This window comes from Plecotus auritus, assembly GCF_963455305.1.
Source record: "Plecotus auritus genome assembly, chromosome: 8".
Lineage (NCBI taxonomy): Eukaryota > Metazoa > Chordata > Mammalia > Chiroptera > Vespertilionidae > Plecotus > Plecotus auritus.
The window spans coordinates 92,678,661-92,750,130 of NC_137782.1; the positions used below are offsets into that span (position 1 = coordinate 92,678,661).

At 46.5% G+C, this 71,470-nt stretch overlaps 2 protein-coding genes across 2 annotated transcripts in view; both read left to right on the forward strand.

Annotated features, from left to right (window-relative positions):
* Positions 1-4,592: 4,592 nt before the first annotated feature.
* On the forward strand, positions 4,593-45,218 carry CASS4 (Cas scaffold protein family member 4; the record flags this gene model as incomplete). Its single annotated transcript, XM_080683922.1, has 7 exons — positions 4,593-4,628; positions 30,531-30,953; positions 36,914-37,003; positions 37,945-38,025; positions 38,894-40,201; positions 41,533-41,610; positions 44,808-45,218. The coding sequence occupies 7 exons, from the start codon at positions 4,593-4,595 to the stop codon at positions 45,216-45,218; spliced, it is 2,427 nt and encodes an 808-aa protein (XP_080540048.1).
* A 6,479-nt stretch (positions 45,219-51,697) lies between these two features.
* RTF2 (replication termination factor 2) overlaps positions 51,698-71,470 on the forward strand; it is a 25,744-nt gene continuing 5,971 nt past the window's right edge. Inside the window, exons 1-5 of the mRNA XM_080686945.1 lie at positions 51,698-51,846; positions 53,613-53,707; positions 54,389-54,482; positions 56,767-56,906; positions 62,297-62,375. Coding sequence (XP_080543071.1) covers positions 51,778-51,846; positions 53,613-53,707; positions 54,389-54,482; positions 56,767-56,906; positions 62,297-62,375 — 477 coding nt within the window. The 5' untranslated portion in view covers positions 51,698-51,777. The remainder of the gene's footprint in view (positions 51,847-53,612; positions 53,708-54,388; positions 54,483-56,766; positions 56,907-62,296; positions 62,376-71,470) is intronic.

Sequence of the window (71,470 nt, forward strand, 5' to 3'; positions counted from 1 at the left end):
AGAGAGTTAGAAACATTGATGAGAGAGAAACATTGATCAGCTGCCTCCGCAACCGAGGTACATGCCCTTGACCAGAATCGAACCTGGAACCCTTCAGTCCGCAGGCCAACGCTCTATCCACTGAGCCAAACCAGTTAGGGCTAAAGCTGTTATTTTAATTGAATGTCAATAGTATAGAACAGTGGTCGGCAAACTGCAGTTTGCTGCTCTGTTGACTAATGAGTTTGCCGACCACTGGTATAGAACAATGAATCCCCATGTAACCATCACTCAGACTCCCCAATTTTCAGCTCATTGCCATTCTTGTTTTACCTATACCTCTATTCACTTCTTTTTTCTTGAATTATTTTGAAGCCAATTTCAGAAGTATTTTATCCGTAAGTATTTCTGTATATATCTCAGCGATAAGGCCTTTTTAAACAGAATTTCTAGCATCATTACACCTTGAAATAGTAACATTAATTACCTAATATCACATATCTACCCTGTTTCACCGAAAATAAGGCAGTGTCTTATATTAATTTTCCTCCCAAAGATGCGCTAGGTCTTATTTTCAGGGGATGTCTTATTTTTCCATGAAGAAGAATACAGTGCACATTTATTGTTAAATGAAAATAAAGGAAATTTATTACCTGTATATGGTACGGTAGTACGTACGGTAGTTGTCAACACAAACCAGACAAACTGAATCCTACAGTATCAAGAATTTACTCATTTATTCAATGACAATCATGTCATCATCTTCTGGAACATCATCATAACAATCCAATTCCTGAATTTCCTGGTGAATTTCTTGTGACTCCATTTCTTTCAGAATCAGTGGACCAAATCTCTCATGTTTAGCAACAGCACTGTCTTTAAATGAGTACTTCTTGTCAAGGTAGCCTGCTCGCAGTGCATTTGCAATGCAACTGTCAGTGATTTTCTCCCATGAATTCTTCACCCAAGTCACAACTTCTTGCAGTTTAGGTTTCACAAAGTTTCCACGCTGATTTCTCTCCATTCTATGTTCAGTGTAGTCATTAATTTCCATGCGCAAATTGTCTTTGAATGGCTTGTTTATTGCAATATCAAGAGTCTGGAGATAGGCCGTCATTCCTGCGGGAATCGTTACCTGATCTATTTTTCTTTCGTGAAGAAATGTCTTCATGTCTTTAGCGCGGTGAGTGCTGGCTGCATCCCAGACTAGCAGACCTCTTTGGCTCCCTCGCATAACAAGCGGCAGCATTAAATCGACCCACTTAACTGCTTGTGTGGCCCAGGCTTTTTCAGTTTCAAGAATAAAAATGCCCAAAACACGTTCAATCTTTTCCTTCTTGCCCTTAGAAATGATTAAAGGTGGGATTTTAGTGCCATCCAGACGAATTGCCAAAATACAGGAAACACGTGCACTTTCGTAAGCAGTGGAGGGAATGTACGCTAAGGAGGCACCCCGCTGTTCAATTGTTGTTTGAGATGATTGGCCCATAAACACTGCAGTTTCATCCATAGCAATCATGTTGGAAAGACTGTATTTAGAGAAGTCAGCATCATCAATAAAGGACTTGAATGCAAGTGCTCGCTTAATAACTTGAGTATCTTCCAACCTAAACAATGTTGTAGATCTTCTTAAAGACAGTTCACTTCGCTGAAGGAAATTATCCAGCCAGTGTTGTGATGCTTTGAAGGGCTATGTCAAACTGTGGTGCCATTGCAAGGGGCAAATTCTTGAATCTGATCCCTATTCACAACCAAAGCCTTTGCTCTCCTGTCAACAACCCATTCACAGATCAGGTCTTCCAGCTCGGAAAATAACGGTTGCCGACCTGATCCACACTTGCGCTTTTTAGCATTTCCCTTGTCCACTTGTTCAATGAGGTTATCATACTCTGCTCGCCATTTTTGGACCAATCGTATACTCAACATCTTCTCTTTGCAGAAAGCAGTAAGATTTTGGCCCCAAGAGTCTTCCACGATTCCTTTTTTGTACTCCACGGAGTAGCTTTTTCTTTTTGCGCTCATTTCTAGGGGTAAAAAAAAAAGGAATTGGGGTATCAAGGTGGGGGGAGGGGGATCACTCAAAATGACACAGGGGGGATCAGAGGGGGGAATCAAAATGGCACAGGAGAATCAGAGGGGAGATTACCATTTTAGTAACCCCTTTTGATCCTCCTGTGTCATTTTGATTGTCCCCTCTGATCCTCCTGTGTCATTTTGATTGTCCCCTCTGATCCTCCTGTGTCATTTTAAGTGATCCCCCTCCCCCCACCCCTGTGCCACTGAACACCTTCACCAGACATCCCCCCTACCCCTTTATCAGACATTTACCCCCTGGGGCCTGCCTGGGGAATGTCACTGGGCTTGCTGGGGCCTGGATCTGGGCTGGAGCAGGGTCTGCCACTGACAGAACCTTCAGTCATCATGAAGGCGGCCGCGAGCATCAAGTAGTGTCACCAGAGACAGACTTGCACTCACCACCTTCGCCGCGTCCCGTCCGCTCGAATCCTCCTGTTCTACACGCATTTGCGAAAGTCTCCTCTCTCCGGCCTCGCGCTCACCGCTCACTCCGACCTCTGCTCCGCCTCCACACAGCAGTGATGTCACTGGTTTCTAGACGCCAGTCGGGGCGGCCCTAGCGACCAGTTTACGGTAAATTAATTTTCATTCTGAGACGGAGCCTGGGGCCTTATTTTCGGGGGATGCCTTATATTTCGCTCAGAAGGAAACCTGTGAGTAGGACTTATTTTCGGGAAAACACGGTAGTACCAGTGTTCAAATTTCCTTATAAATTATTTGTTTTGAATTAGAATCCAAATAAGGCCCAGACATTGCGAGTTGATGTGTCTTTTAAGTCTCTTAATCTTCAGATTCCACCTCTGTCTTTTTTCCTCCTTTGCAGTTTATTTATTGAAGAAACCAGTTTGGGTTTTTTTGGCCAAATCTCTATCTCCCCAAGTATGAGGGATGTGTGACTTTTGTTTTAGAAAATAGTGAGCTGTAGATAAAGGACATTTGGACTGAGCCCCTCCACTCTGGAATTTTTCCCCATGTGTATATGTCGGGAAGCATTAAATTTAGGATTCATGGATTCCCACCAGAAACCTGAACCTCCACGTTGGCTCGACGGCTCAGCTGCCTCTTCCTCCTCAATGGTGCCTGTGCACCCAGCACAGCACCTGACAGAGCCAGAAGGAAGCAGGGACAAAGACGCACCAACATTTAATCCAAAACATCGGATGCCCTTTGCCCTACAAGTGTCACCAGCCACGCGCATTGCAATATGATATTATGCTATTCTAACTCTGTGTTATCTGTAAGACTAATAGGATCAAAGAACTTCCGCTAGTCCCCACTGTCATAACCTCAGCCTTTATGACTCACTGCTTTTTCAGATGAGTCTGCTTGTTTTCCTTAAATGGAACTTGCTAATTCCATCATTTTTTTCTGGTTTGTATGTTAATGGTGTCCCAGCCAGGCACAAGCTCTACCTCTAAACCGACCTGCCCACCTGGCTTCTCACCTTGCCTTCCTCCTGAAGCCTTTCCGAAATGACTCCCCCTTCTCCCATCTCTACCCTCTCCACCCACCTCCACGTCATCCTGCCTGTGGAACCCACCTCCCTCCATTCTGTAGGGTTCTTTCCTTGTTGTCAGCTCCCGTCAGCAACACATCAGTTACTTGGTCCAGGAAGTTAACTTCCAACAATGATAACAATTTAAAATATGGATTGTCTCAGCCAGAAGTCAACCCGCTATTTTCGTGGCAGCTCCTTCCGGGTGCTCAGACTTGTGGGGACTACACACTGGACAAGCAGCCCACAAGCCAGTGAGTGCTGTCATCACAGGAAGCGAGCAGAGAGACGGCTCACTGGAGGTGGAAGGATGGGTTGGTGAGACTTAAGAGACAATATAATTCTGTTGCTATGGGCTCAGCATAGCCAGGTGCAGTCAGCACCCAAGAAATGTGACCGAGTGTTGGGTGCAGAGACCAGGAGGTGGGCATGGGGTCAGGGCAGGGAGAAGCGAGGCGCTGAGTGGGGAGGGCAGCAGGGACAAGGTCCTTTAGGGCAGTCCCCTGGCCTGTTTTCTCCTGGCTGTCACAGGACAGTGTTGGGGGCAGGGAGGAGGAACACTGACCACTCTCAGAAAGTTGGGCTCGTGGCCTCTAATCCCAGAAAGAGCTTGGTCTGCTTGGTGTGGGCTGATCCACGGTGTCTGCGGGATGAGAATGCTGTGCGCTCATACTGTGAGCTTTTCAAAGTAGGAACTTCCACCTTCAAAGCAGAAGAGTGTTGGTGGGTTTTTTTCTTTTGTGGTTTCACACAGCAAATGTATGACAATCTCTACTTATAAGCAAAGTGAGACGTTCAGGCACTGAGGACCGAGTGTGGCCAGGATTTCTGGTCCCCTCTCCGTCACCCCTTTCATCTTACTCTTAGCCTGCTTTCCAGAAAGCGAGCCTGCTGGGAGAGTCTTCTTGACAATTTCCCGTGCTGTCAGCTCCACAGAATTCCGTTTCTGAGAACCTGCCCGGAGCATGCAGTGACATTGCTTAACCCACCTCCAGATTGGGCGGTATTAGCCGTGGCGCTCAGAGCGGCTGTTTCACCCGACATGAGAGGAGCGAGCGGCATGGATGGGGCGCCCAAGGTGAGTGATGAGGGCCTTCTGAACAGGCAGGGGGCAAACAACCGGCAGCGACCGGTGTTTGTTCTGAGTTTTGTTTTTTTGTTTTTGTTTTAATATATTTTACTGATTTTTTACAGAGAGGAAGGGAGAGGGATAGAGAGTTAGAAACATTGATGAGAGAGAAATATCGATCAGCTGCCTCCTGCACACTCCCTACTGGGTATGTGCCCGCAACCAAGGTACATGCCCTTGACCGGAATCGAACCTGGGACCCTTGAGTCCTCAGGCCGATGCTCTATCCACTGAGCCAAACCGGTCAGGGCTGTTCTGAATTTTTAATGAAACCAAAGAGTGTACTAGTGGCAGTAAGTTTGCGATGGGAAGGTTTCATGTCAGTTTAAGTGTGGAAAGTGCTTCAAGCTCCTTACCAATTTGACTCAGATGAAAATTACTTTCTAGCAGAAACCAGCTTCTGGGGTTGATAACACAGTCTATCCCTTTGTGTCCATTCATCTAACAAACTTCTTGAGCAAGTGAGACCTCAGCTCACCCCGACCTCTCCTTTCTCTGGACCCCGAGCACACTCAGTGTCACTCCCAAGTGTCCTGAGGATCCTGCGCTCCTGCCCCATACCTGGGCAGTCACCGTGGTTGCTCCCCCTGCTACCTTCATGTTAACTGTGGTATTGATCTGTGTGAGCCAAGCTCCAGGCTGGGACTTGAATCAAAAAAGAGTCACTATTTCGGGAGCAGAACTGGCTACAAAAAAATAAACTTGCTCAGACACAAGGAAAGTGAAGCTCAAGGGTTACTTTGCTACACCTTTAAAAAATATAAGTAGAACAGGAAAATAAGGAAATGGAACACTAAGTGGGGAGTCTTCTTATATGAATTAAATATATGTTACTTATTCTAATAACTAGGTGTCATTAGTGGAATGTATAGCTGAATAACACATGACATCCTCTCTTATGTAGGTCCTGTGTAAATATCTTAGCTGGAATATTGTACACAATTATTTTCTTTGAAAATTTTTTAACCATTGGGAAAATAATAATTTAGTAAACCCCTGCGTATCCTTTACTGAGATTCACTGATTCCAGCATTTAGTTTATACTAAAGGCCCAGTGCATGAAATCCGTGCATGGGTAGGGTCCTGGCGGCTACTGGCTGCCAGCCGGGACCTCCCTTCCCCAACTGCCAGCTGCCAGCTGTGCCACCCTCTGGTGGTCAGTGCATGTCATAGCAAGCGAGCTATCTAACTCTGGGTCGGTCGGTCGAACTCCCGAGGGGACACTTGCATGTTAGGCTTTTATATATATGTTTAGATACTGGCACACACTGTCATTGTCAACCGTTTGAAAACAACTTGTACATGTAATGACACTTCCCCACATCTGCTGAAAACAAGGACATTCTCCTACACAACTCCAATATCAGTGTCACATCCAGGGCAAATTACCATCAAATTAATAATGCCATCCTAACTTTCAGCCCACATTCACATTTTCCAAAAAATACCCTTTCTGGCTTTTTTGGCTGTTATTTGTTTGTGTGCTTGTTTTCCAAGACCACATGCTGTGTTGCTTGTCAGCTCTCTGTCATCCTTAATCAAGAACAACCCACTGCTTTTTACTTTTCTCATAACATCAATTTTTTTTTACTATCCCAGATGTTTTATGATTTAGATTTCTTATGTGCCACCTATTCTGCCTAGCTAATCTCTATAGCACTTTGTAATTTGTAATTAACATGCATGTGTGCATATAACTTATATTTGATGCTCCCAGCATCCCTATAAAGTCCTATTATGAATATTATAGAGATAATAGTAGCTGTCACTTTCTGGCTGTCCATCCACCAGGCCTGCTGCACATTCCATTACATCCTCTCATCTTCAGGAAGTGGAGGTGTTATTCTTCACCCCATTTTACAGATGAGGAAAGTAGGGTTCATTCACTTGCCAAGGCCACATGCTAGTGAGCGGAATGCCAGGAGTCAGACCCAGGCAGACTGAACCCAGAACTCAGCTCTTAACCAGCTTACTATCTCCCGACCCTCAGACCAGCAGCTGGCAAACTTTTCCTAATGGCCCAGATGGTATTTTATGCTTTGTGGGCCACCTACAATCTCTGTTGCATTTTCTTCTTTGTTTTCACAACAAACACTTTAAAAATATAACTCATTCTTCACCCTCAGATTAGACTTCCAGGTTTGATCGACAGGTCGTAGTGGCCAACCCATGTCTTTCTTAGATGCATGACGTCTCAGCTCACACCAGCGACTCTGCCCAATTGTGGAGTCTTGATCCTAGTCCAGGGGCACCCTCAGGGAACAGTTTCCTGGGTGCGCCTGCACAACTGTCAAAGCATGGAGAAGATAATATGTTTCTAAAGGCTTTACACAGACATGAGCAGTTACTGAAAAGGGTTGAGCTTCTTGCCTTTTGCAATGAAAAGTGCATGTTAGAGTTCCATTCATTTTAACCATTGACCCACTTCATTAGTTTTTCTTTTTAATATATTTTTTATTAATTTAAAGAGAGGAAGGGAGAGGGAGAGATAGAAACATCAATGATGAGAGAGAATCATTGATTAGCTGCCTCCTGCACATTGACTTGCCAATCCCCCTACTGGGGATTGAGCCCGCAACCCGGGCATGCGCCCTGACCAGGAATCGAACTGTGACCTCCTGGTTTATAGGTCGATGCTCAATCACTGAGCCACACCACCCAGGCCATCTGGTTAGTTTTAATGCCTGCCTTGGTCAGTTGCTGTTTATATGATAATGCAGTGCTTAAAAGGGCTGTCCTGTGGAAGTGATGCCTTGGGCTTTACAGCAACCCTCACATGCATCCCGGGGCAGCCAGATGGCCCTGCTGACCCTGACTGCACTGCGTGCATCGGATGGTGGCAACGCAGTCATTTCAGCTGTTCCTGGTGTTGCTGTTGCCAACCAACAGTTCCACGTCGGCAGAGCTTTCCCCTTAGTGTGGAGCAGATTTGTAGAATTGACTTTCATTGTATTTTCCCCTAGTTGTCTTATAAAAAACAAGGAAAAAATGGAAAAGTAAACATGATGGTATTAATGATAGGAAACGCCGGCCTCAAACAGTTCGGTTGCAACTAAGATAGGCATCATTATACCTGGCAAAGGAGTAAATCTCACCTGTCACGCACAGGCTTGTTGGACTATAGCCAGTGGCTTCCATTTCAATGTCATTGTAGAAATGCTACAAAATTAGGTCTAAAATACAAGGTGAATGAGTGGCTTTATTGTATGGAAGTCCTTGTTTCGGATTTTTGGTCATTTCAAAAGTGACCTATTTTTGTCTGAGTGTGTGTGTGTGTGTGTGTGTGTGTGTGTGTGTGTGTGTCCATGCACACACCCCATTAGAGATGATCTTGAAAGTAGCATCTTGAAACTAGACATCTTCTCTCACTGGGGCAAATGTCCAGGACTTGAAGGAGGATGACTGAGGTGTCTCATCTGTGAGGAGGAGCCCTGTCAGGCTCCCCTTGACCTATAGCAGCTCTGAGATGGTAAGCAAAACATTTTAAAGTCAGTCTTTGTCCAAGAAGGGTCCGTGGGACCGTGCGCGGAGAACTAACTCACCGTGGCCCACAGTGCCCTGCATGGAGTGCTCCTCTCTCGCCCGCCGTCTTGCCTTCACTCATCAGGATCTGAATTTGTCTCCCCTTTGGAAAGTCAACTCCATGAGGGACACTGGGCTTTCCTGGTCAGTGCTGAATCTCTGTGCCTGGAGCAGTGCCTACAAATAGTAGGTACTCAATAAGCACCTTGCGTTGGGTTGTGTGTGAATGAATGGGAGGTTATAGGAAGTGCAGATGGAACTCCTTCCGACACAGCCCGTCCAGAGGCAGGAACTTCCTAGTTATTAGTCGTCATCCATGACTCTCAGCCCTCTGACCCTACCTGGCCCCAACCTGAACTTCCACTGAGCCCAGATTTCTGAGAAAAGGCCCCTTCCTTCCCCCGTGGCCAGGTATGGCCTTGGATTTGAGCCTTTGCAATTGAAGTCAAGGTCGCAAGGACCTATGGCTTCATCCCTTCATCCACTTCCCAAGGCAGAATATCCCAGGCATAATACCCAGCTTGAAAACACAACTCACTGTCCATTATAGCCATTCCCTCACACATAGTTATTGGGCTTGGAGGTTTGAGTGATCAACACAGAGCAGACATTCAGTGGGGACATACAAAGTCAATAAAAGACTAAATGGGTACAATGATTTCAGTTGGTGAAAAATGCCTTAAAGAAAATAAAACAAGGTGATCTGATAGAGGTGATGGACAGAAAAGGGCTTCTCTGGAGACCTGAGTGGTGGGAAAAGGAACAAGTAGAGGGAACAGCATATGTGAAGGCCCTGAGGCAAGAGTGAATTCAGCAGAGTAGAGTATCTACAACAAGGTCAGTGTCGTTGGAGCAGAGTACACAAGGGGAGAGAGTGGCCAGAAAAGAGGTCTCAGGCAAGCAGGGTCGGCCTTGTAAGAACTCAGAAGTGCATTCTAATTGCAAAGGAAGCCGCTCGTCTATTTAAAGCAGGAGATGACATGATCTGATTTGTGTTTGTAAGTGCTTACTCAGGCTGCTATGCAACAAGAAGGCTGTGGGCAGGAAAGAGCAGAAGCAGGACGGGGATCAGGAGGCGTGCAGGTGCCTTCCTTGTCTGTAGTGAATGGTCCCAGGCTGTTCTCAGTGGACGCGGCGAGGAACCGTTTGCTCTCTCTTTTGAAAAAAATAAAATGTTTGGTGTTTGAGCTGGTCAGGGGATGGGAGCAGAAACAATAGTAAAGGAAGGTGTAAATAGCATGTATTTAACACCATGTGCTAGCTACCTTTTTATTTTATTTTTTAGAAATTGTTCCCCCCCACCACCCCCCCAACAACCTTATTTCTGTTTTCTGTTAAGACAATATTCCTTCTGCAGATAGTGAGGGCCTACCCAGTGCCAGGCACTGTTCCATATATATATATATATATATATATATATATATATTTTTTTATTATTGATTTCAGAGAGTAAGGGAGAGAGAGAGAGAAACATCAATGATGAGAGAGAATCATCAATCAGTTGCCTCCTACACTCCCCACACTGGGATCAAGCCTGCAACCCAGGCATGTGCCACTGAGGGACCCTTCAGTCCGCATGCCGACATTCTATCCACTGAGCCAAGCCAGCTAGGGCCCAGGCACTGTTCTTAATGCCACAGAGGACAAAGGAGTTTCACCCTCTCAGCACTTAATATTAGTAAAGTGTCCCTTACAGCACATTATTCTTCCCCCTATAATAACCTTTATTCTCTCAACACCAAGGGTCCTCAAACGTTTTAAACAGGGGGCCAGTTCACTGTCCCTCAGAAGGTTGGAGGGCCGGACTATAGTTTTAAAAAAACTATAAACAAATTCCTATGCGCACTGTGGGCCCGGGACGAGTCGGCTGCTAAGCAGGACAGGCAGCAGCACCCGGCAGGCCGGATAAATGTCCTCGGCGGGCCGCATGTGGCCCGCGGGCCGTAGTTTGAGGACCCCTGCTCAACACTGTATGTACTCGAGAGCTCACTCTTAAAAAAAAGCTAAACAGAGCACCATCCCACCCCAAGAGTTAAGTCTGCTGCAAACTCTTGGAAGGAACATGGTCTCCAGGATCATGGAAACAGGGAAGTGACCACAGAAACGTAGCTGGTCATTTTGGAACTGTGATGACTAAGGGAGGAAATGACCGCGGCTGGGAGAGGAAATAACTGCAGAGGAAAGTGGGAGGCTGCGAATAGAGGCCGCGGCCAGTGATTCTAGGCTCCAGCCCACCCGAGGTGCAGAAAGGGGAAGCGAACATTTTAGGAACCATTTCCAAATGCATTGCTCATGAGCTGCTTGTTTGCTGGATGGAAGAGGCGGTAGGTACACACGGGTCAGAGTCCGGTGTGTCCTCCGGGCCTGGGGCCTCTGCCTGGAGGCTTGCAGGTTCTTAGCACTCCTCCGCGCAACCCACAGGGATCATGAGGAGTTCCTCACTGCGCCTGAGGCTCATCCGCAGCTCCCTCCTCCAGCTGTATGTTAGCCAATGTCACCAAGCCCCTCTCTTCACTGTTGCTTCTCCTTAGAGTAGAGAGCAGCTTTTGTTTAACTACTGGCCAGGGACCCGTCTTTCAGGTCATATTAGCCATCTGGTGAACAGAAAGTAAGATGTGCCTTGTGCAATGTTCTCTCGGGCTCAGAATTTAAACTCACCCAGGAAGGGCGCAGGAGTCCATTACTAGCAGAGTATTTCTAGCTGTTTCTCTCCTGCACCATGTTCCCAAAGTGAGGGCTCAGCGACTGGAGGCGGCAGGGCCAGTGGCTCACAGATGCTTTCTAACCTCCTGCCGAGTCCCAGGTGAGGCAGGCGAGGCACTGATCTGCCACCCACCACTGACAGGATGAATAAGCCCTGGGAGCTGGAATAAATTCACGCCCACAGAATGGAACTTAATACCAGGGTGGCCCCTCGCTTGCCTGACACCCCTAAAAATGACCCTGGGGGAGGGGGTGAGTAAGTACCCTGTGGGCCTTCATTCCTTTCTCTGCAATTCCTAAAGTAGCTTCAGGTTCCTCCTACCCAATCAGATGGAAAAATCGCACCCGACGGAGACACCCGGGATGACTTTAGGTCCGGTACACAGACAGGTAGAACAGTTTTTAAGGTTAGTTATGTATTTTTTAAAAAAATCCTCACCTGAGGATATGCTTCTCTATTGATTCTAGAGAGAGAGGAAGGGAAAGGGAGAGAGAGATCGAAATATCAAGGTGAGAGATATCTATGTTGCCTCTCACACGTGCCCCAATGGGGGATCGAACCTGAAACCTGGGTATGTGTCCTGACTGGGAATCAAACCCACGACCCTTCGGTGCATGGGACAACACTCCAACCCACTGAGCCACCCAGCTGGATGGTCAGTTATGTATTCTCATTCGCATTAGAAAAAGCCAGAACAACTCAGTAGACATGCAATTTCATACAGAACGCTGCTTCGGGAGCATGTGTTGTTTTTATTAGCTTAATTTAATATTTTAAGTTTAAAAGATGTACAGATGGCACATGGATGTAGTTAAAGATGCATGAAATTGAAGAAACACAGTCTTAGCCCTGGCCAGTTAGGCTCAGTGGATAGAGCGTTGGCCCGCAGACTGAAGGGTCCCGATTCCATTGCGGTCAAGGACATATACCTCAGCTGCAGGCTTGATCCCTGGCCCTGGCCAGGGCACATGTGGGAGGCAACCAATCGATGTGTCTCTCTCACATGTATGTTTCTCTTTCTCTGTCTCTCCCCCTTCCTTCTACTCTCTCTAAAAATCAATGGAGACGTATCCTCAGCTCAGTGAGGATTAACACCAAAAAAAGAAACTGTTAGACAAGCTTTCTCCTAGGTGGAGTTGGTATAATTGTTTACGACCAATCCAGGAACACACAGCACCTTCTATTGTCCCAATGCCTTTCCTCTCCTTTCCCTTCAAAAAAAGAAAGAAGGAGGAAAAGGAAATGAGGAAGGAGAAGGGCCTACCTGAGATTATCTTTAATCCCTCTGATGGCTTTCGAGAACGGAAAGAGGAGCGTAAGAAGGGAAACAGAATGTCGGCAGCTGCGACTGGATGGGACCCTGGACACTGCCTCACTTTCAGAGGAGGAAACGGTTACTCGCCCTCCTCCCTCCATGAGTTTCTCACAAGCAAAGGCCGAATCCTCAACCACTGGCCGCGCTCACTCTCGTGCAACACTGCCTGCAGCTCCTCTTTCCAACCAAGTATCTTAAACAGTGACTCAGGCACCGGGCTGTGAGGCATGGACCTGGGGGAGGCGGCGGTGGGGAGACGCTCTGGGATCCAGGGCCCTGCGGGCTGCAGAAGACCCTTTGGTAGAACATGGGCCACCAGAAACCTCAATTAATCAAGGCCCAGGCGATCTCTCCTGTGGTGTCATCTCAGCCCTGAGCTTAGATCAAGTGCCTGGCTCCCCCCGTTGCCCCCAGCACACATTGTCAGGCATGCAATGGGGTTGGTAAGCAACCGTCAAATCTCTGAGGCCCTGACAGTGCATTTCCGCAAGATCCCTATGAACAGAAGTGTGTTCATTCCAACAAGTTGATCTGGTCAAGACCCAAACCTGCTGGAAAACCGCAGTAGTGAGGCATGAGGGAAGAACATGGCTCATTGCCAGTGGGTGGCCTGGGAATTTTTCTGGCCACAGCCTCTTCCTCAAAGTTTCAAGAGTGGGCAGCGCTTTCTGTGGCTGCGGAAGTCACTCAATGAGGGGCCTCTTTACTGGAACCACCAGCACGAATCCCAATGGTGGAGAAATCAGTTAAGGGTTGTGCTTGTTTGTGGAATCCAGGGTCACTTGTAGAGGTGTTTACATTTTTCTTTTTCTCTCGGATCGCATCTCATTTCCAAGTTCTCCAGGTTGTTCACTTCTTTGTCCTCAGTGCCTGTAGATAAATTCGCCTCAGTAGCCATTTGCATCCGGATGGAGGGGAGGGGGCCGTCGGGAACATCCAGGGAGTGTGTGATGAACCGACCCCATCCCTCCCCCTGGCTGCTGGCTTCCTCCCAGATGGCCTGTAAGGACAGCTGCGGAAGATCACACTTGGGCACAAGTGTTTTAGCCCCTGGGCTTCTCGGCATTTGAGCACAGCTACCACAGAAAGTGCCCCTTCCAGAGTGATTTCCGCCGGAGTTGCCCAGGTTATGGAACAATCACCTTTACGAATAATTTCTTTAAAGGATGAAGGTGAATGTGAGTATCTGAGTTTCTCTCCTCTGGCATCCACTTCCTGCTTAGGACTCTGAGTTAGCCGTGGGAAGGAGTCCATTACTTGGTATTTCTTGATTTTTCCCCCTTAAGTTTAGGGAAGTAGTAGGTTAAGATGTTTCCCAAATTATTTCACACCAGTGGCAATAATTGAAAGTTGTTTGTGTTCCAGGTTTTGAAACGAAAAAGAAAGAATTTATATTATGTTTAAAAGGTTATATTCTACTCAGTTAAGTTTTTCTTTTTTAGCTTAAATGTTACTTTACATATAAAAGTAATTGGGGAAAGGGCATTTCAGTTCAATGACTTCGGATCATTGCCTGCACACACTGGAACCTCTCATTCTAAAATGTTTCAACTTTTCCCAAAAGAGAGCTCGGCCTTCCCAGCCTCTGGCAAGTCAGGGTCCACCGCAAAAGCCACAGCCGTTTTCTCTCAGCGTCTCTCATGTAAATCTCTGCTCAATTGTTTCAAAACGGCTCCAAGAGAAGCAGCTCTTCTTATGTTGGAAGATGATACAAGAAGTTACTTAGCTGTCACCTCATTATAAAAGCTGTGAGAATGAAGTGCAGATGCGGGGGGGCGGGGCGCTCAATGAGGAGGGGAGGGCTGTGTCAGGCCACAGCCCTGCATATGGATTCCCCCTGCCCATCCGCCTGACACACTTGAGGGAAGTCACTTAATAGATTTGCAAACCTCAGGGCCAGTTCTGACAATGAGACACACCACACGGCTCCTGTCACGTGTGGAATTCTACTTTTAAACGTTGCCATGGAAAGCTGCAGTTCACAAGGGAAAATAATTTCAGGTCAACGCTTCTTTCTTGGACAACTGTGTCAGAGGGAGATGGTTACTGAGGAGGGAAGGAAGGGGGAGGGGCAAAGGGAAGACGGTGAGATGGAGGGAAAGAGAGTAGATGAGTGATAGGTGAGAAGGGAGAGGAGGTGGTGGTCGTGTGGTGTTGCCATCTCACCTGCAGACCTCACAACACACCCACGTGCAAGGAAAGGAGCAACAGGTCACGCCCACTGCCTCCCCGCATGTCACGCGCGTGCAACACACAGCTCTGGTGTCCCGCGCCTGATTTCCCATGTTGGCAGCATGTCCCCTTAGGGGAGGCCCTCCTGTCTGGTCCGCTGTTTGTGCAGGACCCAAATCACTGCGCAGCTGGCCACAGGGAGGCGGCGTGGTGATGGGAAGGGCAGCCCAGCGCGCCTCCTGTTGGCCTGGACCTCCAGCGACGTCCGGCTCCTGTGGCTCCCAGCGCGCCTCCAGGGAGCCCAGCTGAATTGCCCTCCCGCGGGCCTGGCCGCCTGTTCTGTGTGCCTCAGGCAGGCCTGCTCTGCAGGAGCTGGAGAGAGGAGCACACAAGGTCAGCAGCTTCTAAAAAGCCCGCGAGCATTTCTCAGCATCTCCCGTGGCGGGATTGGCGGAGGGCCTCTGACGGTGTGGCCAGGGGGCTGTGTCCACGGTGTGAGTTGCCCTGAAGTTCAAGAGGGGTTTCCCAGATGCGAGATGCCTCTGTGTGCCAAGTGTTCTCAGCCAAGGTTAAGACTGGCTGGGAATTTGGGTTCCCTTCTATCGAGTCTGGGAGTGGATTGGGCATAAGTGGCAGTGATCCCTCAGAGCTTCAGGTCACCAACGCAGAAGCCATGTTCTTCCAACAGGAAAGCATCCTTATTTAAAACTAGATTTTTATATTGAAAAAAACAAAACACGTGCACATGGTTTACACAATTTAAACTGTACCAGTGAACACAGGCTGAAAGCATGTTTTTTCTTTAACCCCAAATCTCTGGTGTCCTGGGCTCTGGTTCCCCAGCCAGAGGGGGAGAACCAGTGGCTTATGTAAATCTTCCAGAAAGATGCTACATTCATAAAAGCATAAATGAAGGCATACTATACACACAGTTTCTCATCTTGCTTTTTTTTTAAGTTAATACTATATTTTTACATTGTTGTAGGTCAGCTCATGAAAACCCTACCTTGTTCTTTTTCATAGCTGTATAGTATTCTTTTATGCAAATATATCATTATTTACCAGTAATTGCATCTAAGTTATTTTCGGTGCAGAATTAAATTCTGGTAAATAAACACACAACTGAACCAAGTGAGCTAAAATGTTTTTAGCCACTTGCCATCCCTCTCTCCAGCGGCACACTTCGGCACTCTTTGGCATGCACTCATCCATTGCCATCTGCAGTGGAGTCTAAACACTGTGATTGGTAGGCTAAAGGAGCCGACTCTGGAGTCAGAACGCCCATGTTCCAATCCTGGTTATGTCCCTTGCTCTTTGAGCAACCTTGGGGTACTTACTCACCCCCTCCCACTGCCCCCTGTGCTAGCTTCCTCATCTCTTAAATAGGATATTAGTATTAGTACTTGCTTCAAGGGTTAGTGAATCTCAAGTGAGATGATCAATGCTAATTATCGCAATCCCTGACTGAGTTTAAACTTCAAGGCCTCGTTATTAACAAGGCATCGGCTAAATAGTCAGCAACAAACTACCACAGTGCCTGACTCAATATCCATCCAAAAGGCTAGAGAGGATGTAGTTTCTCTTGGACTAATTTATAGGAAAATAATCTAGCTGACACAGACGGTAGGTAGTTAAGAAGTCTTCGATGTGTGGGGTTTGCAAAGCCCAGATCCTTCCCAGGTCTTCGCTGCGACTCCTTAGTAAGTTTCTACTGCTCCCCACTTTCCCCAGGTTACTTCACAGAACACTGCTACCCTTCAAAATCCTATAGATACTCTGTCTTCCTCTGGGCTGTCCTTCCTCTGTCTTCCTTCCCCTTTTGGGAAAATGTGGGTGGGAAAATGGAGGTGGTGAGGGAATTTTTCTTATGTTCTTGGAACTTCTTTTTTTTTTTTTTTTCTTTTTAAAACATAATGAGCTTTTAAAAAACTAAACATTCACAAGCCAACACATTGCAGCATTCTGTGTGATTGGATCTTTCCAAGTCTATCCTTGTATTTTCATAACATGAAATGCTTCCAAGCACATTCCGGGGGAGCGGGCTGTCCTCACAGATCATCGAAGAGCTTTCTCGCTTCTGCACTGACTCCTGGTGGTCCGAGGCTGGCCCAGCCGCCCTGGAAAGAAAGATAGATGGCGATTATAGTTCACTGATCTCAAAGCAAAAGCTGTCTTGGGGACTTGCGGGGTTCAGGGTTCCCAGGCAGCAGAGGATTTGAACTAGTCACAGTGTGTGCTTTTAAGAACATTATGATTTATCTATAGCTACTCTCCCGTGGCCCTCCTGGGGGAATGTGAACACTTCTGCCGCCTTCCCCTAAGACAGACAAATTCTTGGAAGTCAGTCATGGAATCTGTGAGAAGGAAGCTAAAATGCCTAACACAGACTTTTTTCAAAGGATTTTAATAGAAGGAAAATGTCTGTCTTCTTAACATTGGGGTTCCATGATGTAGAGAGCAGGGGCCCAACAGTCACTTTTGCGCAGGGCCCTCCACTCTCCACGGTCTCTTGTCTGGGGGGCTTGTCATTTACTGCTTCCTGCTGGGAGCTGTGACCGCTTGAGATGATTGACCTTCCCAAGGAAATGATGGCATTTGGCGACTGATGGGAACCATCTGAGGATGTCCATGCTCCTACGCCCTGGCAGCAGCCTTTGATCTGAGGAGTGCAGGGTTGGAAGGGGAGCACTGTGAAAAGAGGGGGCAGCGGGCCTGGGCCCGGGGCTGATCTGACCCCGGGAGGGACAGAGGGAAGCAGCACAAGAGGACAGACGGAGCCGCGGCCTGGGAGCAGCCTGCGGTCCTGGACATGACCCAGCAGCGGCTGCAGGTGTGCGAGCCACCGCGGAAGACAGAGTAGAGACCCTGTCCCTCTGCTTCCCACTTGTCGGATCCCCCGTGAGTTTCTCCTCCTGTCCCTGGCAGTTATCACCCTGCCTGTCCTGCAAGATCACCTCCAAGGTCACATGCAACTTTCACCACCTCCTCCCAACAGCTGCCCTGAATCAGTCTTCAGCTGAGCCTGGGGCATGGCCCCTCAACCGGGCCCTGGCTTGTGACCTCCCCCTAACCCCTTCCCAGCAGCCAGATATAAACAGCAGCCAACCCAGAAATCGAGCCCCAGGTCCCTGTGAATGTCTCTGAAGCCACCTGCTCATCTTTCAGTTCCTTTAACTCCTCACCACCCACTTCACACACACACACACACACTCACACACACACTTTCACACACAAACTCACACACACACTCACATACACACTCACACATACACACACACACACACACACACACACACACACACACACACTCCCTCCCTCTGACCTTCCACATTTCCTCTCTCTCCCACCCTTGATCAAATTCCTATTCACCCCCAGTTCCCACTTCCATGGTCCCATTCCCAGAGAACTCTCCCTAAGCTCTCGTCCATCATCACTTCCCAACAGCAACCACAGTTTCTCATAGCTTCTGGTGTTTCCCTTCATTGCTCTTAAGAGAAGCAGAAGCCCTATACAGTTGGACATCCACTTACATGCAGATTGTTTTCAGTAAATAATGTACCTGTGTTTTCTCAAAAACAGTTCCCTTTCCGCAGCTTACTTTGTTATAAGAACACTATATAACATACACAATATAAAAAACATGTGTTCATTGACTGTGCTAGCAGGAACGCTTCTTCTGCTCAACAGTAGGCTATTAGTTAAGTTTTGCGGGAGTTAAAAGTTATGTGTGGAATTTTAACTGTGGAGGTCGGCATCCTGACCCCTGCATTGTTCAAGGATGAACTGTATCTACAACATTTCTGCTTTGCCAGCGTATTTATTTTTTATTGGAGTGAGTGTCCTCCACTGGAATGGACATTGGTGTAAGATCAGGAACTGTTTTGTTCACCACGATGTCTCCAGCACAATAGTGGGTACAGAATAGATGCTCAGTACAATCCTGATGAATGAATGAATGCATGAATGAATGGATGAATGGATCCCAGGATTCTCCAAGTATAGCTCATTACTCCCAGAGCTTATTGCTGACTCAGCAGAGATGAGCACATTGCATCTGGCAGATGTGTGAAGGCCTCCCCGGGGAGGTGAGCATCCCCTTGAGAACAGGGAGCCTCTTCTTTGCCTTTCTTTCCCTAAGCTCCCTCCCCTTCTTCCTTACAAGTGTTTATTCATTTTCCTTTCTCCTCTCCCAGCTGTTGTATGAAGTGGGCATGTGGAGGAAATGCCCTTTTTGGGGAAATTGGTTAAGAAGGTTTCTTCCATGGTACCCAAAATCTAACTAGCTGTGTGTCCACAGGGAATCCTATATAATAAAAGCCTAATATGCTAAGTGTCCAGTAGGTCGTCCGTTCAACCAATCAAAGCATAATATGCTAATGATATGCTAAGGCCGCTCAACTAATCGCTATGACATGCACTGACCACCAGGGGGCAGATGCTTGACCAATAGGTTAGCTTGCTGCTGGAGCCTGGTGGATTGGGACTGAGCGAGATGGGCGGACACGCCCTGGAGCCCTCTCACAGTCCCTCCCCAGCTGGCCAACCTCCCATATCCCTCCCCTGCCCCAATCATGCACTGGTGGGGTCCCTCGGCCTGGCCTTCACCCTCTTGCAATCTGAGACCCCTTGGGAGATGTCAGAAAGCCAGTTTCAGCCCAATCCCACAGGCCAGGCCAAGGTACCCCACTGGTGCATGATCAGGGCCAGGGATGTAAACAATTCATGCACCAGGCCTCTAGTAAGAATATAAATATATATCATTTTTCATCTCAAATATTTATACAAATGTTTCCAAATTAACACCTTATTAAAAAATACCTTGTGAGTGGCCTCAGTGACAATTGCAATTGTTAGGAGGTTCCTTTGCCAAGGCTTGTCGATTGTGTCCATGTGTTACCCATACGGAGGTTAGCGCAGTGCTGGGGGCACAGGCGCACAATGAATGTTTGCTGCTCTTTTCTTGTTCGTCCCACACTGCTGGTCTAGAGAATTACCAGCTCCCAGTCCGGTGAGGATGGGGAGTGTGGTGCGGTGTTTCTTCCTTTTCCATGTCCTGCACAGAAAGGGAGAAAGACAGGTTCCTGAGGGGAGGAGCTGGGGATTAAGAAATTAGAGAAAGAAAGAGACAAGAGACAGAAATAGATTCAAGCTGGGTGCTGGGTGACTTCCTGTCCTCTGATAGAGAGACAGTCACACACACCTCAGACAACACAGCATATTTATTGGTTTCCAAACGGGATTTTATGATCAAAAGGAGTTTCGGGTGTGCCCAAATCCTATTCATCAGGATCTGAGTAAGCTCCTTATTTTGGGTGGGTCAAGGTCCTTTTTGTTCCTCATTCCAAGTACATGGATAAGAAATCAGTACTGATAACAGGATTCTGCCAGTGCCCTTGGGCTCAGCTGATAAGAATTAAAAAAGTATCCATGTGCCTTCCCAGACGGCTCTCTACATCTCCCCCATTTTAATTTTTTAAAAGAAATCTTGCATTTACAGACCAGAAATAAACATATAAGAACAAAAAATGTTTAGGTCCCAATTTCAATGTTCAAAAGTTCCGAGTCCAAATTTTAATGTCCAACAGTTCTGAGTCCAAGTTTCAATGTCCAAAAGTTCCAAGTGTACACGTCAGCAATGACATCTGGATGGTGGACAAATGGTGGCAATGCAGGTTTGACCTCTGGTTTGGTCCTGGGCAACCTGCAGTGACAGCTGCTGACTGCTAGCATGGAAAGGTGTCGTCAGCGTCTTCCATATCTGGACTGTTTCTCCTCTTGTCTTCATGGCTGAATTACTTCCTGCTAATTCCTCTCTGTTGCAGGAATCCACATGGTCTTGGAGTTTTTGAAAATATAAACATATTCTCGTCCAAAGGTTAATAAAGAAATCTTTTTTGTGAATTTTACTTGGGATCCTTTTAATTTTTTGTCCAAAATTATGACTGCTTTAGGGTTCATTGCATGTTAAGCGATTTTAACATGAAATGAACTACCAATAGAAATTTTGGTTAATACTTTAGGAACAGCCTTTTGTACAATTAGATTTTCTTGAATATTCCCTTATTTCATTTAGCCAATTTAAATTAATCTGAAAACTTGACTATTTTACTGTCAAATTTAATACTTTAACAACAATTTTAGTTAATGGAAAGGATTATATGCATCCTTGAGAAAGCCCTGAGCACTCCTGGATTTAGGCTAGATTTAGGTATAGGGCAGCTGCCATCAACCACTTCTCTGTTTCCTGGGTCTCAGTCTTAGCTGGGCCAAGTCTCTTGTTTGTAACTGGATCTCAGTCTTAGCTGGGCCAAATCTGTTTGTTGCCTGGGTCCCAATCTGAGCTGGGCATGGGAAGCACGAAGCAGCCATGGGGCAGGAGACCTCCCTCAGAAGGGGCGAGTGTTCAAGCCCCTGTAATGTTGGGGGGGGGGGGGTGAGGATCTGTGCCACACCTCTGTTGACCCCCAAGTTCTCTCCTGATGGCCCCCTGCGACTGTGCCTGTCTTAGGTTGCCCCTCCCTTGAGGAGTCTTACCCGTCATTGACTAGCCAGCCATCCTCCAGGGCCAAGCAGGGTGATGTAAGGTTCAGTTCTGTCTCCTTGATAGCCTATGCCCCTATGGCCTCCATGCCCAGCACCTGCCTTGGGATCCCCCCACTGGTGGGGGGCCCCGGCATTGATCATATATCTTGGGGAACCCAGGTTTCTTCTCCAGGGAGGGCCCAGCTCACACCATTGTGCGAGAGACAGATCTATGGTACCATCCAACATGAGGTTTCAACCTCAGAATGAACTGAAAACTCAAGCAACAGCTGTGGGCAATTGAATTGTGAGAAGAGGGTTCCTTTTGACAAAAAGGGCCAATATAGAATGCTCAAGTACCTTCCCAAGGGGCCTTTCACACAGTGGAAGGAATTGAATCCTTTCATGTCCCTTTTAAATTGCTGCCAAACATTAAAAAAAAATTTAGATTTTTAAGTTTGTTTGGATTAATTGTACAATATGCTGTTTGTAAAATATCAAAAATTATAATGACATTGTAGAATAATACCATGCAATTTCAAGTATATTAGATGTTTTAAAAGGATTTCTTTTAAGAAGAGAGAATAATTTTCTTGTGTTACTCTGGGCCCTTGGAGCTTTACAAGAATCATCTCTGTTAAGGCCTTGAAATTTTAACATGGAAAAAAACCATCAAACAAATATTTATATTCATATATGATTTACTAGTTTTTGCATCCGCCATTCATATGCAAACTTGTTATCTACTTCCTGCTGGTTACTTGCCTCAGGGCGGGAATTTCAAAAGGGGCTGCTTAAAATGCCTTGGGAAACTAGCTTTAATTTGTCTCCCAGTTCATTTTCGCCATCTTTAAAGCTAAAATCTCTAGGGTTTTTATTCTGTACACAGAAAAGTGTCAAGCCCAGCTCAAAAACTATGCGCACTCGTTTTTAAACTGGCCTTTTTGCTTTACATGAGCACAGAAATCCCTGATGCATTTATGAATTTGTAAAAACTTTAATTCATTAGCTGGAAAACGGAAAGATGGTGAATATGAGGCCTCTTATGGTGGCTTTCTTGGGGAGTGGTGTCTATATTGGATCGCCACGTGTCTCTCCCTTCCCCTACATCCTGCTTACTTTAGGGGAAGTTTTTGCAACAGATCTGGCCACATTTTTTCATGCTTAAAAGACAGATCTCAAATTTTTTCTTTATAACTAACACCCAATTTGGCCAAGATCAGAATCTTCCTGCGGATTATTTTATAAATTTTAAAGAAAACTTTTAAGTAATCTCATTGCAGGAGAGCAGATAGCTTTGCCCTCTCCTGCCACCTTTAAACTTCTCTGCACCAGAGGCTGTTGGCTGAGCTGAGATTATCACCCGAGGTGTGATATTCAGCTTCTTGAATGGTGGGATGAGTTGTTCTTTCAGGTCTATGGTGGTGACGTACTGCTCGCTCTGGCACCCAGATGAGATTAGAAGCACCTTTTGGGAAAATACAAACGTGCCCTCTTCCCCACATCATTACTGGATCTGGCCCTTTCCACTGTCCTGTTTGTAAATCCTTGCACTGTGCCATACCAGCAGATGCTACGGCACCAGGAGTTTGATGCCTCTCGGCTGCTGTGTGACCTTCCTCGTCACAATTAAAAAAATTTAAAGTGTAAAGGGCATGATTTAACTGATTCTGTGGAGTAGGATTATACCTCTCTCCCCCTTTTTGTTTTTGTAATTGAGTTTTTAACGTTCGATTAGCTCTTTCTACAATTGCCTGTCCCTGAGGATTATAGGGAATTCCTGTTTTATGCACAATTCGGTATTGCTTACAAAACTTCTGAAAGGAGGAACTAGCATATGCAGGTCCATTATCTGTTTTTATCTCTAGGGGCCGTCCCATTACTGGAAAAGCTGCTAGGCAGTAGTTAATTACATGCTTTGCACTTTCCCCTGTTCCGGGAGTAGCGAAAATGAAACGTGAGCATGTGTCTATGGAAACATGGACCCACCGAAATCTGCCAAATTCAGGCACATGAGTAACATCCATTTGCCAGATTTGACTAGTTTTAAGTCCTCGGGGGTTTACCCCTAATGCTGGTACAGGGAGGTGGATAACACACTGAGGGCATTGCTTGACAATTTGTCGAGCCTGCTCTCGAGAAATATGGAATTCCTTGCGCAAGGCAGAGGCATTTTGATGATGCAGGGCATGCGAGGCCTGTGCCATGGAATATGGGGTGATCTCCTCTACTGAGGCAACGAGACGATCTACTTCCTCATTACCTGCAGCCAAAGGACCTGGAAGGCCAGAATGGGATCTAATATGGCCAATAAAACATGGGAATTGCCGTTTTTGAATAACTCTTTGCAAGGTGATAAACAGATGGAATAGCTCTTCAGAGTTTGTATGCCCAATAGTAGCAATTTCAATAATTGTAGCCATTCCGACTACATAAGCACTGTCACTGTAGATATTGACAGGTTCAGAGGCAAAGTTTTCTAAAGCATAAATTAAAGCTTGGATTTCTACTCGTTGAGCAGAGGAATAATTTGTCTGAATTACTTTAGAACTCTTTACACTATAAAATCCTGCTTTCCCTTAGCTGGATCCATCAGTGAAGACGGTTAGTGCTTGGGGAAGAAGTTGCTGCTTAACTATTTTTGGAAATATAAAAGTTGTGACAGAAACTGCAAAATCTTATTAGCAGGATAATGACTTCCAATTTGACCAGGATAATTAGCAAGAGCTGTTTGCCAATTAATAGAGCATTGCCATAGCCAACTTTGCTGTGCTATGGTAAACGGCACTATAATGAGGGAAGGTTCTTGCCCTACCAATTGAACTAGTCTGTGCCGTACTTTTGCTATGAGCTGAGAAACCAAATCATGGAAAGGCGTTAATACTTTGGCTGGAGAATGAGCCAGGTGAAGCCATTCTATTACACCTGGGTCCTGCCAAATGACTCCCGTGGGAGTATGAGTAGTAGGGAAAATCAATACCTGAAGGGGTTTAGTTAAATCTACTCTTGCAAGCTGAGCAGCTTCAAGGGCAGCTTCAACTTTGGTTAAATCAATACCAGCTTCTGCAGTTAATTGTCTAGGAGAAGATGGTGAGGAATCTCCTCGAAGAATACTATACAAAGGAGCTAAATCTGCAGTAGTCAATTTTAATGATGGACGAACCCAATTAATGTTCCCAAGTAATTTTTGAAAATCATTCAAAGTTACCAATGAATCCATCCGAATTTGTAAGCATTGAGGACGCACAGTACGTCCTTCAATTAAACTACCTAGATATTGAAAAGGAGAACTTTTCTGTACCTTTTCTGGTGCGATACACAGTCCCAGAGTTAAGAGAGAGTGTTGTAAATCTGCAAAAACTTTATGAAGAGTGTCCACATTCTCATAAGCCAACAAGATGTCATCCATATAATGGATGATGTATGCTAGGGGGTGCTGCCGTCTTATGGGGCGGATAGCTGCATCTACAAAATCCTGGCATAACGTAGGACTGTTAGCCATTCCCTGCGGCAGCACTTCCCAGCAGTATTTCTTTGCTGGCTCTTTAAAATTTATTGTAGGGACACTAAATGCAAATCGTTTACAGTCATCTGGATGCAAAGGGATAGTGAAAAAACAATCCTTTAAATCTAGAATGAGTAGCTCATAATTAAGAGGAATAGCAGTAGGTGAGGGCAGCCCCGATTGAAGGGGGCCCATAACCTCCATGGTTTTATTTATTGCTCGGAGATCTTGTAAAAGTCTCCATCCACCTGATTTTTTCTTAATTACAAAAATAGGTGTATTCCAAGGACTATAAGTAGGTTCAATATGACCAGCTTCAAGCTGTTCTTGTACTAGAAGTTGTGCTGCTTGAAGCTTCTCTCCAGTTAAGGGCCATTGATCAACCCAAACAGGGTCGTTAGAGAGCCATGTAATCTTTGCAGCAGTCTTCTGGGTTGGAGAGATGACCAAGGCCCCTAATGAAAAAGCTGCGGCTCACTGTATCCTAACCCTCTTCCCCCTGGCTGGGTAGACGTGGGGATAGGGGATAGGCTGCCTTGCTGCCTTTTGCCTGATCCTTTAAAGGGATAACATCCTTGATTTAACGTTTGAGTTGTAACCACAGCATTGGGACTCATTAGTAATACTCCCATTTGCTCTAAAACGTCCCTTCCCCAGAGGTTAATAGGTAAATGATCAAGCACATAAGGTGTAAAATATCCCGTATTTCCTTCTAAATCTTCCCATTTGATAAGCTGCGCACTCTGTTGAGGCTGAGAGACTTGGCCAATGCCTTGTAGATTGGCAGTAGCTGTATTAAGAGGCCATGCAGGGGGCCAGTGCCTGGAGGCAATCACGGAAACATCTGCCCCGGTATCTATTGTTCCTCGGAAAAATTTCCCATTTAATTTTAACTCTAGTTCTGGGCGCCCTTGTTTAACTAGCTGTGCCCAGTACATTTGATTAGAGGATCCAAATCCTCTTTCTCCCCGAAGCTCTGTGGAGAGAAGTTTCCCAGCTGTACAACAGGGCAAGATTACAATCTGGGCTATCCTAGTTTCTGGAGAAATTTGAATTATGGTACTTGTTATCTGTGCTATAACTTTAATTTCACCAGTATAGTCTTGATCTATCACACCTGGTAAAACTTGAAATCCTTTCATAGATAAGCTACTTCTTTCTGAAATAAGTCCCATGGTGCCCTTAGGTAATGGTCCATAAATCCCTGTAGGGATTGCTTGTGGACCCATATCGGGAGTTAGTACATATTTGGCGGTGGGACAGAGGTCCAATCCTGCACTTCCTGGGGTGGCGCGGTAGAGTTCCCTGATAGTGGACCGGTTGTAGGCAGGCCCGTATGGTACGACAGTGCCCCCCACTGTTTGGCGGGGCCGGGGCTGGGGCCGGCCCCATTTGCCGTTTCCCTGATGTGGGTCAAGAGGCTGGCCATCAATGCCTCTCTGGGAGCGGCAGTTATTGGCCCAGTGTCTTCCCCTGCCGCAGCGAGGACAAAACCCCAACTGCGGAGCAGAGAGACTAGGAGCTGAACTTCCTTGTCCCCTTGAGGCAACCTGTTGCCAGCAATTCTTTGCAATATGGCCTGGCCTTCCGCAAGTGAAACAAGTCCGTTTTTCTTTGCTCCCTGAATGGTCCCTTTGCAGAGACTCCTTCAATGCAGCAGCCAAAGTCACTCCCTGAACATAGGATGGCCCAATATCAGCACAAATACGGATGAACTCAGAAATTGACCCCCTTTTTCTGTAGGGGCGTAGAGCCTCCTGACATGTTCTATTGGCATTCTCAAAAGCCAGTTGCTTCACTAACAGGGATCCCGTATTGGAATCTCCAACCACTCTGTCTACTGCCTGAAGCAACCGTGCCACAAAGTCCTGATAGGGCTCCTCTGGCCCCTGTATAATTTTTGTAACGTCCGTGCTTTTTTCTCCCTTAGTGGGCAACTCCCTCCAAGCCTTAGTGCCACAAATATTTATCTGCTGATAAGCTTGCAAAGGGAACATCATCTGAGCCTGTAAGCTGCTACATGTTCCAGTTCCTATTAACATTTCAAGAGTGATAGGCACACCTTGTTGTTGATTTTTAGCTGCCTGTTTTTCACTAATTTCAGCCCAATTGGATTTCCACAGTAAATAATCTCCAGGGGAAAGACATGCCTTAGCCAATGTTTGCCAGTCTTGAGGAGGCAGAGCTTCACTAATTACAGTGTCAATCAAGCTCAAGACAAATGGAGAAGTGGGGCCATACATGGAGACAGAGGTTTTAAACTCCTTGAGGGTTTTAAAAGGAATGGCCTCGTGCACTCTCAGTATCTGCCCTGGGTTGGTAGGGTCTGGCCTTTCTAGGATCGGATACATTGAAAATCCTGTAATATCCTCTCCAGCTCGTCTTGCCTCCTGTAAGGTCAGCTGTAAAGGGGATAGTACCGGCAGCACAGCAGTTGTAGTTACTTTCATATTTGGCTGTGTGCCAGTTTCTGGCCGTAAAGGCTGGGGGGTTAGGGTCGTTTTTTCAAAACTGTGAGCAAGATCTTCCTCATCATCTAAATTATCTCGCTCATGGTAATGTTTGTATCTCCTTTTCTCAATCTCTGGCTTCCGCTCATATTTAGGAGGTAAATACTTGTTAGGCCGACTCTTAAGAGCAGTGGCAGGAGCAGCAGCGGGTGAAGGGGGGGGAAGGTGGGGGGAAGGAGAAGGAGGAGGAGGAGGAGGAGGAGGAAGAATCTCCTTTCCGAGACTCTGAATTACCCATGTTTATACCCGGTTATTCAAGTGAATTCACAATTCACAACACACAATACACTTCCCAAAAACTTAACTTAATCTGCGCGCACATCGTGGAAGTGACCCCCTCGCCGATTTTCCCTCCGTACTCAGGTCCCTGTTCGGGCGCCAAATGTGGTGCGGTGTTTCTTCCTTTTCCATGTCCTGCACAGAAAGGGAGAAAGACAGGTTCCTGAGGGGAGGAGCTGGGAATTAAGAAATTAGAGAAAGAAAGAGACAAGAGACAGAAATAGATTCAAGCTGGGTGCTGGGTGGCTTCCTGTCCTCTGATAGAGAGACAGTCACACACACCTCAGACAACACAGCATATTTATTGGTTTCCAAACGGGATTTTATGATCAAAAGGAGTTTCGGGTGTGCCCAAATCCTATTCATCAGGATCTGAGTAAGCTCCTTATTTTGGGTGGGTCAAGGTCCTTTTTGTTCCTCATTCCAAGTACATGGATAAGAAATCAGTACTGATAACAGGATTCTGCCAGTGCCCTTGGGCTCAGCTGATAAGAATTAAAAAAGTATCCATGTGCCTTCCCAGACGGCTCTCTACAGGGGAGGAGGAGTGTAGCCCTGTGGTGGTCAGGGATGGCCTCTGCAGGAGGTGACTCCTGAGCTGAGATCCGGAGGAGGAGGAGCTAGTCATGCAAAGATCTGAAGGAAATAGTTCTAGGCAGAAAGAGTAGCAGGAATGAAGGTCCTGGGGTGGACACAAGCTTACCAGTGTGTCTGAGCAAAGTAAGAAAGCAGTGTGGCTGGATAACAGGAGTAGCGGGCCAGGCAGGGCAATCAGGTGGGGAGTTTAGGTTTAAGCTATTGAAGGTTTTAAAACAAGAGGTCAACCACTGTTATATATGTGTATAAAACATCATCCTGGCTGGTGTCTGGAGCATGGATTATCAGGGGAAGGATGCAGTAATGTATGTGAAGAGAGCAGAGTCCAAGTAACCATGGACAAGTCATTTGATCCTCAGTTTCCTCATCTGTAAAATGAAGCTAAGAAAACCTACCTCTGAGGCCTCTGAGGATTAATGGGTATAATGACTTCCGTGTACCCAACACAAAATAGGTCCCCACTCAATCGAATCCACTGTTATCTCCTCTTTCTAGGTAACACCTCAGGACTTCTCACACGTGTTTAATTCTTTGCTTTGTAACATAAACTTTGATGGTCTTTGTTATTAAAACTCTGAGACATTCATTGATTGCATGAGGTGTCCAGAGGCAGCCCCGGCCTATTGTAGGAAAATACCATACCAGAAGGAGTCACATTATAGCAACATATTCAGGTTTTTCCTTTGCTGGGAGTTTACGTCCTCAAGGCGTGGGCTGCTGCTCTTAAGTCAGCAGGCCGAAGGTGCAAAGTCTACCGTGTCTCCAGAATAAGACTGTCCCTGCCTGTCTTAGACAGCTGTGGGTGCCCAAGGGGTGGGTGACCCCACAAGCCCATCGTTCTCTGGAAAAGCACCCCTGCCTTTCACAACAGGCAAACCCGCCAGCGAAGCCGATGCCAGGCTGCACCCTCCCGAGCACCTGCACCTCGCAGCCGCGGCTCCACCTGAAGGCACACAGACGCCTGCAAGCGCGTCTCAGAGCTTGGGCTGTGATATGTACTCGTGGGAGTTAGGATGACAAGTCGGAAACTGTGTTTTTGTGTTCCCTTTCTTCCTGGTGTGGGCAATGTGTAATTTTCCAAAAGGTAAAACTGCGACTCCCGTGCAAATAGAAAATGAACTCGCATCAAAGATTTTGTTCAACTGATTAACTAGGGAACCAGACAAATGTGCAAACCGGGTCAAAGAGCATCGAGGGCCTGGAAAGGAACTTTATGATAGAGTTGCAGGGCTACGTACAAATTTGGTTAAAGTCTGACAAGGTAATAAACTATAATCTTCCAGGATATCTTTTCCTACCAAACACAAAATATTTGCCTATTTCACTGGAAAAAATTGTAAAGGAGCATGTAACTTCACTTGTCTTGACCTCTATCCCATCCTCTTGCTACGATTTGAAAGCCCTGTTCCCTCTAAATGCTTCATCTCTGCTGGAGTCTCCAAGCAGAGCCCCATGCTCCCCTGAAACCTGCTCACAGCACATCCGAGAGACAGGAGCTGAGTGTGAGGACAAGCCAGGCCTGAGACCCGTCTTCTGGACAGCATGGCGGCCATTGTCACTGAAGGCCACCTGGAGGGAGGCCAAGTGTCACGGAGAGCGTGCTGCTTCCCTCCTCTCCACAGAAATAAGAGCTGTCATCTGGTGCCATGTGTCACTTTTCTTCCAAAGGCCTGACTTTGGGGCATCACATGACTCACCCTTATCCACCCATCAACTCACCAGGTAGCCAGCGAGCCCCTACTGTGCGCTGGAACCTATATACCCTAATTCTCCTATAATAAACATGCACTGATATCATATAAGGAATGATTATACTAGTATTAACCCCACAGAAACAAACTACCTTCATTTAATTACAGCACAAAGTTCTAAGGAGAAGGGAGCTTAGCCATCGCTGCTGTAGCAGCAAGGTGATTTTTTTTTTTTTTTTTTAGGAGTGTGTAGCTTATGGAAAGAACAGGTCTCTGAGAATTAGGGAAACAGACTGGATTTGATCCTGGCTGTGTCACCATAGACAAGTCAACTAACCTGCTGAGTCCTAGTTTCATTATTCACGAATTAATGAACTTTTTTTTAGCATCTCCCTATGCACCCGGGTCCAGGCTTGACTCTGGGGACAAGAGCAGAAATAAGCGAGATATGGTCCCAGCAGACGTGGGACTTCCAGTCCAATCCAGGAGAAAAATAACAAGAACCGGACAAAGGATGATGTAATAATTATGACAGTAACAGGCAAGCTTTACTGAGCACTTCCTAAGTACTTGCACTTGAATGAGCTTTATATGCATCAATCCATTTAGTTCTTACAAGAACACCATAGGGTAAGATAGTTACTGTTATTCCCATTCTGCAGACAAGGAAACTGAGGCCCAAAGAGAGTAGCCAATTTGCTCAAGGACACACAGCCAGGAAGTCACTCAGCTATGTAACTGCAAGGGTCATAGTCACCACAGATTAAGTCAGGGCCATGAGGGCATATCAGGGAGACTGGACCTGGTCTCAGGGTGCAGGTCAGACTTCCCTGAGGATGTGACATGTCACCTGAGACCCCAAGGATGAATAGGAATGAATCAGGCAAAGAGCAAGGACCAGAGCCTCTGGGGACGAGGGAAGGAGATAAAATAGCAATTTTGAAGGGCTCCAATGTGCCTGACTGAGCAGTATTGGTTCAGGGGTCAATGGCAGTGGTAATAACAATGAATTCTTTCTCCCTTCCCACCCCCAGGCGCTCTTGGCCAGGGCACTTTATAACAATATCCCGGACTGCTCTGATGAGCTGGCTTTCTGCAAAGGAGACATCCTGACCATTCTAGAACAACACGTGCCAGAAAGCAAGGGCTGGTGGAGGTGTTTGCTCCACGGGAGGCAAGGCCTGGCCCCTGCCAATCGCCTCCAAATCCTCTCGGAGGCCCCCACAGACAGTCCCTGTCCCCCTTGGCTGAGACCCCTGGAGGAAGCTCTCGCCAACTCCAAGGAGGCCTACCAGGTGCCCACCCTGCTGAGCCCCCCACCTCCAGGCCCCGTATACGAGCCGATGAAGAGCTGGGTGATGGGGCCCCCGCCACACACAGTCCAAGTCTACGAATTCCCTGACCCACCTGCCAGCGCTAGAATCGTCTGTGAAAAGATGCCAAGCTTTCCGAAACAGGTGAGTATATTTCCAAATGAAAGAGGTAGGGCTAGAGATGTGTGACACCCAGGGGCGGGACCACCCTTCAATCACTGGTGCCTGTCAAAGCAAATGGGCCAATGGGACCCAGACCATTGGTGTGATGAAGTGAACTTGGGTTTGGCCCCCACTTAGTGGCCTTCCCACCCTGCGATGCCCCAGCTCTCCAGGCACCCACACCTGGTGTGAAACTGAACGTTTAGTCCAGCTGTGCGCGAAGTGCGGTGGGCATGCGTGGTGGCCTTTTTCACCCAAGGTGGGAACGCTAGGACGGCCAGTGATAAATGGAGAGGTTGGATTTCCATGGGTTCGAAGGCAGGAAATTACTCATCAGTTTTAAAATATATATTCCCTTCAACCCAGAAATTTTACTTCCAGAATTGCTACAGAAATCCACAAGATGGCAAAGATATATCTGGATGGAGAGGCCATGCCACTGTAGCATTATTCGTCATAAGGAAAAATCGAAGTTGCCTAAATGTTTGTTAACAGGGGATGGTTCATAAATGTGGGCATACTCCTGCAACAAACTAGCATGCAGTTGTGAACAAAAGAGGAGGTAGTTTGTCCTGGCCAGTGGCTCAGTGGTTAGAGCAGCAGCCTGCATACCGAAGGGTCACAGGTTCCATTCCCAGTCAAAGGCACGTGCCTGGGTTGCAGGGTTGATCTCCGGCCCTGGTTGGGGGGTGAGGGAGGCAACCAATCAATGTCTCTCTTTCTCTTTCCCCCTCTCTCCTTCCTACTCTCTCTAAAAATCAAAGGAAAAAGTATCTTTGGGTGAAGATTAACAACAACAAAAAGATGAAGTAGTTCTCTGAGGTATTTATATAGGAGAATGAAGAACCATTTAAATAAAAACCAAGCAAACAAAAACTAAAAATTCTGTGTGTGTGTGCGCGCGCGCGCATGCGCGCACGTGCGCGCGTATGCATGCTCACACTTTGAAAAAAATGCACGCCACCAGTGGTTACCCTTAGGAAGTGGGATTGGCCGAGGAGAAAGTGAAAGAAAGCCTTAAGCAGGGACCTTTATTTTATTCACTCCTATGTCCCCAGCCCAGGACCGTGGCCAGCATGGGTGGGCACCTGTAAATATTTCACGACCTGAGAGATTAGGAAGTTGATGTGTGTTATAGCATAGAGTGTTCATTACACCTGAAATTCTTTTTAAATGGGTTTTTTTAAAGACAAAAAGAAGCACCCAGTAAATGCAGAATGGAAAAAAAAATTAAAGAAGGCAAGGAATGAAAACAAAAAAGGAGAGAGATAATAATGCGCTGTTTTCCCGAGCCCGCGCCTTCATGAGGTGCTGAGAACACAGAACAGATTTGCAAGGACTGCAGCCACTGCAGCATTCCCTGCCACCGAGCCTTCGCTTTCCGCTCCAGCGACAGTCCGCCTGGCACAGCTCTGGGCAGAGGTCGTGACGAGGCCTGTGTCCGGGAATGTCCACTCCCCATGAATGTGCTGGAATGAATCAGGCAAAGAGCAGGGACAAGGCCCAGGAACGTCATGCTTGTGCCACCGGCCTCCCCACCAGCTCCCAGCACCATCTGCAAAGAGGCATGTGCTGATTCCCTAAAAGGCTTTGAATGCTTCAGACGTTCTAACTCCCTGGGCTGCCACGCAGAGAAGCAGACAGCTGTCCCACAGAACAGCTGCCCATCGGGCACCGGCTGCAAACCCCCAGGAAGCTGGCTGGGCCCTGCAGCAGCCCTTGGGGTGGACCCAGGTCCTCTCCTGGAACAGCCAGGGAACGTGGCCTGGACGGGGCCTGGCACGCCCACCTGCCTCTGAGCAGCTGGCTCGGAGCAGGGCCTCGCTGGTGTTGCCTCAGGAAAAGCACGGGGCCTGTGCTGAAGTTAATTTTTCTTTTCAAAGAGGCAAAAGAAAGGGGAAAAATGAAAGCCATTTCCCCCTTCCTAAAAGGAAAAGAGCGGGGGATGCCCACAGGTCACCAGGGGTCCCTGACATCCAACAGGCTGCCCCGTGAACGTTTGTTGAATGGTTGCAACAACCAGACACAACACAAGGCTTCCTACCGTGGCCTTGCACTTCTAGACTGACACCTGGTGGAACAGGGAGGTGGGTGTGCTGTCTCAACAGCAAAGGGCCAGGGCACGCGCCCTGAGCTTTGTTCTTGAGTGCAGAGTGTCCGTGGTGAGAGCCCCGGCCCATGTGGGCGGCAAAAATCAGACAGAAACCACAACTGCCGACGGGGAATTCAGAAACCAGGGGCTCCACGCCAGGCCTCTTGAGGTGGACCCCGTAAACCCCCGGGGAACTTTTCCAGCTTTCATTCCCTCTGAGGTTCCCTCTGTGGCTGCCTGTCCAACACCACTGCCCTCTCATTTTTTTTGTTTTGTTTTGTTGTTGTTTTTTAATTTAATAAATCTTCATTGTTCAGATTATTACAATAGTTCCTCCTTTTCCCCCCCATAGCTCCCCTCCACCAAGATCCCACCCCACCCTCTGCCCTTACCTCCCCCCACTGTCCTCATCCATAGCTGTACGATTTTTGTCCAGTCTCTTCCTGCACCCCCCATTCCCCTTTCCCCCTGAGAATTGTCAGTCCACTCCCTTTCTATGCCCCTGATTCTATTATATTCACCAGTTTATTCTGTTGATCAGATTTTTAATTCACTTGATTTTTAGATTCACTTGTTGATAGATATGTATTTGTTGTTCATAATTTTTATCTTTACTTTTTTCTTCTTCCTCTTCTTAGAGAATACCTTTCAGAATTTCACATAATACTAGTTTGGTGGTGATGAACTCCTTTAGCTTTTTCTTATCTGTGAAGCTCTTTATCTGACCTTCCATTCTGAATGATAGCTTTGCTGGGTAGAGTAATCTTGGTTGTAGGTTCTTGCTATTCATCACTTTGAATATTTCTTGCCACTCCCATCTGGCCTGCATAGTTTCTGTTGAGAAATCAGCTGACAATCGTATGGGTGCTCCCTTGTAGGTAATTAACTGTTTTTCTCTTGCTGCTTTTAATATTCTCTCTTTGTCTTTTGCTCTTGGCACTTTAATTATGATGTGTCTTGGTGTGGTCCTCTTTGGATTCCTTTTGTTTGGGGTTATCTGTGCTTTCAGGACTTGTAAGTCTATTTCTTTCACCAGGTGGGGGAAGTTTTCGGTCATTATTTCTTCAAATAGGTTTTCAGTATCTCGCTCTCTCTCTTCTTCTGGCACCCCCATAATTCTGATGTTGGTACGCTTGAAGTTGTTCCAGAGGCTTCTTACACTATCTTCAAATTTTTGGATTCTTTTTTCTTTTTGCTTTTCTGATTGAGTGTTTTTTGCTTCTTTGTATTTCAAATCTTTGACCTGATTCTTGTGTTTCTCTAGTCTGCTGTTGGGTCTCTGTATAATATTTTTTATTTCAGTCAGTGTATGTTTAATTTCTAGTTGGTCCTTTTTCATATCCTCGAGGGTCTGGCTAAATTTATCGGCCTTTTCTAGGAAATTCTTGAAAAACCTTATAACCGTGGTTTTGAATTCTATATCCAGTCATTTGTTTTCCTCCATTTCTTTCATTTGTGATCTGTTTCTTTGTCTCCGCATTTTCGCTGCTTCCCTGAGTTGGTAGAGTAGCTTTGTGTGCTAGGTTTCCTATATGGCCCAGTGGGTCGGCCTCCCCAGTTAACCTGAGGTGTTTACTCTTGGTGAACCCCTTTGTGGTCTGTGTGTACAGCCTTGTTGTAGTTAAGTCTTGATTGTTGTTGGTATCACTGGGAGGAATTGACCTCCAGGCCAACTGGCTATGTGTATCAGCTGTGTCAATGCCAGGAGACCTGTGCTGGAGACAGCCTTATAGGACCAGACTTGCAAAATTGCAAAAGCCTCTGTGCTCAGCTTGGATGGGGCGGAGTCTCAGAGCTGAGCAGACAGTCTTGGCTTCCCGTCAGCCCTGCCCTTGAGCGCGCACCTCCAGACCTCTGCCTTCCGCAGCTCCCCTGAGTTTCCGCCTGACAGTCCAGATTCCCCCAGGCTCACCCGGAACTGGGGTTCAGTGCAGTCGGAACTGGGGTTCAGTGCAGTCAGGAACTTCCAACTCCTTTCCACTAGGGAGAGCTAGGGGCAACCTCAGTAGTCAGTCTTCTCTGCATGCACGCACACGAGCCTCCAGACCCCTGCCCGTTGCGGCTACCCCAAGTCTCCGAGTCTCCGTGTGCCTTTCTACCTGACTCCCCCCTTATGAGCCTGGGTCCACGGGGTTTCGCCCAGAACTGGGGTTCAGTGCAGTCAGAACTGGGGTTCAGTGCAGTCACAGAAAGCCAGCCAAGCACTCAGTCGCCCTTCCTCTCTGCGCACGTGTCTCCGTACCTCAGTCCTTTGCAGCTCCTCTGATTCTCCGTGTGCTTTCCTCTTTCCTTCTAGTTGTAGAATTTCCACTCAGCCAGCTTTCCTGTGGTTCTGGATGATGTCCGTTCTGTCTTTCAGTTGTAGTTTTGAAATTGTTGTGCGAGGCAGCAGTTTAGGTGTTTACCTATGCCGCCATCTTGGTTTCTCTCCCGCCCTCTTGTTATTGCCTCTGTGCTGGGGGGTCTTGGAGAGCCTGTGCGGGGCTCAGGATCAGGAGTCCTGGTTGACCTGCCCACCTGGGCCATCCTCGCTTCTCTCTCTTCCTCTGTGTCACCGGAACCGTGGACCGATCATTTTTAAGCTCACCTCCAGTTGCACTGTTTGGTGATTCTAAGTAATTTTGCTGCTGCTTCTACACAAGAAGGAAGGAACAGAAGACAGGGGACAGATAACCAGTTAGGCGTCCTCCCACCCGCAGAGCAGCCGACATCTCCTGCTTGTGTAATCGGTGGTTAGCCCTGCATCGGAGGCTGCCCAGGAACACGCCCTCAGCAGAAGTGGTCGTTGCTAGAACAAGGCAGCCTGCAAGGCCAGGTGACCCATCTCACAGACTCCCCTTATACCTGGACAACTACCTCCAGATTAAGGCTGGCCAAAAACAAGCAAGATGGTGGAGACATGTCACTTTTCTCATGTCGGCCCAACAGAGGAACTGCCTGTCAGCATCAGGCGTCTCGATGGCTGGAAGGGACCTCTGTGGACCCTAAGGTTAGAACAGCCCTTCGTTTTACAAATTAGGAAACTGACTCCTAGGGAGGGAAAGGGCAGGTGGACACTGAGATTGAAGCGTCCTGTTGGTCTGCATGTCTGTTTGCGTTCCTACTGCCAGCACCCAGGACGAGACCCCACACACCCTCGGCCTGCATTTACCTGACTCTGTGGCAACACTGTCTACTCTTCGCATTCATTTTTTTAAATTGAAGTTTAACCTACAAATCCTAAAGGTACAGCTCAGTTACTAGGATTCAGATCAAGAAACAGAACAATACTAAAAGCAAAACAAAAAAGTAAGATAACAGAGCCCCTCACACCTTCTCCTGGTCACTTCCCCCTGGGAAACCACTGTCTTGAACTTTGTTTTACTTTTTATTCCAACTTCCTTAACACAGTACACTGGCCTGACTTGTTAGAATCGCCAAATGAAGAACATATCCGATTTTGGTTTAAATTCAGAGAAGGGGATCTTGTGTTTCAAGTGAAGGGGTCAGATCTCCTGAGGAAATTGCTCTCTGACCCACCAGTTCCTGGAGTTCCCTCCTAAGCCTTTTGAAACCATCCTTCTCAGATAAGTTCCTTAACTGATCGCCATCTCGAACCCACGTTTTCCAAGAAACACTGGGCATTGCTGAGCTGGCTCCCTCCCACCCGAAAGCCCCTCTGCTCCCGCAGGTGATGCTGCAGCTCCTGTGACCACAGTCAGCGGCATAAACACAAGGGGCTGGGGTCACAGGGGAGTAGCCGTCAGCAGAACCGCCCTGGACAGCTGGGGGGCGGGGGGGGGGGGAGAGCGTAGTGTGTTGGAGTACTCGGGGTGACCTTTCCTTTCCCTCGGTTCTTTTTCTCCCCAAGGCCGTCGTCCCGATTCCCAGACCGGCCCAGGCCTCGTTGCTCGCTCTGTACGATGTGCCCGCCCAGAGCCGCGGCCCCTCTGCCTTGAAGGTAAGCCTTGACCCCGGCCCTGCTCCCCCAGGGGCCTCTTAGTGTCACAGGGATGACCTCCGGAGTGTCTGCCTGCTCCTGGCCCCAAAGGGCCTGGCACGGCTCAGAATCCAGCTTCTGCCAGGGAGCCAGACCCACTCAGAACATTATGACTGAATGCTGAACATCTTTAAATGCTTCTCATTTGTAATAGACACTTATGTCTATGCACACAGACTTATATGTGCATATACATATACACATTTTGAGAATAATATTTTGAAAGATATACAGGGTGGGGCAAAAGTAGGTTTACAGTTGTGAGTACATAAAAGTTTGTCCTTGTATTATTATTTATTAATTATTTTATTATTTTCCATATGAACAACTTTTTAAAAAAAATATGTTTTTATTGATTTCTGAGAGAGAGAGAAACATCAGTGATGAGAGAAAAAAAAAAAAATCCACTGGTTGCCTCCTGCACACCCCACACTGGGGATTGAGCCCACAACCCGGGCATGTGCCCTGACCAGGAATCTAACTGTGACCTGGTTCATAGGTCGATGCTCAACCACTGAGCTATACTGGCCGGGCTGTAAGCCTACTTTTGCCCCACTCTGAACATCAGAGTATTAACATCATCATTGGTTATATTAGCATTGATTACCTCTCAGAGATAAAATTTTAGATGCTTTTTAAAAACTTATTTGTTTGTAACTGGCATGTCAAATTTGTAAGGCATGCTTCCTGTAAGCAGAGGACAAGTTCACTCACTTCTCAGCCCATCCGAGCTTCTGGGCTGCAGCACATAGCCCACTGCAGCACAGAGCTCCATGGCCCACACCCCACATCCTCAGCGGTTTGTGTTTGCGTTTGGAAGAAGCACTGGCGTGGGAGAGCTGTGATGGCTTAGCCTTCAGGAAGGAAAAACCCACGTGGTCCTGCTTTGTGGTCTTTCCCAGGAGCCGGGGAAGCAGCAGTTATATGACATCCCCGCCAGCCCCAGAAAGGCAGAATGTGGTCCCCCGGCCGGCCAACCCAGCGTAAGTATGACTGGTGCTGAGATCCAGTGCATCAGACCTGCAGAGCCTCTGGGACAGGTGTTAGCTTGGTCAAGATGGGCAAGGCCAGCTCCTCGTGGCAGACCTCATTTCTCGAGCCCCTCGCTGCAGTGGTCCGTGAGCAGGGCGGCTGTGTGGGTGGGATAAGGCCTCTCACCTCTGCAGCCTCCATTTTCATTACAGACTCCTGGCGAGCATGGAGACCCCTGGGAGGGACCCAGCGCAGTGCTGGGCAGAGTAAGCGCTCAGCCTACCTTAGAGAAATGCTTCTTGTTATCTTAGGCTTCAGAGGCGTGCTGTGTTTAAGTGGGTTTCTATTTGTACGTCAGGGAAACGCCTTAACCTGAGATCTGTGTCATCCCTGTTGATCCTGGATCCTGTCACATGTCTGCAATCGATATGTACACACCCAAGGTGATCAGGGAAGGCCTTACAGGAGGGCTGGCATCTGAGCAGTGTTGTGAGGGATGCATAGATGGAAAAGAAAAGGGTGGGAGGTGTTTAGAGCAGGGGCACAGTTTGGGCAAAATTAAATATCTCGGTATAAAGTGACCATTCTGGGTCCAGGGAAAGGTAAACAGCATGGCAGCTGGACCTACAGGGAGGTGGGGGCAGGTGAGGAAAGTGTGATGGCAGCGGGAAGAGAGGCTCTAAGGAGAGCGGAGCCAGGCTGTGAAGGGCCTGGAGAGACAATGGCCGGGGGAGCCACTGCAGAAGCTTGAGCAGGGAGTGGCCATCAGCACAGTGCCAGGCGCGTCAGGGCCTCGGTCGCATGCACATTTAAAAGTGAGGGGCTACGCCTCTTTTCGCTGCTACTAACCTGGGTGACTTTTTGCGTGGTTCTTCACAGAGGCAGAGTGTTCCCGTGACATCAACAGTTCCCTTAAGGAGAGCCTGCTACAAAACATTGCCAAACCCCCAGAAATCAGAGTGGATTTATGACACTCCAGTGTCTCCAGCAAAAGCTGATGTGAGAAATGTCTGTGTTACCAGCTTTGTGGAAGAATCGGGGTCCCATGCCCTCCCCAGATCCATGTCCAGTTTCCAAAGTCCTCCGAATAGCAGAGCGCGGTCCCTCGCTCCACTCTTGCGTGGAAATGTGCCTGTGCGGAACCCTAGCCTTCCAGAAGTTCCCGCCTGCCCTGGTCCAGCGCCTGGGGATGCCTGCCCTTCCGATGGCGGTGTCAGCTACAACGTCCCTTCAAGCTTTCTGATTCCCCGAGTGGAGCAGCAGAACACCAAGCCCAACATCTATGATGTCCCTATAGCTGTGCCCAGTGCCCCTCGGGTTGGAAAAGAGCCGGGGGACGCCGACGGGGCTTCAGAGGAGACCTCAGACCCTCACTGCGCATGGCTCTCCAGACAGGCCACATGGCCCGCCCCTGAGCCGGACAAACTGTCCGTGAACAGCTCTGACAGCAGGGCCAGCGTCACGTCTTCCTGCTCCTCCACGTCCACCGACTCCTCGTGCAGCTCCTCCTCCGAGGAGTTGGCGAAGGAGCTCTCCTTGGACCTGGCCTTGGCCAAGGGGACGGCGACAGCTCTCCAGCAGAAGGTGGCCAGCTCGGTCGCCGGCCTGATGCTTTTTGTAAGCAGGAAGTGGAGACTCAGAGACTCTCTGGAGGCCAACATCGACGCAATCCGCAGGGCCGCCGACCTCATCGAAGAGTCCCTGAGAGAATTTCTGGATTTCGCCTGCGGAGTCTGCGGGGCCGCCTGTAACCTCCCCAGCAGTAGCCTTCAGGACAGAATTAGGGATCAGCTGCAGAGGATCTCAAACTCCTACCACATCCTGCTGGAAACTAAGGAGAGCCTGGAGGGCTGCAACTGGTCCCTGGACGTCCTTGTGACAGACAAAGCCCAGAGCAGCCTGGATGACCTGGAGAGGTTTGTCATGGTGGCGCGGATGGTTCCGGAAGACATCAAGAGGTTTACCTCCATCGTCATTGCCAATGGGAGGCTCCTCTTCAAGCAGAACTGTGAGAAGGAAGAGACCCCGTCGTGGGCCCCCAAGGCAGAATTCAAGCTTGCAAAAGGCACCCAGCTTCCCCGGAGGGAAATGGAGTCCCACCAGCGGAGTGCACCTTGTCCTCAGCAGAGGGAGAGTGGGCCCTGCCCCAGGCTGCTCGGGAAAAGCTGGGCCAGTGTCTGTGAAAAGGTGAGTCCGGGTTCTGAGTGGTGTAGCCTGAAGGGCTCTCCATGTGTACCTGGCGTGGTCACCGTTAAGTCAGGTGCTGAGAGCCTTCCAGTAGCTGGATAGGCTTTGGGAAAAAAAATTCCTGAAAGTAAAATTCTAGATGAAATCTTAGAAAGAAGTCAGCTATAAATATTTCTCTCTTCTCCGCGTCCACTGCGGCTATCTAGAGAGTGGTCTGGTTCCTGAGCAGGGGCAACGGGGGATTGAGGAAATGCAAGAGACAGACACAAATACAGTAGGGAAAGCTGGGACTGGGTGGGACCACTGTCCTCTGATGGAGAGACAGGGACCCAGAGCCGATACAGCAAAAACCAGGAAGTTTTACTAAAGCCCAAGACAAAGGAGATTATGTGCATTTTTGTGGCGTCTTTGTAATGGTCACTTCTGGGTGGGCTCAGATAATTGCTTACCTCCTGGTACTTGGCTGGATTTAGATAATGAAACCCACCCCCTGGTGCCTGAGCTGAAGGTCAAGCTGACAACACACCTGCCTCTAGCAAGGTGTGTTTCCAGGACATGGCTCTGCCAACCCCACTGAATTCAGCTGACAATAATTAAAGAAATGCTCATGTGCCTTCCCAGGTGCTCTCTACAGTCAGCTAAACATTTTAATGTTAAGGCAGATAGGATGTCTTCTGGAAATTTGGGGATTTGGGGTTTACCTCTGACACTAAGATGAGAAAGGACTTTAAAAGCCATTCTATGAACAAATTTCTTAATTTCACAATCAAGGTTTTTTTGCATTTTTTTGAAAGTTATGAATTTAGTCATGGTCAGTGTGTTTCTTATAAATGGAAGAAGGAAGTGTAAATCTCTTCCAAATTGTGTGTGGTCTCAGCAGCCTCAAGACTCCAGTTGCTCTTAGAAAAACTCTGCTGCATGAGTTCAGATGCTATAGAAAGAGTACGTCTAGTTCAGGAACTGCAAGTCCCTGCGGCTGTGTGGCCCAGGTAACTTGGCGCTTTGGGGCTCAGTCTTAGTATCTTGGTATTCTGCTAAAATGCCTTGTGGTGTAAGAGCCGCAACACATTCTAGACAAGCTAGAAATCTGGATATTTTGCATTTCCCAATTAAATAAATATTTTTTAAAAGGGCCTGTGTGTCATTTGCTAGGCCATATCGGTAGACACAATTCAGCCCTTGGGCGGCCAGAGTGTCCTTTGTTGAAAAAGGCTTCAGTTCACAGAACAAAAGCATGAAGAGGAGTGCTCAATTTCAAAGTGGGCTTAAAGAGCTAGCCAGCCTTACAAAAACCATTCAAGGGGGTGATTTGGAGGGATTGTCTTTTTCAGAAGTTGCCTAACCTGGAAGAGAAAGTAAAACCCATCCTGGAACAAAGATTGGATGAAAACAAAGACTTAGAAACACAGGTAAGCGATAAGGATCACCCTCCCACCTGCTGTGAGTCATTCAACATTGTGGCCAAGACGCTGGCTGGCCGTGAGACTTGGGTTTTGCGATGGTTTTTCCTTGTTATGGTGGAAGGGACCCTGGAGGTGGACAAGTGGAGCACAGAGTGGGGACCGTGATCTTCAACCACTCCTGAGATGCCACGGGGCAGAGTCCAGGGCTCACGCTCCCTTTGACATTCTCTTTTGCAGCTTCTGGTTACAGCTGAAAGGCCATTTTGGTTTGGGGGATTGTATATCTTCAACACCTTCTTTTTTTTTTCATTTGGATTTGATTCTTTCTAGATTGGTTTTTATTTCTTTTTCTTCAACACTTTTTGACACTTGATGTTCTTTCTTTATTTTCAGTCAAAGGTGTTATCATTGTGCTTTTTGTTTTGTTTTGTTAATAACAAAATAACAAATCACCCAGGGATATTTTTTCCATTGATTTTTAGAAAGTGTGGAAGGGTGGGAGGGAGGGGGAGAAAGAAAAAGACATTGATGTGAGAGAGACACACTGATTGCTTACCTCCTGCACCCACCCCGACCTGGGCCAGGAATCAAACCTGCAACCCAGGTACATGCTCTTGACTGGGAATCGAACCTGTGGCCCTTCAGTGCACAGGCCAACGCTCTAACCAGTGAGCAACACCAGCCAGGGCCCATTGTGCTTATTTTTATTGATGACCTTTTCTTGGTGGCAAATGACAGCAGTTTTCCTTTTACCAGTTTAAAAAGTTCCCTTTAAATTAATATAAGTGGATCCACTTAAAGACAAAGATTAAGCAAGTTCGTGTTAAGAGGAAGCCAGGAAGAGCTTAACTTGTGAAGGTTTTCTTTGAATCACTAAAGCCTGGGAAGCAGTAAGCCAGCCCAACCCCACTGGCTGGGGGAGGAGGGGTGGGAGGTGGAGGGTCGCGATGTCCAGCCATGTGGACAAGATCATTTGCCTTCTCAGAGGTAAATGAGGACCAGGACCCAGGCCTCCTGATCCACGTTCCGAGAGCCTCCAACACCTCTCTATGGGCCTGAAATCCTTGCTCTTTTCTTCAGCGTGAAGTAAGCCTTAGACCAGGCCTCTCAGATTGGAGAGTGTATCACAGGCTCCTGTGTCTCCGCTCCCCCAACTCCCCGCCACACACAGAGTGTCTGACTCAGGAGGTATGGGTGGGACCGAGAACTCTCTTCTAACAAGTTCCCAGTGAAGCTGATGCAGCAGATCCAGGGGCCACACGGGAAATGACGGCTTTAGACGGACAGTGCTTCTCAAGGTGGGGGGCACCGCTGGCCATTGTGTGGGTGGACACTCTGCACCCCCAGCGCTGCCTCTGGCTGCCTGCAGAGCTCCCTGGTCGTTGTGATAGATAACCAGGAATATCCCCCAGTTCCAACGGCCCAGGATGAGAATCATGGCGCATTTTTACTTACCTACAGTTAACTCTTTCAAGCTAAGATGCTGACATTCCAACGTGTAGATTGTTGCTCCTCATTCCAGCCTCCACTGCATCCTCCTCGTACTCCCTGCCCCCAGAGATCCGTCTCAGCCAGCACCCCACTCTTTCCTTCCCTTTACCTGTCTATCTTGGTCCATGTGTGCTGCTGTAACAAAGTCCTGTAGATGGAGTGGCTTATAAACAACAGACATGTATTTCTCGCCATTCGGAAGTTAGGAGTTTGAGATCAGGGTATCAGTGTGGTCAGGTTCTGGGACAGTTCCCTGCCAGGCTGCAGCCTGCCTTTGCCCTGTGCCCTCTGGATTCCTATAAGGGGCCCATGGGGCCCCCCTGCATGGCTTCACCTAGTCCTAGTCACATCCCAAAGGCACGCTCTCCTCATGCCTTCTTATTGGAGAGGGGAGTTTCAACATATGAATTTGGGGAGGACACACCATAACACCGTGGGAGTGCTTCTGGGACGTGCATTTTGAGGTCACAGGTCGATGAGGGTTTAAGGATGCAGCTTAACAGGAAGAATGGGTTTCAGACTTCACAGACTCCAGATCTTTATTTTGCTCATTGAAGATTCTAGGCAGCCTCTTTCTTCAGGGAGCCTCTCTCTCCTCACTTATCACCTAGCAACGGGGCTTTCGGTTGCTCCCTGGAGTGGTCGCCACTAAGTTAAATGCTGAGATCTCTCCACAGTGGGAAGGCTCTAGGGGGACACTGGGTCCACAGTCCAGAAAATAAAATTCATGAAAGTAAAATTATAGATAAAAACTTATTAGCAAGCAAGAAAAATGTTTTTTTAAGTATTTTTTTTATTGATTTCAGAGAGGAAAGGAGAGGGAGAGAGAGATAGAAACATCAGTGATGACAGAATCATTGATTGGCTGCCTCCTGCATGCCCCACACCGGGGATCGGGCCTACAACCGGGGCATGTGCCCTGACTGGGAATTGAACGGTGACCTGGTTCATAGCTTTTGCTCAACCACTGAGCCACACCAGCCTGGCACAAGAGAAATTTTTTTTTTTATTATTGATTTTTTACAGAGAGGAAGAGAGAGAGATAGAGAGTTAGAAACATCGATGAGAGAGAAACATCGATCAGCTGCCTCCTGCACACCCCCCACTGGGGATGTGCCCGCAACCAAGGTACATGCCCCTGACCGGAATCGAACCCGGGACCCTTCAGTCCGCAGGCCGACGCTCTATCCACTGAGCCACCGGTTTCGGCACAAGAGAAATATTTTAATGTTGAGGCAGGTATGTCAGCATACTTACATTTTTTCTGACAAATTTTGAGGGTTGGGTTCTACCTCTGATACTGGAGTTAGAAAGGAGTTTTTAAATCCTTTAAAATCTGTTCTTTGAGGAAACATTTTAATCTCACCATCAAATTTTCTTGCATTTTTAAAGTTGTAAATTTGGTCATTACCAATGTGTTTCTTCTGATGGTTTGTTGAGAGAATTGAATAAGATTTCATATATTTGTATAAAATATGTGAGATTATATATTATGCAATTCATAAGACTGTATATATCATAATGTTTATATAACAGTGCTTTGAAAACATAAACCTTAATTTATTAGGCAAATGTTGCGCTATGGGGCTTCCCAGACAAAACCACCTTTTCTTACCAAAAGTCTACCAAACTGAGCAAAAGCAGGAAAAGGGGCCAAGCCCAGCCTATCGGTGGAATCTGCCTCTTATCCGCTGCTCTCTTCCCTCCCCTAGAACCCCAACTCCCCTGTGCCCCTGCCTCCGGGTCAGCAGGACCCCGGGAAGAAGGCCCACCTCTCGGAACACTGCCGGCTCTATTTCGGGGCGCTCTTCAAGGCCATCGGCGTCTTTCACAGCAGCCTCCGCCACGGCCAGCCCCCCGAGATCCTCGTGGCGCAGAGCAAGCTGGTCATCACCATCGGGCAGAAGCTGGTGGACACGCTGTGCAGGGAGACGCAGGACAGGGACATACGCAACGAGATCCTCCGCGGCAGCAGCCACCTGTGCAGCCTGCTCAAGGAGCTGGCGCTGGCCACCAAGCGCGCCGTGCTCCCGCGCCCCAGCCCCGCCGCGCTGGTGCTCCTCAGGGCCGCGGCCGATAAGCTGGAGCAGCACGCGCAGCAATTCAGGGGGTCCTTGGACTGAGCCTCCCTCCCTCCCCTTTCTTATGGGGAAAGCCAGCCCGCGGGGGTGAGAGAGGGTGTACACCGATGGGCAGAAGAGCCACGTGCTGGAAGGACATTGACCCCAGGACATTGACTCGTCCCACAGAGAGTCAGGGGAAAGAGACAGGTGTTGAGTAAGGACCTTGCTAAGTATTCATCACGTCAGGTCGGTGTATAAAGTGACATTGTAGAAACTGATTTTTATATTGGTTAAATGTGTGCCTGTTTTAAATTCATTCAGTATTTATTTATTGGACACCTACTAGATGTGCAAGTCTAGGTGCTGCCCATGTAGCAGTAAATTAAACGGAAACCTTGCCCTTAGGGAGCTTGCAGTCTAGTGGGGAGACAGAGAACACAGTGACAGAGAAATACCTACACTGTATGTCAGGTGCTAGGGAGAAAAGAAAGGCGGGGGGAGAGACTTACTTCCAAATGAGTAATGGTTGCATCCCTTAGATAAGGTAATTGGTATTTCATTTTTGATGGAATTGATTCTGTGAGATTGGTATACATTATGTATCTGTGTCTTACATCAAGTATATATTTATATTTGTTATTTTGTCTTCACCGAGTTAAAGATGCATATGATACTTGCAACATAGCCTCTTCTGTTGGGTTCCTTGTTAATTTATTTTGTACACTGTAGAGTCTGTGTTGATAAATTCAGGATGCTCAATCAGCAAAGGTTTGTACCTCAACATTTACAACATTACAACTATAGTATTATGTAGATATAATCATGAAACATCCTTTGCAACAAAGCTTTCCTTGGAAGAGTCTTTGATCCGTGTTACCCGGATTCTGGTACCAAAGCAAAGTCTCCAATGCTCACTTTTGTTATTCAGATGCATTTCCCTAAAGTGTGCAGAGGGATGGAGTAGAGGCCAAGTTCTGGTGCACAAGGCAAGCACTGGAAAAGCAAAGCCGTCCCTCGTTGTGGTCCAGGCAGGAAGTGTGTGGGGACAGACAGGATACCCATCTCCAGGCACAGATCTAAAAGTGCTCGGAGCTCCCTTGCATCAAACCACCTCCTCTTCTCCTAGCAGCTGGGTCTTTAGCTCATGTTGCTATGGTTATATCATCCCTACCTCACTTCAAGTGAAGGTCCATGTTTCTATATGCATCTCAGCCACAAAACAGCATCTCTAGGCTGGTAGTCACCTGAAGTGGAACCAGGTTCAGTTCCTGCCTGCTGCTCTGCGTTCAGTGGGTGCTTTTAAATTGTTGGCAGCTGGAAGCTGGTTATTTTTGCTGTTAGTCTCGGGGTTCCTGAAGAAGGAGCCCACTGGGCGAGGCTTGGTACATCAGAACAGGGATGTAAAATAAAAAAATGGGCAAAGGACCTAAATAGACACTTTTCAAAAGAGGACATACAGAAGGCCAAGAGACATATAAAAAACATGCTCAAAGTCACTAATCATCTGAGAGATGCAAATCAACACGACAATGAGATACCATCTCACACTTGTCAGAATGGCTCTCATCAACAAATCAACAAACTTATGCAGAGAAAAAGGAACCCTCGTGCACTGCTGGTGGGAATGCAGACTTGTGCAGCCACTGTGGAGAACAGTATGGAGTTTCCTCAAAAAGTTAAAAATGGAACTCCCATTTGACCCAGCAATCCCACTTCTAGGAATGTATCCCAGGAAACCAGAAACACCAATCAGAAAGGATATATGCACCCCTATGTTCATAGCAGCACAATTTACCATAGCTAAGATTTGGAAACAGCCTAAGTGCCATCAGCAGATGAGTGGATTAAAAATGTGGTACATCTACACAATGGAATACTACGCTGCAGTAAAAAAGAAGGAATTCTTACCATTTGCAACAGCATGGATGGACCTGGAGAGCATTATGCTGAGCGAAATAAGCCAGTCGGAGAAGGATAAGTATCACATGATTTTTCACTCATTTGTGGAATATAATGAACAATATAAACTGATGAACAAAAATAGAGCCAGAGTCATAGAAACATCGAACAGACAATCCAACCTAAGAGGGAAGGCGGGGGAGGGGGGACGGGGGGGGTGCCGGGAGGGGGAAGTAAGAGATCAATCAAAGAACTTGTATGTATGCATATGAGCATGACCAATGGACACAGACAGTAGGGTGTTGAGGGCATGTGCTGGGGGGTGGGAGCGGCTGGGGAGAGGTCTATGGGGGGAAAAGGAGACATAGGTAATACTTTAAACAATAAAGAATTTAAATTGAAAAATAAATCATGAAAACTGCTGCTCTTAGCTAAATGTGTTTCCTTCCCTTTTTTGAAAGCCAGCAGTTATGGGATGAGTTTGCGCTGATTAGTTCAATAGGATAATTACTTCTGAAAAAATTTTAAAGTAGAATGAGATCACATTTTTCAGCTGTTAGCATCGTTTTGCTGAATTTTTGTCTTTCTTTACTGCCCAAAATTCTGTACTGTTTCCTCTCAAGGGAGGAGGAAATGGTGGGTGCTGTGCTGGTGGCGGTGGTAGCAGCCTGACCTCAATTAAGTTACATTTCATCAGGAGGATGGAAGTGGTGAGGGGCCTTGTTAAGAGATCTTCCATGTGACAAGCATGGCGGGTGGGGGGGGGGGGCCATGGGGGAGGCTGTTCCTGGTTTGTGGTAACTTTTTAAAAACATCTTTTAAAAATGTGTGTCCTTCCCAGATCTCCAAAAGCTGCCTATTTGCAAAGGCTGCCTGTTTGTGTAGACATTTGCTCAGGCTCTTTTTTATTTCTATCCAGGGAAGAGTGTTCCTGGGAGGGAACAGCAAGGCAAGGGCACTGGAGAAGGCGGAAAAGGAGGACCTTCAACGTGGCTGGATGGGGCCAGGGACAGAAAGTGGACGGAGGGGTGGCCAGGGCCAGTTCATGTAAACCTGCCCATTCCTGGAATCGTTTTAATATTTCCCTAACATTGCGAATTAAGAGTGAATTTTGGCCCAGCTGGCATGGCTCAGTGGTTGAGCGTCAACCCATGAATTAGGAAGTCACGGTTCAATACCTGGGTTGCTGGCTCTATCCCCAGTGTGGGGCATGCAGGAGGCAGCCGATCAGTGATTCTCTCTCATCATTGATGTTTCTATCTCTCTCTCCCTCTCCTTTCCTCTCTGAAATAAATAAAAAATATTTTTTTAAAAGAGTCAATTTTGTCTTGAATTATCTCAGTAATCACCTCAATTTTCCATTTCATTTTCCTTTAAACCTCTTTGGGACATCCTTCTAATACGATGGTTGTGAAATTCTTAAGGAATCCCAACCCCTAGTTGTTGTTTTTTATGCTAACTCTTAAAATGAGTTACTCTGCATGTTAGCTTTTTCCAGACAGAATTTTAAACTGCCGCTATGGAAGAGCATATGGGCAGAGCCAACAGGAAATAGCCTGAAATAGTTGGGAAACTATTATTAACAGGCAGTAGAAGCATTTCTCTCTCTCTCTCTCTCTCTCTCTCTCTCTCTCTCTCTCTCTCTCTTTGATTTGAAAGAGCGAGAGCGAGAGTGAGGAACATGGATTTGTTGTTTTACTTATTTATGCATTCATTGATTGATTTTTGTATGTGCCCTGACTGGGGATGGAACCCGTAACCTTGGCGCATAGGAACGACACTCTGACCAACTGAGCTACCCAATCAGAGTAGAAGCATTTTAAGCACTGGGTTCTTAGCCTGGGCCTCGGGAGCCTGTGAATGAAATACATACATGTATAAACTATAGCAAAGTTTCCTAGGTACTCATGGGTATTTGCGGGGGAGGGGGGTGGGGAATAAGTCTGAAGTTTTCAGCACAGTCTCCAACAGGTCCAGTGACCCCCCCCCCCCCAAATGTTAAGAGATACTGGTTTGCTCAAGAATGATGTTTTTCTCTTTAATTTTATGGTTTCCTTCCTCTTCCCATCCTTCAAATCCACAGCTGGACTGGGGCAACCTTGTAAAGTAATAGCCATTATTAGTTCACTCAACAAAGGCAGCAGAGAGAAGCGCAGGCGAGGGCACCGGCTTCCCAGTGTGGCTGGGAGGGCAAAATGGCTCCAATCAAGTGAAGCACAAAGCACAGTGCCCGGCGCGCAGCTGCTCTCCATGCGAAGCAGTTGCTATCGATGGTAATAAATCATCGAGACGTGTTAGCTGTGTATCGTCTGTGGCACAGAGTCGCCTAGAGACCAGTATTCTAAAAGGGGAAACCAAAGAGGAAGAGAAAAAAACATTTAACTGAACTGCCGAGCCTCAGTGCCCACACAGGCAGTCCGGATGAGTGTCACCAGCACTGCTGGGGCAGAGGTCAAGGAACATGGCCTTTGCCGTTAGATGGGGCTCATTAGAGAAAGCCCCTCACCTGTGACTGCTACACACTGCTACCTGTGACTCCTGTGAGGCCCTGGCCCTAGGACACATTATACACCCGAGTCTTGGGTGTGTCATTAGGAAAAAAGAAGGCATTTTAGCCCCTACCTCCTGAGATGGTTGTGAATACAGAAGGAAAGGGCGCCTCCAAATCGCCAGGGCATGGTCCTATAAAGAGCAGCTCTTTTTATTTTTCTTCCCCAAATGAACTCAAGGGGCTGATTTAGTTGCCCCAAAAGATCACTGGTTTGAGAGTCTGTCTAAAGATCCTTGGGTTTATTCTCTTCTGTGTCTGATTTTCTGTCCTAGTGGGGGCAACAGAAAATCTTGGAACCCATTCCCAGCTCTCACCTACTAGCTGTGTGACCTTAAAGGAGTCATTTGACCTTTCCAGGCTTCTGTTCCCTCACCTGTAGACGGGATTTGAACAGTACTTATCAGTTTCAGGGGCAGCCATAACTGAGTGTGTCGCTCCTCTCTGAATGATTCTGTACTTTCTTTTGGTTTATGGAGGAAATGCCTATTGAGTCTGCCAGAGATTCTTCTAGATGCTGAGGACACAACAGGGAATATAACAAAGTTCCTACCCTCATGGAATTTATAATTCTTGTGATGGCATAAAAACAAGCTGCAAGCCAATGAGAGAGCAACTGATTCAAGGGTTTAGTTTAGCCCTGACCGGTTTGGCTTAGTGGATAGAGCATCGGCCTGCAGACTAAAAGGTCCCAGGTTTGATTCCAGTCTAGGGCATGTACCTTGGTTGCTGGCACATCCCCGGTAGGAGGTGTGCAGGAAGCAGCTGATCAATGTTTCTCTCTCATAGATGTTTCTAACACTCTTTCCCTCTCTGTTCCTCTCTGTAAAAAAAAAAAAAACAATTAAAAATAAATAAAGGGTTTAGTTTATTTTCATTCCCATTAGTTGCAGTGACAGAACATCATCTTATAGCCCTGAAAGTTTTCATATGCACATATTTTCTGTTCCCAAGTGGGGAATGGTTTCAGCAGTTTTGATGTTTCACCTTGGTTAACATGGTAACATCCAATTGTACCTGTCCACCCTCCTTGCAGTGGGTAGGCTTTCTCCTAATAGTTATAACTAATGGGACAAATAGAGACGGTCCAGAGCGTGAGAGCAGACAATCCAAAGCATGAGAGCCAACAATCATGAATGTCAGCAGGGATTTTGCAAGGGATTGAGTTCTCCTTATAGATACAGTGTAGCCTGTCTCTTGGAAATACTGTATTACCCCCCTGTACACGGTGTTCATGGTTGGTTGATGTCAGTCTCAGGAAAGGGCATTTAAACATCAGTGTACCTTTCATAATTTTATCTGTTAACTCTACCTTCTTTTTAATAAGTAAAAGTATTTTTTGCAGACTTCAGGAGGCTGTGAATGAAAAACATACGTGTCCAAACTGTACACAAAGTGTGTGGATATATGTATATGTGTATATATATACATACACACACAAATATACATATACATATACATACACACACACACACACACACACACATATATATATATATATATATATATATATATATTCACACATATATACAATATGCATGAGACTATCAGAAAGTTCCAGGCTTTAGATAAAGGATCTTTATCCCCAGAATCATCTATAACATAATTTCACAGGATTTGCTGTGAGTGCTTAGGTCACAGTTGGTGCTCAACAAAGATGCCTTCTTTTTTTTAAACAGATACATGTAAACTGAATAATAGAATATATTCATATGCATCACTAATTGCAGTAATAAAAAGTAGCCGTTTCCCCGCAAGGCGCTCGCAGATGCACACACAGGCTGGAGAGGGACAGGAGCCAAGAGCAGGGTGCTCCAGAGTCTGCCGCGCCCCCAGCGCGAGGGCGAGGGCGAGCGATCACGAGGGTGCAGCAGAAATCCAGCGCCCACCACAAAGAGGAAGGGGCGGGCCCGGCGGGAGTGGGGGAAACACGGAGCACCCTACTTCGCGCACGAGGACCAGCCAGCCTTAAGCAGCCCACGCTACGGGGCAACGCCCAGCGCCTAGCGACGCTCTCCATGGCAACCAAGACTTGGCAACGGCCCCGCCCCGCTGCGTCAAGACGGGCGTGTTGCGTCATAACGGCGCGCCGGAAGTGACTTCCGCAATCGCCAAAGACTCCGGAAGTTGGCTCTGTCCGGGACTGTTGTTGACTCTGACTCCCGGTTTGCGATGGGTTGCGACGGGGGTACAATCCCCAAGAGGCACGAACTGGTGAAAGGGCCCAAGAAGGTTGAGAAGGTCAGTGACGTAGGCTCGGTGGGGACTGGGGTTGGCGGGGCCCCCCGGGAGCGAGGAGAGGTGGGGGTGGGGCAGACGCAACTGCTCTCATTTATCCCTTGTGGAGAATTTAAATTAAAACAGTATTAATAATGGACCTTTATTGCGTGCTTGCTATTGTCATTTACCCGGAAGTACGCTTAATATGGGGTGTCTCTTCCAATTCTCACATTGGTACGTACTGTCGTCATCCTCACTTTGCAGACATGGAAATTGAGAGTGAAAAGGAGAAAGTTGTAACGCTAATGACAGCCCCAGGATTTGAAGCCTGTCTGCCGTAGCAACAGCGATACAAATGGGTACTGTTTATCGGGCTTCGTATACACTAACACCATTTCTCAGGGAACGTTCCCTTATCCCCGTGAGAGCAGGTCCTTCTCTTAAAACTATACCACCCCCCTGTACACCGCGTTCATGGTTGGTTGGTGTCGGTCTCGGGACAGTAAGCTCCCGGTGGCAGAGTCTGTCACTTTTCCCGCTCTGTAAGTAGCACAGTTCCTAGCACACTAAAATCAATATAATGAATTCCTAATTCTCACAGGTAATTGATCAAATTATATGTCATTTCCATGCTACTGACAGGGAAATTGAGTCAGTAACATGACCAAGATTTCACATCCCGTAGGTAATGAAACCAAGATTCCCATTCATTTGCTCAGGATTTCAAAGTTAGGCCTAGTTATTGTTTTTTGATAATAGAAGGCTCAGGCAGTGTTTGACTTGTGCTCTACTACAGTGTGAATTTTGATAAAACTATTTAAATTGCTAACGTGTAGCTTTGGATCTGGGGAATGGGTAGAGTAACAATTGCAGGAATGTGGGTTTGGTTTGGTTTTATTTGAAATAATAGAGAGTGGTGATTAAAAGCATGGTCTCTGGATCCAGCCTGCTCTTATCCTAGCGCCTTCATCTATTTGCTCTGTGACCTTTTGTTGCCTCACTTTCCTCAAGAACAAAGGTAAAAATACTGAATCATAGGGTTTTTATGAGGATTAAAAGATTAAGTTACAGAAACCGGTTAGAACAAGCAGACACAGTTGCTTCAAAAAATCAACTTTAAGGGAATGTTTTTATTTTTTTATTTCTATTTTCTCCCAAATGTGCCATCTTGTTACATTATTCAGGTTTGGCTTTAGGAGGGGGAAGAGTGGGGCATGGGATATTATATAGGTAAAACTATCATTAGAAGGTTATGGTCTTACATCTGCATTTTCATACTGTGGTTATGGATTTGATATGCCTCCTAGTGAACAGTCTGCAAAAAACACTTCCGTTAAATTGGTGATTTTATACAGAATTAAATAGTCTTTGTGCTAAATTTTTAAATAATAATGCCTGTCTTCTCAGTTTTCCATCCTTACATTCTGCTAAAACTTTGGAGCCTTTTCCATTGTTAGAAATTAAACTGGACTGTTTGCTTTTTCTGTATGGCTTCCCTAACTTACTGTTAAGATACAAATATTAATATTTATATGTAGCTTACATAGGCAATTTAATAACTCGAGATAAACTGTTTTGTCATAGGTGTCATGTTTACAAGGGACTTTATTTCACATAGTATTGATTACTGTGACTTTTTAAATCCCAACTTTTGTGTCATTATCTTTGTGAAAACCAAAAATCATCATAGTGTGATATTACTGAATAAGCCTTTATATGTAGATCGGTGGATCATGTCTTTCAGAGGTGAAAATTAATTTAAAAGATTTTTTTTTTTATTTTTGTAGGTTGACAAAGATGCTGAACTGGTGGCCCTATGGAACTATTGTGCTCTAAGTCAAGAAATACTAAGGCGACCAATAGTTGCCTGTGAACTTGGCAGGTATGGTTCCTTAATTGAGATGAGTTTTTATTAAATGATTTTTAAAAGAATTTTAATGTGTAAATGCAGTTCTTGATTCATCAAATGTGAATCATCACAAGCAAATTTGTGAAACCTAGGTTACCATTCCCTGTGAACATAATTCTGTACAAACCTGTTCATTTTGGTTTACTTAATCCATGGATTGAAAATGTGGAGATTAATAGGAGCTGAGTTATAAACATAAATGCATGAAGGAGCCATGTGGGGAGTTAGGGAGTGGTGGGAACTAGGGGAAACTGGAGAGTTCATGTCCTATCTAAAGGGGAAGCTGCTACTCAGTTCCAGCCCGTTGCAGTTCAAGAATGTGAGCCTAGTGCTTCTAGAACTTCTGATTTTATGTTTTCATCCAGGAAAAGTTGAAAATACGTACTTTTATATTAAATTTCCCAATTTTTGAAATCCTTGTTAAGGTCACATTCAGCCCTCAGACTGCCAGTTTGAGCCCTTGATTTTAAACTAGTTTCTTTCTTTGTATGCTCTGGAAATAGTTGAGAGAGGATTAAATTTACTTTTTGAGTAAGGCTGGGCATTTCTGTTATCATATGTAAAATGACTTTGGATTGTATTCAATTTAGTCTTTGTCCTTAGTATGAAGGTTAATTGTTGCCAGAATGTTTTGACTAATCTTTATTGTTGCAGACTTTATAACAAAGATGCTGTCATTGAGTTTCTACTGGACAAATCTTCCGAAAAAGCTCTTGCAAAGGCAACATCTCACATTAAAAATATTAAGGTAACACAGGTGATTCTGAAGTGCTCCAAGGGTCTCAGTGGTTAAGGTTTATCTTATAGAATTCATGTACATTATAGACTGAACTCAAATATTTGGAATTTCAATCCCACCCAGCCAGCTAATAAAGGTGTGATTTTGGGTGGTTGCTTAAAGCTTAAGCTGGAAGGTCCTACACCTGTACTTTCTGCATTATAAATCTGTTCTGATTTAATATGCATAAAAGAGCTTTGAAAACTCTCAATGTGCCCTAGCCGGATTGGCCCAGTGGATAGAGTATCAGCCTACGGACCAAAGGGTCCCAGGTTCACTTCCGGTCAAGGGCACGTACCTTGGTGGAAGGCTTCTCCCCAGCCTGGGCCCTGGTTGGGGTGCATGCAGGAGGCAGCCAATCGTTGTGTTTCTCTTACATCAATGTTTCTGTCTTTCCCTCTCTCTTCGACTCTTCCTAAAAATCAATAGAAAAATATCCTTGGGTGAGGATTAACAAAAAAATTAAAATATATAAAAATATTTTTTAAAAAAACCTCTCAATGTGCTGTATAAACATTGGGAAGCCTTATTTTTGTAGTTAAAACTCAGCTACTTGAATTTTTTATTTGAAAGACACTTTTATAGAATTAGAGAATTTTATAGGTAGACCACTGTTGAGTCATTGTGGTTATCTCTTGCTGACTAGAAGTGCTGATTGGCAGTTAAAATTCTTTCATTATAGTGGAAAAACAAGGTTTGCAGTAAAGGAAGTTTGTTGAGAGGACAAAATTTTCAAATTTGGTCAATGTGAGAAAAATTAGAAAAGTAGCAAAGAATTTGAGAACCATCAAGCTGTCAAACACTTGGTCTCACCCTCACTATAAATACCTCCTGTGGCCACATGGCCAGTTAGTGAGGCTAAACCAGGACCAGAGCCCCTGACTCCTCATCTAAGACTTCAGGTATTTTCTTTTATTTCTTCTTTCTTTTTAAACGTTTATTATTATAGTAGGTTTTTTGTTTGAATTCTTGGGATGATTACAGGATACAGGATATGTTTATTTCAGACAAATTAGTAATTTTGAAATGTAGCTAATCATAGAAATAACCATGCTGATTTTTGTCATCTTTTTTTTTCTTTTATATATATATATATTTTATTGATTTTTTACAGAGAGGAAGGGAGAGGGATAGACAGCTAGAAACATCGATGAGAGAGAAACATGGATCAGCTGCCTCCAGCACACCCCCCACTGGGGACGTGCCCGCAACCAAGGTACATGCCCTTGACCGGAATCGAACCCGGGACCCTTCAGTCCGCAGGCCGACGCTCCATCCACTGAGCCAAACCGGTTTCGGCTGATTTTTGTCATCTTTTGCCTTGGGAAGAGTATTCACTCCTAAAAGACCCATGATAATATAATTATTTCAAAAATGTGATTCTCATTGAAATTTATTTATACAGTTCTGTACCTAAACCAGTATTCAATGTATGTGCTTGAGCTTTTCATTTTAATGCCAAAAAAAACACCCTCTTCCAGAAGTCTGAACTGTAAAGACAAAATGATTTAAATAAAGCAATGCACACATACAAGGTTATCATTACTGTCAGCCAATAGTCCACAAATACCCAGAGCAGAGAACTTGATGGGACACATCTCTGCTGTAAACCAGGAAGCTGGCTGCATGGTGGCTTTCCTGCTGAGGTGCTCCAGAGTGTTGAAATCAGTGGTGCAGTTAAATGTGGAAAATGCCTCAAGTGCTAAAATTTGGCTAAGTCACTCCTTGTTAAGTTAAATTTTTTGAAAATCTGAATGGCTTGGTCTTGGAATATGGTAGTATTCTCTGGCTAATATTATGCCGTGCATTCATTAGACCATGGCCTCAGATTTTATATTGTCTCCCCAGCTATGGAATAAACATGGATAGTCAGTAATACGGAATAGCCTCAGTGAGGATTCATGAGCAGGGAAAAAGAGTCCTCCTTTCTGGATGAAATCATTATAAAGCTTTCTCTTAGTGGAGTAATTTTGCATGTCAGAAGTTACTTTTCCTTAAATAGAAAATGTTTGTGAAATAGAAATTAACTAACTTATTTGCTAGTTGGTGAATTTTAAAAATCGTGTTTTCTGTCACAATTTATTATTTAATTTTATAGCCATGTTAATTGATGGCCACAGGAAAGTAGGTAGGAAGAAGAGGTTTGAATGGGAAGGGACTAGAATAACAATTTTTCTGTTGATTTAGGTGGTTATTAAGGGAAGGGTGATCCACTTATCAAATGAGTTCTTAAAATATGGATGGTTTTTCACAGAATGTGACAGAACTAAGGCTTTCTGACAATCCCGCCTGGGAAGGGGATAAAGGAAACACAAAAGGAGACAAGCACGATGACCTCCAGCGTGCACGTTTCATCTGCCCGGTCGTGGGCTTGGAGATGAATGGCCGGCACAGGTCAGTCTGCTTAGGTAATACTGGTGCTGTAGGGTTTGTGCCGGAGCCTGGAAATCACACAGACTTCTGTAAGGTGCTCTTTGGTTTGGATGGTTCGTGCCCTGTCAGCCAAGTCCACTGATGGGGAGTCCTAGTGCACTCACCTTGTTGTCTGTGGCCTTCTGTTCTCGAGAGCAGGAAAACTTGCAGTAAAGAGGGTTTTTAAACATTTCTCTCGTGATGCTTTTTTTTTTTTTTAATATATATTTCAGAGAGGAAGGGAGAGGGAGAGATAGAAACGTCAATGATGAGAGAGAATCATTGATCAGCTGCCTCCTGCACGCCCCCTACTAGGGAGTGAGCCCGCAACCCGGGCATGTGCCCTTAACAGGAATCAAACCTGAGACTCCAGTCCACAAGCCGACACTCTATCCACTGAGCCAAACCAGCTAGGACTCGTGATGCTTATGAGACTTGGGTTGGATCATCTGATCTCTTCCTATGGGAAAGAAAGCCAAGGGCAGATGTTTCCTATCAAACATCCCGTTTCCTTGTCATTGCTAAAAATTACACAGTGGGTACAGTGTTACAGAACATGTGGTTGGTTGGTCAGCTGAAGGCCCAGATGATAATTATTTGGTTTGAATTTGTAGCCAAAAATCCTTTGGCTAGAGCACCAGAAATCTTAAGGTTGAGATTTATATTGAAATTGTAAGCGCCCTGTGTATTTCTCCCTTAAAAAATATGATGGTTGAATGAGTTAGTAGGTATCTTTGTATAGGAAGTCTCTAAGCCAAAGCTCTAAACTCTTTTTCCCACCATTTAGAAATATTTTCAAAAGCTGGTAGTCTAGATGGAATCTTCCATCCAACACATGTTGAAAGGTAGTAATTTTTGCTACTTTTATTCAGGAAAGGGGGAGAAAGCATCTTAAGTAAATGACAACTTTTACTGAGCTATAAACAACCACATTTCATCTGGGGCTTTCTGGCACATTTGTATACATTCGTCTAACAGACGTATATGCTGTGTGTAGCCAACTATGCCAGAGAGCATCAGCACTGCTGAGATGGAATAGCCTAGGATTCTGTTCTTCTTCAAGTAGTCTGAATTTAAGTCATTGCAGCCTCGTTCTCAAACTTCAGCATGTAGTGGTTGTTACTCAGCCTGACTGTGCTGATCATTGTACAGGGTAGACGTGCATCAGATCATCAGGTTGTACACCTTAAATATGCACAATTCCTAGTCCTCAATTACACCTAAATAAAGCTGGAAAATAATAAAATAAAACGTAATGTTCACCATTTGGGTCAAATAGGAACTATTTGGGAGCCAGACTCGTGTACCTAATCCCCTCCCTTCAGTCCCTGGCAACCACCCATCAGCTTCTGTCTCAATAGTTTTACCTGTTCTGGATATTTCATCTATAATAATAAAAGCATAATATGCAAATAAACCGAACGGCCGAACAGCAGAACGACTGTCCAGCCAGGGCTGCGAGGGCCTACTCTTGCACGAATTTTGTGCATCGGACCTCTAGTATAAATATAGAAGCATAGAGTGTGTAACCTTTTGTGTCTAGCTCCCCACTTCTTTTCACTTCTTTTTAAGAAAGCCACGGTTCACCCCAAAAGAGGAACTTCGCAGAAGCAAACGCAGCTCCAGGGTCTCAAGCAGGGATTACCGGGAGCTGTTGCTCTCGTTGTAGCTTCTCCAAGTTTTTCCCTTCCTTTGCTCTTCCTCTCTCTCTATTCCCAGGTAATTGGGCTTTCCCTGTTTGGCTCTGCCCTCCTATTAATAGGGCTTTCGCACAGAAAGTTGATTTGTCTGTTTAGTAAAGTTCGTATAATAAAGATTTAAATATATAGAAAAATATAAATGAATTAGTATTATAATAAAAAATTGAGCCTTTGTTTAAAGAAAAAAAATAATTTCCTCAATTACTAATAATTAGTAAGCATCCATGAAATAGGATTTTTTTTTTTTGAAATAGGATTCATTTAATGAACTTAGTACAGTGTTATAAATCGGGTTTTTGTGGGCAGTCTGCAGCTGCTATAACCCCTAGGAAACTGGAGAAACTTCTGTTGTGTTTTTAGAGGAATATGTAAAGTAAAATGTGAAAGTGCTTTTTGCCCGTTTCCCCCAATCCTCGCCTCCAGAGCAGCCCACCAGTGCCGTTTCCTCATACTTGCCAAACATTACCATTACCCAGGATCCATTTCGGCCTGAAAGGGAAAGCATTCTGTCACTGTTTTGAAGAGCATTTCTTTAACTGTTGAGTTTAAGCGTCTGTTATGTGTGTTGGACATTTATATTTCTTCTGTGAGCCACATGTTACTGGCCTTTGCCCATTTTTCTATTTTATTGTTTGTTATTGCTTTTTTAAATATATATGTTTATTGATTTCAGAGAGGGAGAGAGAAAGAGAAACATCAGTGATGAGAGAGAATCATTGATTGGCTGCCTCCTGCATGTCCCCTACTGGGGATCGAGCCCGCTATGCAGGCGTGTGCCCTGACTGGGAATCGAATCATGACCTCCTGGTTCATAGGTTGACAATCACTGAGCTACGCCAGCCAGGCTGTTGATGTTTTTCAGTACCTCTTCTAATATTCATAAACTCTGAATCACATATGCATTTATTTATTTATTTTTAAATGTTCTAGATTTTTTTATTTTTTTTTATTTTTATTTTTTTTATTTTAATAAATCTTTATTCAGATTATTACAATTGTTTCTCCTTTTTCCCCCCGTAGCTCCCCTTTACCCAGTTCCCACCCCACCTTCTGCCCTTACCTCCCCCCCACTGTCCTCATCCATAGGTGTATGATTTTTGTCCAGTCTCTTCATGAACCCCCCATACCCCTTTCCCCTGAGAATTGTCAGTCCACTCCCTTTCTATGCCCCTGATTCTATTATATTCACCAGATTATTCTGTTCCTCAGGTTTTTAATTCACTTGATTTTTAGGTTCACTTGTTGATAGATATGTATTTGTTGTTCATAATTTTTCTCTTTACTTTTTTCTTCTTCCTCTTCTTTAAGAATACCTTTCAGCATTTCATATAATACTGGTTTGGTGGTGATGAACTCCTTTAGCTTTTTCTTATCTGTGAAGCTCTTTATCTGCCCTTCAATTCTGAATGATAGCTTTGCTGGGTAGAGTAATCTTGGTTGTAGGTTCTTGCTATTCATCACATTGAAAATTTCTTGCCACTCCCATCTGGCCTGCATAGTTTCTGTTGAGAAATCAGCTGACAGTCGTATGGGTGCTCCCTTGTAGGTAACTAACTGTTTTTCTCTTGCTGCTTTTAATATTCTCTCTTTGTCTTTTGCTCTTGGCATTTTAATTATGATGTGTCTTGGTGTGGTCCTCTTTGGGTTCCTTTTGTTTGGGGTTCTGTGTGCTTCCTGGACTTGTAAGTCTATTTCTTTCACCAGGTGGGGGAAGTTTTCATTCATTATTTCTTCAAATAGGTTTTCAGTATCTTTTTTTTTTTTTAATATATATATATATTTTATTGATTTTTTACAGAGAGGAAGGGAGAGGGAGAGAGAGTTAGAAACATCGATGAGAGAGAAACATCAATCAGCTGCCTCCTGCACACCCCCCACTGGGGATGTGCCCGCAACCAAGGTACATGCCCTTGACCGGAATCGAACCTGGGACCCTTCAGTCCGCAGGCCGACGCTCTATCCACTGAGCCAAACCAGTCAGGGCTAGGTTTTCAGTATCTTGCTCTCTCTCTTCTTCTGGCACCCCCATAATTCTGATGTTGGTACGCTTGAAGTTATCCCAGAGTCTTCTTACACTATCTTCAACTTTTTGAATTTTTTTTTTTTGCTTTTTGCTTTTTCGGTTGAGTGTTTTTTGCTTCTTTGTATTTCAATTCTTTGACTTTATTCTTGTGTTCCTCTAGTCTGTTTTTGGGTCTCTGTATAATATTTTTATTTCAGTCAGTGTATGTTTAATTTCTAGTTGGTCCTTTTTCATATCTTTGAGGGTCTCGTTATATTTATCGGCCTTTTCTAGGATATTCTTGAAAAGCCTTATAACTGTGGTTTTGAATTCTATATCCAGTCGTTTGTTTTCCTCCATTTCTTTCGTTTGTGATCTGTTTCTTTGACGCCGCATTTTCATTGCTTCCCTGAGTTGGTAGGGTAAATTTGTGTGCTAGGTTTCCTATATGGCCCAGTGGGTCGGCCTCCCCAGTTAACCTGAGGTGGACACTCTTGGTGCACCCCTTTGTGGACTGTGTGTACAGCCTTGTTGTAGTTAAGTCTTGATTGTTGTTGGTATCACTGGGAGGAATTGACCTCCAGGCCAGTTGGCTGTAAGGATCAGCTGCGTCTATGCTGGGAGAAGTTCGGTGCTGGAGACAGCCTTATAGGATTAGACTTGCCAAATTGCAATAGCCTCTGTGCTTGGCTTGGATGGGGTGGAGTCTCAGGGTGGAGCAGACAGTCTTGGCTTCCCGGCAGCCTTGCCCTTGCACGCACGCGCAGACCTCTGCCTTCCCCGGCTCCCGAGTCTCCGCCCAAGAGTCTGGATTCCCCCCACAAGACCGTGGGTCCCCAGGGGCTCGCCTGGAACTGGGGTTCAGTGCAGTCAGAACTGGGGCTCAGTGCAGTAAGGAGCCTCTGACTCCCTTCCACTAGGGAAAGCCTGTGGCAACCTCCGCAGCCTTTGTGCGCACTGGCACGCGTGCGCCTTCAGTCTTCCGCCTTCCCTGGCTCCCGAGTCTCCGTCCGAGAGTCCAGATTTCCCCCACAAGAGCGTGGGTCCCCAGGGGCTCGCCCGGAACTGGGGTTCAGTGCAGTCAGAACTGGGGTTCAGTGCGGTAGGGGGCTTCCTTCCCCCTTCCGCCAGAGAAAGTCAGCCAGGCTCTCAGCCGCCCTTCCTCTCTGCGCGCACAAAGACCCTTTGCCGTACCTCCAATTCTCTGTGAGCTTTTCTCTTTCCTTCTAGTTGTAGAATTTTCACTCAGCCAGCTTTCCTGTGGTTCTGGATGGTGTCCGTTCTGTCTTTTAGTTGTAGTTTTGAAATTGTTGTGCGAGGCAGCAGTTTAGGTGTTTACCTATGCCGTCATCTTGGTTTCTCTCCACATATGCATTTAAAGTGTTTTTTCAGAGTTCCTATTCAGTTTTTTATTTTTTTATGTTTGTAGTACTTTTTTAAATGTATTTATTTTTATTTATAGGAAAGACTTTATTCTAAAGGCTTATAGCAAGGGTATGGGACTGCGGACTATGTTGTTTTAATTTATATATATAAATATAATCAAGTGGAACCATTTTTTCTTTGTGGTTCTTGGCCTTTGTGTAAACTGAACACATGTTCATTGATAATATGGGTAATATTTTTAAATTATCATGCAAGTCATTCTCCATATTGAATTTTTTCTCCAGATTTTGCTTCCTGCGATGCTGTGGCTGCGTGTTTTCTGAACGAGCCTTGAAGGAGATAAGAGCAGAAGTCTGTCACACAGTGAGTTGTTGACATGTGTCGGTTGTTCTTCTCAGTGGCTGAGGAAACAGATGGTGTGGGGTCCTCCCCTCCACGTGTGATTTCCATATCCTCCACTTCTTTCTGAAGCATGGATCTAGTTAGTGTTTCTCTGTTTACAACCCTTCCATAGCTTGTCACTGCTGGAAGTTGGGTCTGTACTTCCATGTCCCTGCTGCCTGCCAGCTCAGAGTACACTGGGCTGCTGCCTGAGAGCTCCTCTCTGTCCTGTGCCTTTGTTCCCTCTGCCCTGCCAGCCTGGAGGGTCCTTCCCGGGAACCTTAGTCCAGAGTGATCGCTGTTCCCTGTGCACTATGTGATCCCACTGACCTCAGCTATGGTGGTGGTTTCCCCACTGGACTGTGTTTTCCTCTTCTTTTTTTAAAAAATAAGACTTTATTTTTTTAGAGTATTTTTAGGGTCAGTAAAATTATGAGGAAAGTAAGTGATTTCCCATATTCCCTCTGCCCTGCCCATACACATATGCATAGTCTTCCCTGTTACCAACATCCCCACCAGAGTGGTACATTCGTTACAATGATGAACCTCTAGTAGCACATTGGCATCACCCAGAGTCCACAGTTTACATTAGGGGCCACTCGGTGTTGTGTATTCTGTGGGTTTGGAGAGATGTATAATGACACGTGTCATCTGTCATCATAGGGCCACACACAGTCTTTCCACTGTCCTGAGAATCCTCTGCCCTTCTGGCATGTCTGAGGGCTGTTTCTCTCCAGGCACATCCAGTGTTCAGTAGGTGCTCAGATGAGTGAGCAAGCGCTTGACCTGGGTGCTCGCCTGCTCAGCGTATGTGAAGGAGATACTGATGGCTTTGCTTCTCCTGTTGCTGCTGCAGCTGGAACGTTTGTCCCTGGTGTTCTGCTGGCCCTTAGGAAGCCTAGCATTTAGTTTAGTGCATGGATGCCAACGGCTCTGGGGTGTATTTTCACCCATGTTAACCCTGTGAGGCCTCCCTTCACTGTTTCTCCCTCCTGTGAACGCCTCTCCTTCAGCAGCTTTTGTTGAACAGCTGATGGGGCCAGCACTATTCGCTGGCTCTCATGGTGGATAAGACTGAGAGCCCCTGTCTGCAAGGAACCCACCATCCAGTTTGAGAGATAGACACTCAAATGACTGAGCAAAGCAGCATCAGTGGTGACAAATGCTAGGAGGGAAACACAGAGGGTGACGTGTCATAGGAGAGAGGCCACCTTAGTGGTGGTCAGCAAAGGTACCTCAAGGTTTGAACGAAGACCTAAAGAGTGCAAAGGAGGCAGCCAAGCAAAGGTGGAGCAAAAGCTCAGAAATGACAGAGGCCTTTGCTGGTTTAAGGAACAGAAAGTGTGGTGGAGGATGGGGACGGAGAAGAGAAGTAGATGAGATTGGAGGGTCAGGCTGGGGTCACACCACTTAGGGCCCAGACAGCCACGCTGGAGCAGTGGGAAGCCACAGGCACCTTTAAGCAAGGCCAGATGGCCATTCATCTTAAAATGATCCCTCTATTAAAGAAGCCAGATGTGGAGGAGGACACACTGGTGATTCTATTTATTTGGGATGCAAAGACAAGCAAAAGGTCATTGGTAGGAAGAAGTTATTGTGGGGTGATTATGAGTAAAGCCATTGGATAATTTAGAATCTGTCCCATTAAGCTTTTACAAGAAAAGTTCAGAAAGTACATTCCTGAATATACTTACTCCATCTCCTATATTAACAATGTAAACAGGTGTCCAAGGGGAAAAAGGCCGTGGTGACAATCCCTGCGCTCTTGGAGACAAGTCCTGCAGGAGCATATGTTCCCTGAAAAGTCCTATTCTACCTTGTTGCTTGAGGCCAGGCACCAAACTGATGGTAAAGATGCCATTGGAGGTCAGGGGCCAGAGAACTTTCTTTTGACAGAGCTGATGAGAACTGGCTTTAGGAGGAGGAGGTATTTGTTCCAGGCCTTGAAGGCAAGGCCTGTTTCTCCTCAGTCAGACTTGCCCAAAGAATGGGACAGGACCTGCCTATGGTGGGAGGAGGGCCGGTGTGGGGCAGTCCCAGACAGGACAGCAAACAGCATCAGAAGAAGTAACTCCCACGTCGTTGCTTCTTCAGGTGTCTGCTGGCTGGAGGAGAAAGTCTGTTTGCCCTAGTGTGTTCCAGCGCCTCTGACCCTCGAGCTCCTCAGAGAGAGGACCTACGCTCAGAGCTGTGGCAGGCAGGCTCCAGTGGGACTGTTTTGTGGTCTCTGCATTTTTATACTTATTTTATACTTATTGTAAGGCAGTGGTCAGCAAACTCATTAGTCAACAGAGCCAAATATCAACAGTACAACGATTGAAATTTCTTTTGAGAGCAAAATTTTTTAAACTTAAACTTCTAACGCCACTTCTTCAAAATAGACTCGCCCAGGCAGTGGTATTTTGTCGAAGAGCCACACTCAAGGGGCCAAAGAGCCGCATGTGGCTCACGAGCCGCGGTTTGCCGACCACTGTTGTAAGGGATACTGTTCCTTAATTTATGACAGGAATATAAAGTTAACTTTTAAAGAAAATTTAAGTAGAAACAATGGGTAGATTTAAAGAAAAATGCTAAAATACTGACAGTAATGTGGCAGAAATTTGTGAAATGCCTGAAATTTGTGAAATGCTCTTGCAAATGATGGTGGTAGGTGGTGGGGGAGGGGATGGGGTGGAAGAGTTGGAGGGTGTTTTGAAGAAGAGGAAAAGGAGGAGCAGCCCCACTGGGGGAGGATCCCAGGCAGCCCAAGGAGATGGGACACAAGGTGTAGTCACACAGTGGGGCAGGGCGACAGGCCAGAAATGTGAGTCGACTGGGTGGTGGAAACTTTGAGTGCCTGACCCAGGAGCAGGTCCAGGTGGGAATGCGGTAGGGAGCCATTGAGGCAAGAAATTTGACAGCGGGTATGAAAAGGGAGCCTGTGGGAAGTGCTGTGAAGGAACGGGAACTCAGCTGGCGTGGGCTCCGTGGGGCAGGAGAGGCACTTTGCATCTGCTGTGTTCAGATGTGTGTGTACCAAGTAGTGTGTGTGTGATGTTGTTTCAGTGTTACATGCATTTGCGAGTACACTCAGAAAGTCTGCTTGGAAGAATGTAAATAGGAGAGGTGGAAAATTAAGCTGAAATGTATTACAGAAGCCAAATGTCCTAAATCAGTAATTCCTAAACCAGGCTTTCTCTGTAGAATCACCACTGTAGTTTGTCAAGTTCCCATTCCCCATCTCAGACCCCTACACCAAAGTCTTTAGGTGGGTGTAGACTTCTTTTATTTAAGGATCCTCAGAATAATTCTAATGGGCTACCAGTTTGGGGGACTCTGATCTAAAACGATCAAACATTTTTCCTTCTACCATAATGGTGACCGTCTCCTGGATCAGGCAATTTTCCTTTGCATTGGCTGACCCTACACGTAATGTGACCGCGTTGACAAACATACATAACACAGATTTACAGAGAAGTTGACAGTATGTCATGAAAATGCAATATTACATGGGGACTCTGAAATCCTTCTGTTGGTGCTTAAGAAATTTCACTGTACACCAGCAAACTTGAAAGTCCTTGAGCACTTCAAGGGAAGGGAAGGAAGCAGAAGAAAGGGGCCCTGACTGCGTCAGGGTTGCACAAGGAGAGGCCAGGTGAGGATGGGAGCTCCGGCTACATCTGTCTCCTGAGGGGCCTCCTGCAGGCAGACAGGCCGCTGGCTCAACTCAGGAGTGTCTCAGGGAGGGAAGTGCCTTAAACATAAATCTGTTGCCAGAAGAGCAAGGTAAGCACCTTTTTCTTATGTAATCTACATAAATACTGCCTTTGCTTAACTAGATGGAGTACTCTACCTTTAGATTGCTAGGGGAGCCATACAAGCCATCACAAACTGGGTGGCTTAACACAAAGTATTGTGTCACAGTTCTGGAGACTGGAAGTCTGCAATCAGGGTGTAGGCAGGAAATTGGGTGTCTGCAGGGTGGTTCCTCTGAGGCGGGGAGGGAAGGAGCTGTTTCAGACCTCTCTCCCTGACTTCAGATGGCCGCCTGGTCCCTGTGTCTCCTCTTGTGGCCTTTCCTCTTTGGAGTCCATCTCTATACCCATATCTCCCCCCCTTTTTTTAGGACACCAGCCATCTAGATTAGTATGACTAATGACTTGATTTCCAACGGTCACATTCTGACTGACTTAAACATTTGAGGTCATGGGGGGTGGGGGAGGCACAATTCAACCAAAAACACTATAGAGTTTACAAAAGCATAGAACATGGGACATTCACTGGCATACGTGGGTGGGAGTCATTCATTCACAAGACCAGTATTGAGAGCCTGGTATATTGGTTATGGCTCACGCACCAGTGTTGGCTTGGGAGCATCATTTCACCTCTCTGGGCTTGACATTCTAATATGTAAAATGAAGGAATTATAGTATATTCTCAGACACTTTTTCTTTAGACCCAAATTCCAAACAATAACACTATTAAATGAGGAAATTAAGTGACAACTTTGTGTACTGTTATCAGGAATCAAACTTATACTTCTAATTCAAAGTCTCTAAAATGTATTAATACTAAGTGTCTCAGTTAGAGCTGGCTAACTGCCGAAATAACCAGTGGGTAACACAGTGAACGTTTTTGGTTGGCCAGCTCTCTTCCAAGGGAAACTTGAGGATTCCAGCTCCTGCTGTCCTATAGCTCTAGCCTCCTCTGGTGTTTGGAGTGTTCTCCATTCAGTTGATTGATGGGGACTCAGGAGGGAGCATTTAGCTTAGGAGGTTTTAGTGGGCCAGTCGCAGCCCTAGTGCTTATCACTTCTGTTCGCATTCCATTGGCCAGAACTCAGTCATGTGGCTGTCCATTTTGGAGACCTTGCTCTTTTCTCGGCTCAGCTCTGCCCCGCTCTGTCCCCCTGCCAACCTAGTCATCCTCCTTCTAAAAATATATCTGAAGGAAATATTATTCTTAAAAAGGGGTAGACTGCATGCACAGAAACATCCAGTGAGACCGCAATAATTTGGAAGAACCTTTCCTGTACTGAGCAGGTAAGCGGTCACATGGTGAAGGGCCTAGACCTGGGACGTGGTAATAAACCTAGACCAGGGACGAATGAGTGTAACTGTTGTCATGATTGAAATGTCTTTAACTGATGGACGTGTACAGTGTTAGAATCTCAGTGCAAGTCCATCTCCCCAGCTGGAGCCTGACTGTGAAGGCGAGCAGTGTGAGAATAGGACCCAGTGCAAGTGCATCTCCCAGCTGGGAGCCTGAGCGTGAAGGTGAGCAGTGTGAGGACGCAGTGCAAGTGCATCTCCCAGCTGGGAGCATGGGTGTGAAGGTGAGCAGTGTGAGAACAGGACCCAGTGCAAGTGCATCTCCCAGCTGGGAGCATGGGTGTGAAGGTGAGCAGTGTGAGGACGCAGTGCAAGTACATCTCCCCGCTGGGAGCATGGGTGTGAAGGTGAGCAGTGTGAGGATGCAGTGCAAGTGCATCTCCCAGCTGGGAGCATGGGTGTGAGGGTGAGCAGTGTGAGAACAGGACCCAATGCAAGTGCATCTCCCCGCTGGGAGCATGGGTGTGAAGGTGAGCAGTGTGAGGATGCAGTGCAAGTGCATCTCCCAGCTGGGAGCATGGGTGTGAAGGCAAGCAGTGTGAGGACGCAGTGCAAGTGCATCTCCCAGCTGGGAGCATGGGTGTGAAGGTGAGCAGTGTGAGAACAGGACCCAATGCAAGTGCATCTCCCCGCTGGGAGCATGGGTGTGAAGGCGAGCAGTGTGAGAACAGGACCCAGTGCAAGTGCATCTCCCAGCTGGGAGCCTGAGCGTGAAGGTGAGCAGTGTGAGGACGCAGTGCAAGTGCATCTCCCAGCTGGCAGCATGGGTGTGAAGGCAAGCAGTGTGAGAACAGGACCCAGTGCAAGTGCATCTCCCAGCTGGGAGCATGGGTGTGAAGGTGAGCAGTGTGAGGATGCAGTGCAAGTGCATCTCCCAGCTGGGAGCATGGGTGTGAAGGTGAGCAGTGTGAGAACAGGACCCAGTGCAAGTGCATCTCCCAGCTGGGAGCATGGATGTGAAGGTGAGCAGTGTGAGGACGCAGTGCAAGTGCATCTCCCCGCTGGGAGCATGGGTGTGAGGGTGAGCAGTGTGAGAACAGGATCCAATGCAAGTGCATCTCCCCGCTGGGAGCATGGGTATGAAGGTGAGCAGTGTGAGGATGCAGTGCAAGTGCATCTCCCAGCTGGGAGCATGGGTGTGAAGGCAAGCAGTGTGAGAAGGCAGTGCAAGTGCATCTCCCAGCTGGGAGCCTGAGTGTGAAGGTGAGCAGTGTGAGAATGCAGTGCAAGTGCATCTCCCAGCTGGGAGCATGGGTGTGAAGGTGAGCAGTGTGAGAACAGGACCCAATGCAAGTGCATCTCCCCGCTGGGAGCATGGGTGTAAAGGCGAGCAGTGTGAGAACAGGACCCAGTGCAAGTGCATCTCCCAGCTGGGAGCCTGAGCGTGAAGGTGAGCAGTGTGAGGACGCAGTGCAAGTGCATCTCCCAGCTGGCAGCATGGGTGTGAAGGCAAGCAGTGTGAGAACACGACCCAGTGAGGAGAGAAGCAGCAGCTCATTGGCTGTAACTGGGCAACTAATTTGTAGGCGTGGGTACGCACTGGGAGGGAATGCAGACAGATGGGATGTTTTCAGAGTTGTGTCATGCTGTTTTGGTAATTAAAAATAAATGAACTCTTTGCTGCTGATAATGATGGAGGGCTGTCACTGCACACAGAGCTAGGCTGCAGGCTCACCCAGGAGAGTGGCACCCGGCGCACAGCTCTGTCACTTCCTGTGACTGGGAGTGACCTCATTTCTGAGCTGGGTTGCTCATCTGTAAAGTGTGAACCATAGTGTCTATTGAGAGACGCTGTGCGGATGGACTGCAGGCCCAGAGCCAGGCTCCGGAAGGGCTCGTCACATCGTCCCTACCAGTCAGGCCGACTCTGAATGCCGCCAGAAGTTTGCACACTGAAGCTGGTGATGGCCAGAACTTTATGAACTGTTCACGCCTAGGGAATGGTGGTTTTAAGACTTACAGTAATTTTGGGGGTTTTTTTGCAAACATTATTGAAATATTCAGGTTGCCACTGTAATAATTCCGAATCATTACTTTATTTTTGATGCCAGCAGCCCTCACTTTCTATGCTACTTGTGCACGTAAGGGGGTCACTTTTTTTGGAGAATTTGAGCTCCCTTTCTGAGCACTTCCTTACTGGTCCTGTCAGCCCCAGTGGGTGATGACAACGAGCACCTGCTTCTGAAGAAAGGCCAAGGTGGTTTGTTAGCTGCTGTCACCTCTTTCCTGTGGGAATACCTCCATGATTGTATCATCTCTACCTTTTTACAAAGACTGGAAATTATTGCAGCACTACTGATGAGGGACCTGTTGGGAGATTGGCTCTGTGTGTGGCGCAGCAAAAACAGCCTGTCTTTGGACTGCTCTGGTGTCAGAGTTTACATTTTTTATTTGTTTGCAGCCTGTCTCTTTTAGGTCAGTCTTTTAAACATCTCAAAAACTGGGTGACCTGGTGTAGTTTGCATCTCTGACCCACAGTATTCAAACCTGAGGACCACACCCAAATACACTATTACAGTAGGTGATGTGTCTGCGGTGGCTCCTGCAGTGGTTGGGAAGCTGCCCACTGTCCCCAGAGAGAGGGTGCTCTGGGCAGCTGCCTTCACACGCGGATTTGTTCTAGTCTTCCTGTAGTCTATGTCCACCAGGGTTCAAGGCCCCATGAAGATCAGGCTCCCCCCACTAGACTCATTCACACTGTGCTGTGACTTGTTCATCATCTGTCTTTTTTCTCCCCAGACTGTCTGCTCTCTTCAGCCATCTTCACCCTGGGGGTCGGGTGGGTGAGGAGAGCGGGCATGAATAGCTCCAGAGGAGCCAAGGTGTAGCTTTTCAACTCCATAGGTATTTTCCCCAAAACTGTTGTGCCTGAGAACTCTCCTGTGGTCAGCCAGTTCTCTTCCAAACTTTTCACAAGAAAGGGACACTGCTCTCCCCCACCCAAATCTTGCTTTTGTCTATTGCCCTGGTAACTAAAACCCCTGGGATACCAGACAAAGGGGCTAACGAATTCAGCTACCCAGGGAGAATCTGTGGGCATGGCCAAAAGAACTTCCTCTTCAAGAACTGTTTAAGAACTTGCAGGGGGCGGTGTGCTCTGGCCTTATCTAAGGACATTAAAATCAAGGTTTCATTGCAAGAAGGTTGCTACAGGGATGCATATTAAAACATTTATTTGAATCTAAATGCGTCTGGCTTTTTTAGAGAGAAAGTCAGTCTTCAGCTCAATGAGCTTGGCCATGGGGACTGCCTTTGCCAGTTAGACAACATGACAGAGGTTGCCTGTGAGTTGATTGAGCTAAATTAAATCTGTGGCTGCAGGGTGTCAATGACAAAGCACATATACAATTTATAGTAGGTTGAAAAGACACCTTTGCAACAATTAACCCTATAATAAAGTTTCCAGTTCCTTATGCATGCAGAGCAGGTGTGAAGCCCACTGAGTCAGAAAACTGTGGACTCTGCCCTTCGTTGTCCTATTAATACAGCGAGTGGGCGTGGCTGTGTTCAATGAAACTTCATTCATAGAAGCAGGCAGCAGGGAGCCCGCAGCGGGTAGTGGCTGACCCCACTCTGGAACAGGTGCCTGTGTTCAGTTTTCTGTTTTAATGGAGACCTGGGAAGACACAGAGCTCATTTCAAAAAGTAAACAGTTTTTAAAAATCTGTTTTTAAACATGCTAATTGGATCACCACTAATCCCTGAATACGTTCACTGTGAGTGTTGGTCTCCACCTCTGTTACCGAGGCAGCAGCTGTCTAGCTTTTGTAAAATGTGAAGGCTTTGTTTGGTTTTATCTCTGTTTTTACCTTTACATCCATCGTGGACATTTCCCTCCTCATTCCTCCACTTGGTGGCTTGAATGTTGCCTTCCCAGCCAGCACTCAGTGTGGCTCCCGGTGTCTGTAGGGAAAGAAGCAGACATGCCGTGGGCCTGGGTCAGCGTCCCGTTCTGTTGGCACAGCGCTCCTGCACTTCACCTTCACC